Below are 67,597 nucleotides of genomic sequence, written 5' to 3'. Positions count from 1 at the left end.
TGAGGAGGAGGGAACTTGCTGTTAATATTTTGGCAGCTCATCACTGGCCGTAACTGGCCTGTTCTAAGCGATTTGTCCTGAATTGGTGCCTTGCGTTGGGTCCCGCCAGAGCCAGCAGCGTTACACCATCAATTCGTTGACGATGCCCTCGAAGGAGCCGCTCCGGGGCCGGTCGCTGCCGAGGCGCAGAACCCTTCGGGCAGAGAGCTTTTCTCGCAGCCGTCCCTCGTCGCGGCCGCGGCTTTATCCTCCGTCCCCCCCGCCGGGAGGAAGCTCGAGTGAACGTCTCGGCCGCACCGAGCGACAAGAAGCTACGGGTGGGAAAGCGAGAGCATTTAGCAGAAACCAGACTGGTGATCTCCAGCCGGGCACTGAGAAAGTGAGAAAAACTAGCCCATAGTCAAGGAATTATAATCAATGTCGAATAGCCTCCCAATCCCAGAGTTTGAAATAACTTGCTTGCCGAGTACTCAGAATATTTCGATATATTTATATCTGGCTTCATCTCTCTCAAACCTCTCGGTTTCCCCTTGCGTCGGCACTCTCTGGTCGTTACAGGGAAGGTTCCCGACATGGACGGGGAGAAGCCCACGCACTTTTCCACTCGACCCACGGCCGCAAGACGGTGCCCTGCAAACTCCGCCTCGTGGGGCACAACGCGGCGTGTGCCCTAAACTTCACCGTCCCACGGACGAACGGAGGGAAAGAAAATGGCCAAACGTTGCAACGGTGGCCCCCCAAAACTGGACACATCCCTGCCAAAAAACCAGGGGAGTGTGTGTGTGTGTGGGGGGGAATCGGCTTAAAAAGTGCAAGGAAAAATGAATCTAAAACCTACAAGGTTAAAACGCTCCTGAAAGCTTCTGGACAAAACCGAAACGGCTCCACCCAAAAAGTCTCAAAACGCGTCCAGCCCCACGGAGCTGGTGCTTCAGGGGATCCCCTTGGCCAAGGGGCGGCGGCGGCTGGCTGGTGCCTGGGGAGGCGGTGCCGGGAGACGCCGGGGAAGGAAATCCCCTTAACTCAGCCCGTTCTCTGCTGCGGCGGGCAAGGTGTCAGTGGGACCAGGGGCGAGGCAGGGAAGCGAGGCGGGAAGAATCTGGCTGGTTGCCCTGAGAGGTAGGCAGGGCCCTGCCCAGATCCTGGCTCGGCTCATGCAGGTGTTTGTTTCCAGACTCTGAACAAAGAAAAGTGAAGGAGTTCGACCCGCCCGGGACACACTCAGGCTGTGGCTTCCCGCAGCCCTGGAGGCCGCTAGCAAGGAACTGGTGCCAGAGGTGAAAGCCCAGTGCTCAGAGGGGAGGGGGGGGGGTCTAGCGGGTTAGAGCAGGGGGGGCTGGGAGCCAGGACTCCTGGGTTCTCTCCCCGGCTCTGGGAGGGGAGTGGGGGCTGGTGGGTCAGAGCAGGGGGGGCTGGGAGCCCGGACTCCTGGGTTCTCTCCCTGGCTCTGGCAGGGGAGTGGGGGCTGGTGGGTCAGAGCAGGGGGGGCTGGGAGCCAGGACTCCTGGGTTCTCTCCCCGGCGCTGGGAGGGGAGTGGGGGCTGGTGGGTGAGAGCAGGGGGGCTGGGAGCTAGGACTCCTGGGTTCTCTCCCGGCTTGGGGAGGGGAGTGGTGTCTAGGGGTCCTCGCTCCTAACCCCTCCTGCTCTAACCACCAGCCCGCACTCCCCTCCCCTCCCTGAGCCAGGGTGAGAACCCAGGAGGCCAGGGCGGAGGAGGGGCAGGCAGGGCACAGGCAGGACAGGCAGCCGCCTGGGGCAGCGCTGGGTCTGGGGGCACCGCTCTGCCGGGGGGAAGCAGTGGAGCAGGTAAGAGCCGGGCTGCTGGGTGCTAGCACCAGCGGAGGGAGGGGATGGGCTGCGGGGGTCTCTGGGGAGGAGCTCACCTGTGAGTGGGTCTCTTCCCCCGGCGTGAGGCCGTCAGGGCCGGGCTGGGTGAGGTGCTGGGGGCGGGGGGAGGCTGGCTGGCCACCTGCTGAGGAATCAGGCCAGCTGGAGCTGGTCACCCCGGCGGGGGAGCACGTCTCTGCCCCGGGCTGGCAGGGATCCATCCCATCCGGGGGGAGCTGCACGGGGCAGGATGAGCTGCAGTGGCTCCAGGGGTGCCCCGTCCCTGAGCTCAGATGCTGGGCTGACTTCACCATGGTCTGTTGGCGTGATCGGAGCTGAGGGTTTGCTGCTGCTGTTGCCACTCTGCACCCCAAGAGGTGGATTTTGGGGTCCTGCAGTTTTCCACCTATCTCCTCCTCTACTGCAGCTGTCGGGCCAGCCGGCTGGGGGTGAGCCAAGCAGGAAAGCAGGGCTGCGTTGCCATTGAGATTGTCATTGAGCACATTTGTTCGCCAAAAATGCTTTGCTAACAATCCTGAATCCAATTTCCATATTTTTTATATCAGTCTCTTAGCCCAAAACCGGAAATTAAGTTGCTGACAATTATTAGTGACAAGTTTGGTGTGGGGAAGGATGTGGCCAGTTTTCATCAGAGAAACTAAAAATGTCGACTGACTTTCCTACAGCCTGTTACTCCCGATAAGAGTCCTCCAAGAACTGTAATATGCTCATCTCCTTACTGGTGTATGGAGCAGGGGTCGGCAACCTCCGGCACACGTGCCAAAGGTGGCCCGTGAGCTGAGTTTCGATGGCACGCGGCGGGGGGTGGAGCGGCTCAGCCCGCCGCTGCTCTGGGGTTCCGGCTGCTGCCCCATTGCCACCCGGGGTCCTGGTCGCCGGCCCCACTCAGCACCCACTGCTGGCCTGGGGACCCCCCAAGGAACCCCAGGGTGGCAGCGGACTGAGCAGGCCGGCAGCTGAGACCCCGGCTGAGCCACTCAACCCGCTGTCGGCCTGGGCTTCCATTCACTCAGCTGGCAGCGGGCTGAGCGGGACTAAATTCAACGAAATAGGAAAACAAGAGCAACTACTGACAAAGTGCAAGAACCTAGAGCAGTGGTCCCCCACCTTTTTCGTCTGGCGGGTGCCGTGATGGCGGAAAAGCAGCCGCTGAAATTCAGCGGCATTTCGGCAGCGACGCCTGTGGATGACGCTGCTTGTCGGCGGCAAGCGGCGTCATCCAGAGGCGTCGCTGCCTAAATGCCGCTGAATTTCGGCGGCATTTTGGCAGATGCTCGTCCTCCGGCCAGGACGCAGCTGCACTGAGAGGCCCCTGCGGGCGCCATGGCACCCGCGGGCACCACATAGGGGAGCCTCCTGCAGCCCGGTGATCCTTTTGATTGAAATGGACTTGAGCTGTACGAAGAATTGACAGGTTTCAGAGTAGCAGCCCTGTTCGTCTGTATCCGCAAAAAAAAAACCAGGAGAACTTGTGGCACCTTAAAGACTAACAAATTTATTTAAGCATGAGCTTTCGTGAGCTGCAGCTCAAGTGAGCTGTAGCACAAAGAATTGAGTTATTGCCACATGCAAAATCGCTGATGGACATTGTACAGTTCATTTATAGCAGCAAACTTGTTGACATATATCCTAATGTGCACGTCGCCACTCGTATTCTCCTGCCAATTCCTATAACAGGAGCATCAGGAGAACGGAGTTTCTCCAAACTAAAGCTCATTAAAAACTCTCTCCGCTCTACAAGGAGTCAGGAACACTTGCTGTTCTTGCAATCGACCAAGCCATCACTTTTTCTTTGTCATACGATGACACTGTTACTGATTTTACAGCCAAAACAGCCAGGAAGATGCTTTGAATTCAGAACGAATCCTTGTTTCAATCCCTCTTCATAGACATTGCCCATAAAATGTTGACAACTTTAAACAATTCTATTATTTGCATCATTCTGTCAAATCCGAATGGTTTCTCTAGTGCTACTTTTCAGTGCTAGTCCCTCAGCACGACCGTGGGCTTCATTCCCTGACACGGGTTTTACCAAGGGGCACGTGGCAGGGTTTCCAGTCCTGGAAGCTTATGTTTGCGTTGCTAAGAGCAAGACAGGCCCAGGGGGGCAGGTTAATAACCCTGCCTAGGGCACCAGAAATCCTAAGGACGGCCCTGGGGGCACCCAGGGGGGCCGTGCCCGGTGGATTCCCCCATGGTGGGTGAAGGTGTCTCCCCTGCCCTGCTCTCCCCACAGCGAGCGCCGGGCCCCCCCCCCTGAGGATGCTGCAGAGATGGAGCTGGACGCTGGTGCTGGGTGTGAGCATCACCCTCAGCTTCGGCCTCTCCATGCTGTGGAGGCTTCAGAGGTGAGTGAGTGCGGGGGTGGGGAGCTCGGACTCCTGGGTTCTCTCCCTGGCGCTGGGAGGGGAGCGGGGGCTGGTGGGTTAGAGCAGGGGGGGCTGGGAGCCAGGACTCCTGGGTTCTCTCCTGGCTCTGGGAGGAGTGGGGCTTGTGGTTAGCGCCGGGGGCGGGGAGCCAGGACTCCTGGGTTCTCTCCCCGGCTCTGGGAGGGGAGTGGGGGCTGGTGGTTAGAGCAGGGGAGGCTGGGAGCCAGGACTCCTGGGTTCTCTCCCGGCTCTGGGAGGAGTGGGGCTGGTGGGTTGGAGCAGGGGGCTGGGAGCCAGGACTCCTGGGTTCTCTCCTGGCTCTGGGAGTGGGGCTGGTGGGTTAGAGCAGGGGGCTGGGAGCCAGGACTCCTGGGTTCTCTCCCGGCTCTGGGAGGAGTGGGGCTGGTGGGTTAGAGCAGGGGCTGGGAGCCAGGACTCCTGGGTTGTCCCCCCGGCTCTGGAGGGGGAGCGGGGGCTGGTGGGTTAGAGCAGGGGGCTGGGAGCCAGGACTCCTGGGTTCTCTCCCGGCTCTGGGAGGAGCGGGGCTGGTGGGTCCGAGCAGGCGGGGCTGGGAGCCAGGACTCCTGGGTTCTCTCCTGGCTCTGGGAGGAGTGGGGCTGGTGGTTAGAGCAGGGGGGGCTGGGAGCCAGGACTCCTGGGTTCTCTCCCGGCTCTGGGAGGGGAGTGGGGGCTGGTGGTTAGAGCAGGGGGGGCTGGGAGCCAGGACTCCTGGGTTCTCTCCCAGCTCTGGGAGGGGAGTGGGGGCTGGTGGGTTAGAGCAGGGGGGCTGGGAGCCAGGACTCCTGGGTTCTCTCCCGGCTCTGGGAGGGGAGGGGGGGCGGGTGGGTTAGCGCTGGCGGGGCTGGGAGCCTGGACTCGGGGGTTCTCTCCTGGCTCGGGGTGGGGTGTGGGGCCGGGTGGTTAGAGCAGGGGGGGCTGGGAGCCAGGACTCCTGGGTTCTCTCCCCAGCTCCGGAAGGGGAGTGGGGGCTGGTGGGTTAGAGCAGGGGGGCTGGGAGCCAGGACTCCTGGGTTCTGTCCCCAGCTCCGGGAGAGGAGTGGGGGCTGGTGGGTTAGAGCAGGGGGCTGGGAGCCAGGACTCCCGGGTTCTCTCCTGGCTCTGGGAGGAGTGGGGCGGGGGGGTTAGAGCCGGGGGGCTGGGAGCCAGGACTCCTGGGTTCTCTCCCGGCTCTGGGAAGGAGTGGGGCTGGTGGTTAGAGCAGGGGGGCTGGGAGCCAGGACTCCTGGGTTCTCTCCTGGCTCTGGGAGGGGAGTGGGGGCTGGTGGGTTAGAGCAGGGGGGGCTGGGAGCCAGGACTCCTGGGTTCTCTCCCCGGCTCTAGGAGGGGAGTGGGGGCTAGTGGTTAGAGTGGGGAGTGTGGCTGGGAGCCAGGACTCATGTGTTTGGGGGGGCATCAGGTGAGTTATGGTCTGAAGCCCCATTGGCAAAGACACCCCAAAATGGGGAGCCCCCAGACAGGCCGGGGAAGCCCTGTGGAAGTCAGAGCTGTGAGCTGGTCTGTGTGGGGCGCTGGTCCCTGGGGGTCCCTGGCACGTCCCTGGCCCCCCGGCCCCCAGAAATCTGTGCCCGACAGCCGGGCGCTCAGAGCCCCCAGGACAGGCCCTGCGGGACGTACCCCTGAACCCCGCCTTCGCCTGCTTCAGTGGGGAAACAACCCCCCAAACCCCACCCCTCTCGCTGTCGCCTCCCCCCCAACCCACCTGGGGTATCATCAAACAATCCCAGCCCGAACCCCCTCTTCCGGCCTTCAAACCACCCCCAAGCTCCCCACAGACCCACCTGCTCACAGTGGGAAACGTAAACCTGCCCCCCTGCCCCCGGGCAGCCCAGCGACAGACAGGGGAAACTGAGGCACGCAGGGACCCAGCAGAAACGTCTCCCGTCCTCGCTCGGGGGTTTCGCGGGATCCTGCTGCCCGGCCTGGCGCAGGGTTTCATTACTAGACCCCGGCCGCGCTTGTGGGGGTCGACACGGGGCCGCGAAGCCGGCGCCAGGGCTGGGCGCCCCAGGGGGCTGCCGGGGGGGGGTCATGCCTGGAGCGAACCTGTGTGGGGCAGGGAGGCACCCGGGTCCCCGGGGAGCGGGGCCAGCGGCATTAACCCCCCTCTCTCTGCCCCCTAGCCGGGCGTCCCAGCCCAAGATAGCATCGGCGGCTGGCAGAGGAGCGGGGCGGGACCCCCAACATCCCTGCCGGAGGTGGGGGAAGGGACGTGGGGGGGGTCTGGGGGCTTGGTGGTGTGGGGGAGGGGAAGCAGGTGCAGGGAGAGGAGGGGGAGGGGAGGAGCGGGGCTTTGTGAGATGGGGAGGAGGCGGTGGGGAGGGGAGGGTCTGGGGGCTTGGTGGGGGTGGGGAGGGGAGGAGGGGAGGGGAGGAGCGGGGACTCTGTGAGATGGGGAGGAGGCGGTGGGGAGGGAGGGTCAGGGGCTTGGTGGGGTGTGGGGAAGGGGAGGAGGGGAGGGGAGGAGCGAGGGCTCTGTGAGATAGGGAGGAGGCGGTGGGGAGGGGAGGTGTGGGGGCTTGGTGGGGTGTGGGGAGGGGAGGAGGGGGAGGGGCGGAGCGGGGCTCTGTGAGATGGGGAGGAGGCGGTGGGGAGGGAGGGTCTGGGGGCTTGGTGGGGTGTGGGGAGGGGAGGAGGGGAGGGGAGGAGCGGGGCTCTGTGAGATGGGGAGGAGGCGGTGGGGAGGAGGGTCTGGGGGCTTGGTGGGGGTGGGGAGGAGGAGGAGGGGAGGGGAGGAGCGAGGGCTCTGTGAGATGGGGAGGAGGCGGTGGGGAGGAGGGTCTGGGGCTTGGTGGGGTGGGGAGGGGAGGGGGAGGGGAGGAGCGGGGGCTCTGTGAGATGGGGAAGAGGCGGTGGGGAGGGGGTGCTGGGGGCTCTCCTGGCCGTGTGTAACCCCTTCCCTTCCCAGCCCCGAGGCCCCGGTGATGGGGGTGGAGCAGTGCCGGGCGCCGGAGCAGAACTGGAGCGCGGGGACCCTCCCCGCCAGGTGAGTGGGGCCGGGCGCGTCCCGCGGCCTCGGGCTGCCCTCCAGCCCCGGACCCCCGAGACCCCCCACAGCCAGACACCGGGCCCTCGCCCCACGTCCAGCCCCAAGACCCCGGGCACGGCCCCCCCCGAGCCGACACCGCCCCCCACCCCCGCAGCCGAGCCCGGAGTCCCCGGGGTCAAGCTTCGCTCCCGGAGTCCCCGCCCCGGGGTGCCGTCCCCACTGCTTTGCCGGGAGCCCAGCCGCTCCGGAGTCGCCCCAGCAAACTCCCCGTCCCAGACGTCCCCCCCAAAATGGGCCTTGGCCGGCCCAGCCCTCCCCGGGGGAACACGCACTCCTCTGCGGCCTGTCGCGGACGAACAGAAACCGAGGTGCCGATCTGCTTCGCTCACCCAGAGCTCCCCACACGGGTCCCTCCAGACACGCCGGCTTCCCCCAAACACATGTATTAGCTGCAGCAGATTGACTCGCAGCGACTAGAATGAGCCATAAACGTCAGAATCCGATTCCAGAAAGTGAGAGTCGCACCCAACTAACGAGTTTTCAAATGAGACCTCACAAGCCATTCTCTGCACAAAACTCACCAAGACAATAATGATCAGCAAATTACGAGTTTTCAAATGAGACCTCACAAGCCATTCTCTGTCCAAAACTCATCAGGACAATAATGATCAGCAAATTACGAGTCTCCAAATGAGACCTCACAAGCCATTCTCTGTCCAAAACTCATCAGGACAATAATGATCAGCAAATTACAAGTCTCCAAATGAGACCTCACAAGCCATTCTCTGTCCAAAACTCATCAGGACAATAATGATCAGCAAATTACGAGTCTCCAAATGAGACCTCACAAGCCATTCTCTGTCCAAAACTCATCAGGACAATAATGATCAGCAAATTACGAGTCTCCAAATGAGACCTCACAAGCCATTCTCTGTACATAACTCATCAGGACAATAATGATCAGCAAATTACGAGTTTTCAAATGAGACCTCACAAGCAATTCTCTGTCCAAAACTCACCAGGACAATAATGATCAGCAAATTACGAGTTTTCAAATGAGACCTCACAAGCCATTCTCTGTCCAAAACTCACCAAGACAATAATGATCAGCAAATTATGAGTTTTCAAATGAGACCTCACAAGCCATTCTCTGTCCAAAACTCACCAGGACAATAATGATCAGCAAATTATGAGTCTCCAAATGAGCCCTCACAAGCCATTCTCTGTCCAAAACTCATCAGGACAATAATGATCAGCAAATTACGAGTCTCCAAATGAGACCTCACAAGCTGTCACGAAGTGCGGGGGGACCCAGGCCCCTCACCCCCGTGCTCCCCTACGATTCACCAGGACTCTCAGCCAGCCCGTAAAGCAGAAGGTTTATTTAGACGACAGGAACACAGTCCAACACAGGTCTTGCAGGCACAGATAACCAGATCCCCCCGGGTAGCTCCATCTTGGGGGGCCTCACAGCCCCCCCCCCGGGGATCAGAGCTCGGTCTCCCTGCTCCTCTCTCTTCTCCAGCCCACTTTCGTCCCCCCGTCCTCTCCGGCCCCTCCTCTCTCCTCCGCCTCCTTCCTTTGTCTCCCCTGGCCAGAGGTGTCACCTCCCCTCCCCCAGGCCAGGCTCAACTCACCCTTTGAATTCCTGCATCTCACCTAAACCTCTGGCTCTCCCCTCCCCCACACAGACAGTCTGTGCTTCCTACTTCTTCACACCTCTCCCCCCTTCGAGACTGAACTGAGCGGGGTCACTCCAGCCAGTGACCCGGGGAAGTTCGGACCCACCTACAACCTTATGCCGCCCGCGCCCTTTCCCCACCCCAGTACCCCTGGGGTGCACCCTGGGCTGGGGCCTTCTCCCCACGTTCCAGTCTGGGGGGCTGTGATTCGGGTTCTCTCGGTTCAGAGCCCCCCCTTCTGACCCTGGCCCCGCTCCGGACAGGCTCCCCAGGGCGGGGCGGGGGCCTTACAGCCATCTCCCCCCTGTCCCGGGCCTTCCTCCCCCTCTGGCAGGGGGCACAGGAGCGGCAGTGCTGCCGGACGTGGGCAAAGACCCCAGGCCAGTAATAGTTCTGCAGCAGCCGCTGCTGGGTACGCCAGGCTCCCTGGCGCCCTGAGGGGGGAATGTCATGGGCCTGGCACAGCAGCTGGTGGCGATACTCCTGGGGTACCACCAGCTGCCTCCTGATCCCCCCTGACTCCATCTTCCCTGGGGGAGCCCATTCTCGGTACAGGAGCCCCTTCTCCCACAGGAACCTTTTCCGGCCACCTCGTCCCATGGTCTGTCCCCCCCCGAGGTTGGCCAGGTCCCTTATCCTCCGCAAGGAGGGGTCTTCCCGCACCGCGGCCTGGTACTCAGCCGCTGGGGCAGGGGCGGGGATCTGTTCTCTCTCCCCGGCTGGGTCTGGGACCACAGCCTCTCTGGGCCCTGTCCCTGGGCGTTCCCTCCCCACCGGGTCAGGGTTCGGTGTCTCGGCCAGAGTACCTTCCCCGGTGTCGGGGTGCAGAGCCCTGTGTCGACTCTGACTACGGTTCACGGCCAGGGTACCCTGGGTGTTACTTGGCCAGTCCTCGAGGTCCCCCCCCATTAACACCTCCGTGGGCAAATATGGGTGCACTCCCACGTCCTTGAGGCCCTCCTTGTCCCCCCATTTTAGGTGTACCCTCGCGACAGGCACCCTGAATGGGGTCCCGATCACACCCCTCAGGTTTAGGTAGGTGTTGGGCACCATCCGATCTGAGCCCACCACCTGCGGCCGGGCCAGCGTCACCTCTGCGCCCGTATCCCAGTACCCAGTGGCCTCCTTCCCGTCTACCTCCAGGGGAACAAGGCACTCGCTCCGGAGGGGCAGCCCCGTGCCCACCCTGTAAACCCCAAACTCAGGGCTGGGAGCATCCAGCCCCTCGGAGGGGTCAACCCGGGCCCTCCTCCTTTGCAGGGGTACGCGGCCCACCCCCTTCGTGCGACCGCCGCCTCATCCGGCTGGGTCTCTACCAAGTTGACCCGGTGTGGGGTTGGTCTGCTCAGTTTGTCCCGGAGCTTGGGGCACTGGTTCCCGCACGTGGCCCGGTCGGCCACATTGATAGCAGCCCATGTCTCGTGGGTCCCCTCGAGGGGGACGGCTGGACCTGACGCCAGATGCTTCCCTTTGGTGGGGGCCCTCCCTCGGCTCCTTCTGGGAGGTCCCATGGTGACTCTCTCTCTGCGTTGAGGCAGATCTGCTCCTTCGAGACTCCTCCCTGCCATCCCCTGCCCGACTGTCCATGTATTGGTCGGCCAGCCGGCCTGCATGCTGCGGGTTCTCCGGCTTCCGGTCCATCAGCCACTGCTTCAGGTCAGCTGGGCACTGCTCATACAGGTGCTCCAGTACGACTAGGTCAAGCAGGTCCTCTCTAGTTTGGGCCCCAGCCGTCCACTTGCGGGCGTACCCCTGCGCCCGGTTGACCAGTTGTAGGTATGTGACCTCCCGGGTCTTACGTTGACCCCGGAACCTCTTCCGGTACATCTCCGGGGTCAGCCCAAACTCGCGGAGCAGGGCCTCTTTGAACAGGTTGTAGTCCCGCGCCTCCTCCCCTCTCATTCGGCTGTACACCTCCACGGCGGTGGAGTCCAGTAAGGGGGTGAGGCACCGGATCCTGTCTGCAGGGTCAACCTGGTGCAGCGCGCAGGCGTTCTCAAAGGCCGTCAGGAAGGTGTCTATGTCCTCCCCCTCCTTACGCGGGGCCAGGAAGTTCGTATCGAAGCTCTTTGTAGGCTTGGGCTCCCCCTCACTCACCGCAGCCGGGGTCTTACTGTTGTTCTGTTGGGCCAGGGCCAGTTCATGTCTGCGCTGCTTCTCCCTGTCCTCAAATTCACGTTGGCTTTGTCTTTCCTCATATGCCCTCAGCTCCTTACGCTCCTCCATCTCCATCTCCATCCGTTTGATCTCTCTCTCCAACTCCAGCCGCCTGAGTTCCACGGAGGCTGAGCGTCGCCGGGACGATCCCCTGCTGGCCGGGGGGGTCACGGTGCCCTCCGTAGCTGGGCTCCTCCTCCCCCTAGGCCTAGGGGTGGGGGGTCTCGAGGAGCCCTCAGCGGCCGGCTGCCCACTCCCAGCGGGTCCAGACACTGGTGCCTGCGCTGCATCTGCCCGGCTGCTTCCCTCAGAGACAGGGACCGGTTCATCCCTGCGATCTCGCTCCTCCAGCCGGGCAATCAGCTGGGCCTTGGTGAGCTTCCCATGGCGCAGCCCCCCCTGCTTGCACAGCTCCACCAGCTCCCACTTGCGCTTCTGGGAGTACATCTTCCTGCTGTCCGCTCGCAGGCCGGGGTGTTCGCCACTCCCCACGGGTTCCAGGGGGACCCCTCGTGTGCCAGTCCGTGAGGTCACCCCCTCTCTGCCAGGGTTGAGCTGCAGACTCCTCCGCCCCGGGGATCGTTCGCTGTGATCTCCCGGGGGACCCTGTTACTGCAAAGTCCTGCTCTCTGGCCACACTCGCCCAGGAGTGAATCGCCCCTTCGTTTTCCTGCTCCCCAGTCACTTACTGCAGGAAGCGCCGTCCACGGGGTGCCGCCGATCCCACCGCTGCCACCAGTTGTCACGAAGTGCGGGGGGACCCAGGCCCCTCACCCCCGTGCTCCCCTACGATTCACCAGGACTCTCAGCCAGCCCGTAAAGCAGAAGGTTTATTTAGACGACAGGAACACAGTCCAACACAGGTCTTGCAGGCACAGATAACCAGATCCCCCCGGGTAGCTCCATCTTGGGGGGCCTCACAGCCCCCCCCCCCGGGGATCAGAGCTCGGTCTCCCTGCTCCTCTCTCTTCTCCAGCCCACTTTCGTCCCCCCGTCCTCTCCGGCCCCTCCTCTCTCCTCCGCCTCCTTCCTTTGTCTCCCCTGGCCAGAGGTGTCACCTCCCCTCCCCCAGGCCAGGCTCAACTCACCCTTTGAATTCCTGCATCTCACCTAAACCTCTGGCTCTCCCCTCCCCCGCACAGACAGTCTGTGCTTCCTACTTCTTCACACAAGCCATTCTCTGCACAAACCTCATCAGGACAATAATGATCAGCAAATTATGGGTTTTCAAATGAGACCTCACAAGCCATTCTCTGTCCAAAACTCATCAGGACAATAATGATCAGCAAATTACGAGTCTCCAAATGAGACCTCACAAGCCATTCTCTGTACAAAACTCATCAGGACAATAATAATCAGCAAATTACGAGTCTCCAAATGAGACCTCACAAGCCATTCTCTGTCCAAAACTCATCAGGACAATAATGATCAGCAAATTACGAGTCTCCAAATGAGACCTCACAAGCCATTCTCTGCACAAAACTCACCAGGACAATAATGATCAGCAAATTACGAGTCTCCAAATGAGACCTCACAAGCCATTCTCTGCACAAAACTCATCAGGACAATAATGATCAGCAAATTATGGGTTTACAAATGAGACCTTAAAAAGGCGGTGAATCTAGGGAGTCGAAGACTGGCACCGGGACAAAGAAATCAGCGAGATAGTTGCAGGTGAAAGCCAGCGAACATCCACACGCCAGCTAAATGCGACGCGTGACCGCGCTGCCGTGATCTGTCGGGTCAAAGCGTCTCCAGAGCGGCCCCGGGGGTCTGCGGAGGCCGTTCGGAGTCTCTGGCCCCTCCGAGTTCAAACAGCCAAAAAGACGGGACATTTCCAGTGGTTTGTTCAGTGTCCAGGCCCACAGGACGAGCCTCGTGCCACGTGGCGTTTCCCAGGGGCGACCGGGCCACGGACCAGCCCTGCGTGTGCGATGATCCCGCTCGGCCCAGCTCATTTCGTTACTCGTCAGCGTCGGCCGGGGGGCGAGTCCCCAGCAAACGTTGGCCCCGTTGTGAAGCCAAACTCCCGTCGCTCCCCCTAGCCTGGGCCAGAGCCGCCGCGAGTGCGAATCCCGCCGGCAGCCGCTCGCAGAGGCTAACGGCGAAACGTTCGCGTCCGGGGCAGAGCCACACCTGCCCTGAGCCAGGCCGACGCGCCGGGGGGCTGGGCCGGCTCCGGTGAGGAGCCTGTCGGGTCTCGGCCAGCGCGGGCAGCCGGGGCCGGAGCCGGCGGAGGGGGGCGGGCGGCAGTGGGGGGCGCAGTGAAGGGGGGCAGAGCCGTGACTCTCTGTGTCTCCGTCCCAGGCAGGACCAGGGCTGGATCCTGAGGCAGCTGAAGCTGGTGCAGAGCTGCCCCTGGGTGCATAACGCCAGCGCCCTGGGGCAGTACAGGTACCCCCCTCCCCCACCCCTAATGCCCTGCCCCCCTCTTCCTCCCCTCCCCACCCCTCTGCCCTGCCCCTCTTCCTCCCCACCCCACTGCCGTGCCCCCTTCCTCCCCACCCCACCCCACTGCCCTGCCCCTCTTCCTCCCCACCCCACCCCCACCCCTGCCCCTGCTTCCTCTCCCCACCCCCATTGCCCTGCCCCCGGCTTCCCTTCCTCTCCCCACCCCCACCTCCCTGCCCCCTTCCTCTCCCCACCCCCACCGCCACTGCCCTGCCCCTCACTTCCTCTCCCCATCCCCATTGCCCTGCCCCCTCTTCCCCTCCCCACCCCCGACCCCTAATGCCCTGCCCCCTTCCTCCCCTCCCCACCCCACTGCCCTGCCCCTCACTTCCTCTCCCCACCCCCATTGTCCTGCCCCGGCTTCCCTTCCTCTCCCCACCCCCATTGCCCTGCCCCTGCTTCCTCTCCCCACCCCCATTGCCCTGCCCCTCCCCACCCCCCACTGCCCTGCCCCCGGCTTCCTCCCCACCCCACCCCAGTGCCCTGCCCCCTTCCTCTCCCCACCCCCACTGCCCTGCCCCCTTCCTCCCCACCCCCACCCCCAGTGCCCTGCCCCCTTCCTCTCCCCTCCCCACCCCCAGTGCCCTGCCCCCTTCCTCCCCCACCCCAGTGCCCTGCCCCCTTCCTCCCCTCCCCACCCCAGTGCCCTGCCCCTCGCTTCCCCACCCCACCCCCAATGCCCTGCCCCCTTCCTCTCCCACCCCCACCCCAGTGCCCTGCCCCCTTCCTCTCCCCACCCCCACTGCCCTGCCCCCTCTTCCCCTCCCCACCCCCACCCCCAGTGCCCTGCCCCCTGTTTCTCCCCCACCCCTCTGCCCCCTCCCTGCCCCGCTGCTGCCCCAAATACCTCCTTCTCCCTGCCCCCAGGCCCCCCACCCCTCTGCCCCCTGCCGCCTCCGCCTACCCCCCAGCTGCCCCTCCCCCCTCTCCCCCGCACAGGGAGCAGCTGGGGCGCTGCTGTAACGCTTCAGCCGACCTGGTGCTCACCCACAACAACACCCGGCTGGGCTCCCAGATCCTCTACGATGGGCAGCCGGCCCAGAAGTACCCGGTGAAGGAGGAGCTGCTGGAGGTGCTGCCGCAGGTAGGGGGCGCTGGCCTGGGGGGTGCCGGGGGCTCACGCCGGGCGCCCCACCCCAGAGCTGGCTGCATCTCAGCCCCGGGCGATGGGTCCCTCTATAAACAGCCCCCCCCATGCCCCACCCCAGAGGTGGCTGCATCTCAGCACCGGGCGATGGGTCCCTCTATAAACAGCCCCCCCCATGCCCCACCCCAGAGCTGGCTGCATCTCAGCCCCGGGCGATGGGTCCCTGTATAAACAGCCCCCCACACGCCCCACCCCAGAGCTGGCTGCATCTCAGCCCCGGGCGATGGGTCCCTGTATAAACAGCCCCCCACCGCCGCACCCCAGAGCTGGCTGCATCTCAGTGCTGGGCGATGGGTCCCTGTATAAACAACTCCCCCATGCCCCACCCCAGAGGTGGCTGCATCTCAGCCCCGGGCGATGGGTCCCTGTATAAACAGCCCCCCACACGCCCCACCCCAGAGCTGGCTGCATCTCAGCCCCGGGCGATGGGTCCCTCTATAAACAGCCCCCCACCGCCGCACCCCAGAGGTGGCTGCATCTCAGCCCCGGGCGATGGGTCCCTGTATAAACAGCCCCCCCCATGCCCCACCCCAGAGCTGGCTGCATCTCAGCCCCGGGCGATGGGTCCCTGTATAAACAGCCCCCCACCGCCCCACCCCAGAGCTGGCTTCATCTCAGCACCGGGCGATGGGTCCCTGTATAAACAGCCCCCCACTGCCGCACCCCAGAGGTGGCTGCATCTCAGCACCAGGCGATGGGTCCCTCTATAAACAGCCCCCCACCGCCCCACCCCAGAGCTGGCTGCATCTCAGCGTTGGCGGGGGAGGCCTGTGCACGGTCGGTGGGTGCTGACCCAGCCCCTCTGCCCCGCAGGGCTCCCCGTTTCAGGACGCCCCCTACGAGTGCTGCGCCGTGGTGGGGAACGGGGGGATCCTTCGTCACAGCAGCTGCGGCCCCGAGATCGACCGCGCCCAGTTCGTCATCAGGTAACGCCGGCCGGGGGGGCGGGAGGGGAGCAGGGGAAGGAGGGTTCGGGGTGAGTGGGGCGCAGGACGGAGCTGCCCGGGGGAGCCAGCCGAGGTCACTCAATCAGCCCGGGGCAGACAAACCCCAGACGCTGGGGGTTATTTTAATACTGGGATTTACCAACCAGCCCAAAGCAGCTTCTCCGGCACCTCCCCGGTTCCTCCGAATCCAAACCCCGCCGTTCCCTACAGTGCCCGGCCTGAGGCCTCCGGCCAGACGCCCGCGGCAGAGACCCGCTGATCTCCCCCTTCCCCGCCCGCCGGGCCAGCCACACACCCGGGGCCCGGGATCCCGTGGGTCGCCCCCCAGACCCCCGCCACGGCCGGTGCTCAGCGCAAAGCCAGGGGGCTACACACAGACCCTGAGGGTCAGGCCCGGCAGCGAGGAGCTCGGAGCTGCCAAAAGTCCTTTTAGCCCCAGCCCCGAGGTCCCAGGCCGGGGTCCGTATTCAGGGGCTCCAGCCTCAATCCCCCCCTTGAACCCCAGAGGTTCCCCCGGGGGCAGGGCGGGGGGGGGATTAACCCCGTCTGCCCCTGCCCACGCGGCTGCGTCTCCCAGCTCGGTGCATTTCCAGCTCTTCTGAACCAGGGTTTGAAGTTTGGCCCCACGGGTGAAGTTAGTCTGGGAGCTAATTAACTCCTGGCCCTGTTCTCCGTTAGTGAGAGATTAGAGGAGACTCATAATGTCACAGGGAGTGCAGTGGGGGGTCAGGGCGAGGGGGCTCAGGCGAGTGGGGGTGCAGTGGAGGGTCAGGCGAGTGGGGTCAGGGCGAGTGGGGTGCAGTGGGGCTCAGGGTGAGGGTACAGGGGTCAGGGCGAGGGGTGCAGTGGGGGCTCAGGGCGAGGGGGCTCAGGCGAGTGGGGTGCAGTGGGGTCAGGCGAGTGGGGTCAGGCGAGTGGGGGCAGTGGGGTCAGGGCGAGTGGGGTCAGGCGAGTGGGGTGCAGTGGGGGCTCAGGGTGAGGGGGCAGGGGTCAGGCGAGGGGTGCAGTGGGGGCTCAGGCGAGGTGGGGCTCAGGCGAGTGGGGGCAGTGGGGGCTCAGGCGAGTGGGGTGCAGTGGGGGCTCAGGGCGAGGGGGCTCAGAGCGAGTGGGGTGCAGTGGGGGTCAGGCGAGTGGGGGTCAGGCGAGTGGGGTGCAGTGGGGGCTCAGGTGAGGGGTACAGGGGTCAGGGCGAGGGGGTGCAGTGGGGGCTCAGGGCGAGGGGGCTCAGGGCGAGTGGGGTGCAGTGGGGTCAGGCGAGTGGGGGTCAGGGCGAGTGGGGTGCAGTGGGGGCTCAGGGTGAGGGGGTACAGGGGGTCAGGCGAGGGGGTGCAGTGGGGGCTCAGGGCGAGGTGGGGCTCAGGGCGAGTGGGGGCAGTGGGGGCTCAGGCGAGTGGGGTGCAGTGGGGGCTCAGGCGAGGGGGCCCAGAGCGAGTGGGGTGCAGTGGGGGCTCAGGCGAGTGGGGGCAGTGGGGCTCAGGGCGAGTGGGGGCTCAGAGCGAGTGGGGTGCAGTGGGGGCTCAGGCGAGTGGGGGCAGTGGGGGCTCAGGGCGAGTGGGGGCCCAGAGCGAGTGGGGTGCAGTGGGGGCCCAGGCGAGGGGTGCAGTGGGGGGCTCAGGGCGAGTGGGGGGCTCAGAGCGAGTGGGGTGCAGTGGGGGGCTCAGGGCGACGGGGGTGCAGTGGGGGGCTCAGGGCGAGGGGTCAGGTGAGTGGGGTGCAGTGGGGTGCAGTGGGGGCTCAGGGCGAGTGGGGGCCCAGAGCGAGTGGGGGGGCTCAGGGCGAGTGGGGGCTCAGAGCGAGTGGGGGCAATGGGGTCAGGGCGAGGGGTGCAGTGGGGGTCAGGCGAGGGGTGCAGTGGGGGCCCAGTGTGAGTGGGGGCTCAGAGCGAGTGGGGGCAGTGGGGGTCAGGGCGAGTGGGGGCAGTGGGGTCAGGGCGAGTGGGGGCTCAGAGCGAGTGGGGTGCAGTGGGGCTCAGGGCGAGTGGGGCTCAGCGCGAGTGGGGTGCAGTGGGGGGCTCAGGGCGAGTGGGGGGCTCAGAGCGAGTGGGGGGCAATGGGGGGTCAGGGCGAGGGGGGTGCAGTGGGGTCAGGCGAGGGGGTGCAGTGGGGGCTCAGGGCGAGTGGGGGCTCAGAGTGAGTGGGGGCAATGGGGGTCAGGCGAGGGGTGCAGTGGGGGCTCAGGCGAGTGGGGGCTCAGAGCGAGTGGGGGCAGTGGGGTCAGGCGAGTGGGGTGCAGTGGGGTCAGGCGAGGGGTGGCAGTGGGGGTCAGGGCGAGTGGGGGCTCAGGCGAGTGGGGGCAGTGGGGGTCAGGGCGAGTGGGGGCTCAGGGCGAGTGGGGTGCAGTGGGGGTCAGGGCGAGTGGGGGTCAGGCGAGTGGGGGCTCAGGGCGAGTGTGGTGCCGGGTGGGGCTCGCGCTGCAGGGCAGGGGGTCGCTGCTTGAGGCAAGGGGGCTGTGACCCATTGAAAAGGCCAGGGGGTGTGGGGGGCGGTACCAGGGGAGGGCGGCATGGGGCGAGGGTTGCCCCCGGCCCCTCCCCATCTGCCCCCCTCCCAGGCAGGAGCCCAGAGCCCCCCCCCCCTCGGCCGAGCTCTGGGAATGCAGGCGGGGGCGGAGTGGGGGCGGGGCCAGGCTGTTCGGGAGGCTCCGCCCACGGAGGGGGGGGTAAGAGGGGTGGGGGGCACCGGGGTCCCCTGGCTGTTCCCCAGCTCACCCCGCCTCCTCCCTAGGTTCAACCTGCCCCCCCCGGGCTTCGCCGCCGACGTGGGCACCAAATCGAGTGTCGTCACCATGAACCCCAGCGTCCTGCACATCCGGTACTGGGGGGGGAGCCCCGCTGGGAACATGGGGGAGATTGAGACCACCAGGGGGAGGGGTGGGGCGTGGTGGGGCCCATGGCGGAGCCGGGATCGGAACTGGGGGGATGGAGGGGGGAGCCCCGATAGTGACCTGCGAGGGGAGGGGCTGTGACGGGGCGGTTCTGGCAGGACCCAACTGCGAGTGCCAGTTCAGGGCCAATTGCTCAAACAGGGCAGTCACAGCCCTAGGCTGGGGTTTTTCCACCTCTAAGGCACCAAACCAGCCAGACAAAAGGGACTTCGGTCTCACCCCACTGGCTAACCACAAGTCACACAAGCAATTTCCTTAGACACTCCAGTCTCCCAGTATCACCACCAGTGCACTCGTCCTGGGGATAAATGGTTATGAAAACCAACACCCCAATAAAAGAAAAAGGTTCCCTCGATCCCAAAGGACCAAGCCCCAGACCCAGGTCAATATACACATCAGATCTTACCCACAAATCACGCTGTTGCCAATCCTTTAGAATCTAAAATCTAAAGGTTTATTCATAAAGGGAAAAAGGTAGAGATGAGAGCTAGAATTGGTTAGATGGAATCAATTACATGCAGTAATGGCAAAGTTCTTAGTTCAGGCTTGCAGCAGTGATGGAGTAAACTGCAGGTTCAACTTAAGTCTCTGGAACATCCCCCGCTGGGATGGGTCGTTCAGTCCTTTGTGCAGAGCTTCAGTTTGTAGCAAAGTCCCTCCAGAGGTAGAAGCAGGATTGAAGACAAGATGGAGATGAGGCATCAGCCTTATATAGGCTTTTCCAGGTGTAAGAACCTCTTTGTCCTCACTGTGGAAAATTACAGCAAAATGGAGTCTGGGGTCACATGGGCCAGTCCCTGCACTTTGCTGAGTCACAAGGCGTATCTGCCTTCTCTCCATGGGTCCATTGTGTAGCTGATGGTCCTTAATGGGCCATCCAGCAGGCTAGGCAGGGCTAACACCAGCTTGTCTGGGATGTCACCCAGAAGCAGAGCACAATACAAAATACAGACAGTATAAAGCCAATACTTATAACTTCAACTACAAAATGATACACAGACACACAGACAGCACAATCCTAACCAGCAACCCAGAGCCTGGTCTGGGACACCTTAGATGACCCCCTTTACCTAAGATTTGGTGCCACTACAGGACCTTGGTTGCAACCCATGTTCTATATGATCCCAGGTTATATCAATAACATCACAGTGGGGAACCCACTTCAGAGTGTGGGAGGGGGGAACAGGGGCTCTCCGGTCGGCCGTAGGGTCACCGGGGGGGGTCAGAGGAGGCCCAGCCCCCAGCTCTCCAGTCGGCCATAGGGTCACCGGGGGACCAGGGCAGAGGCGACTGAGGCCGTGGGAGGGACCGGGACTGGCACTGGGGGACGGGGACTGACGGGGGCGTCTCTCCCTGCCCGCAGGTTCGGGGCTCTGAGCCGCCGGCGTCGTCCCTTCGCGGAGGCGGTGGGGGCCCACGGGGCCGCGCTGCTCCTCATCCCGGCCTTCAGCTTCCCCAGCAACACTGCGATCTCGTTCCAGGCCCTCTACACCCTGGAGGACTTCGGCTCCCCGGCCCGCGCCCGCTTCATGAACCCCGAGTACCTGGCACGGCTGGACCGGCACTGGCGTCGCCGCGGCCTGCGCACCAAGCGCCTCTCCTCCGGCTTCATGCTGGTGAGCGCCGCCCTGGAGATGTGCCGGCACCTCACCCTCTACGGCTTCTGGCCCTTCCCCAGCGACCCCCAGGGGCGGCCCCTGCCCCACCACTACTACGACGACCAGCCCCCCATCCCGGGGGCTCACGCCATGCCCGAGGAGTTCACCCGCTACCTGGGCATGCACCGGCAGGGCGCCCTGCGGCTGCATCTGGGGCGGTGCCGGTGAGGGCGCGGCTGGCGGCCACGCACAACGAGATGCGGTGGCGGCGCGGCTGGATGAGGAGGAGCCGGCTACGGCAGGGGCGGGCCCCTAGCTGGGCCCAGCTGATCCCGGCAGGGGGCTGTAACGAGGCTGGTTCTGGTGGGACCCTACTGAGAGCGCCAAAATCGGGACAAATCGCTTGAAGCGGGTCGGTTACGGCCCCAGGCTGGGGGTTTTCCACCTCTAAGGCACCAAAGCAGCCAGACACAGAGGACTCTGGTCTCACCCCACTGGCTAACCACAGTCACACCAGCAATTCCCTCCGACACTCCAGTCTCCCCGTATCCCCACCAGCGCCTCTCGTCCTGGGGAGGAATGGTTATGAAAACCAACACCCCGATGAAAGCAAACGCTTCTCTCGATCCCAAAGCACCAAGCCCCAGCCCCAGGTCAAATGAGAACTTAGATCTTACCCAAAATATCCGCTTCGAGTCCGTTCTTATGAACTAAAGTGCAAATTATTCGCAAAGAGAAGGCAGAGTCGGTTGAAAGATCCATAGACAGACCGACGTGAATTCAGTTCTTGGGGCCCCGCTACACGGCACAGATGGGTTTGTAGTTCCCAAAGTCCTTTTGGAAACAGTCCGGAGGTTACAGCCTGTGCCAAAGCTCCTCCTCGGCCTCGGTGGGTCCTGCGCTTATTGGCGGGTTCGCTCGCCTCGCGGATTCACCCTGTGGGTCGGGGAACCGCCCAGAGACCTTCCCCTCTGGGAGACGCCGCAGCCCAGGTCAGTTCCTGGAGCAGGGTCCTTCCCTTCAGGCTTCTTCCGCTCCGGGTCTTCGGCAGCAGTTCGGCAGCGGGGGGTCCTTCCGCACCGGGACCCGCCCTGACCCCAGGCCCCCTGAATCCTCTGGGCGGCCCTGTAATCTGGGACTAGTAGATCTGCCTTCTAACGCGCTCCTGTAGCCATCTGGCCCGACCCTGTCACGAGTCCAATGTCCATATTCAGGGTGACTCCCGTCGGCGATGGGGGATCTCAGTCCTTGTGGCTTAAGGAACCCAAAGCAGATCTGAGATGAAGCAGGATCGTGTCTCAGGGTTTTTATACATTTCCAGCAGCCTTTCGGCCTGACAACACAATTCTCCTTCTCCCAACCAGCCTGGCAATTAGCACAGAGTAATTTATCCATTCAACAGTTCAGATCCAGGGGACCCCAACCTGGAAAGAGACACACCGACAAGGATCCTGTTTCCCTCAAGTGTCTTAACAAATGTGAATATTCCTGTTTTGATCCTCGAATCAAAGCCATAGCGACGGACAAGCCTTGTGTGCTGACATCACAAGACCCGAGCGAACATCGAGCCTCCCCGTGGCCCCGATCATTAGCCCTGACCTCCCGGTCGTGTCCCTGAGACGACGAGCCACCCGAGAGAGAAACGCCGAAGATCAGGCATGGCCACCAGGCTGACTCCCTGAAGACCTCGCAACGTGAAAATGGGGAAGTCCTTGGCCTGGGTCTGCCCCCTCCTGGAGACTTCTGGCCCCCCTCCTGGGGCAGCTTGAGGAATTCATCCGCGCCGTGGGGACCGTTTTCGGTGACCCGCCGGGAGCGTGCTTCGTAACGTGTGCCGGGGAGTAGACCGGACGCCCTGTGTGACGAAGTGTGGGGACGTTTCTTGTTGGGGTTTTTTTCGTATTTTCCAGGGGGTTGCATGCAGAGGAGTTGGGACTCAGTTTCCCTGGGTGTTACTGGTTTAACGACGTGAGGGGAGAGGGAGTAACATTGCCACTTACTCATGAACTTTTTGGGAGACTTCACTTGGGAAGGGTATTCCCTGACCTGGACCTTGGTGGAGAGGACAGGCTGGTTCAGATCGGGGAAGGCGACAAGGGGAAGGCGGCGTCCTGCACTCAGTACGGGCATTTGGAATATGGAGCGATGCCACTTGGGCGATGTAACACGTCGGTCACATTCCAGTGTTTCACGAACGATGTTTCCTCGGACACGTTGGGCCAGTTGTTATCCGTTTCGATGCCATTTTCGTCTTCTCCGAATGCCAGAAGCGACACGGCGAGTAACGCAGTCCCTGGTGTGTGTTAGTCGTGAACGCCTGCGGAGAAAAGCGATGATATTTGAGACGAGGGGCTGCTCGCCATCCAAACAGAAGTTAGAGAATGGTTCTTTGGCAGGTAACTTAGCAATTTGCTGACTGTGTCTAATTCCTGTAGAAAATAAAGAAAAATAAATATCAGCTTTATTACGAACACGTTCTGACACCTTGTGGAGAGTCAAGTTAAGGGACACTGGGTAGGTTTAAAATGTTAGTGTCTGTTCTTGCTGTGTCACTAACTCTGCGGGGACAGAGAGACCCCGTCAGGACTCCTGGGTTCTGTCTCAGCTCTGGCAGGGGAGTGGGGTCTAGTGGGTTACAGCGGGGGGCAGATACATCTGGGTTCTGTATAAGAACAGGCCAGAGTGGGTCAGACCAAAGGTCCATCCAGCCCAGTGTCCTGTCTGCTGACTGGCCAGTGCCAGGTGCCCCAGAGGGAGTGAACCTAACCGGGAATCACCCAGTGACCCAGCCCCTGTCGCCCATAACCAGCTTCTGGCAAACAGAGGCCGGGGACACCATCCCTGCCCAGCCTGGCTAATAGCCACCGATGGACCTGTCCTCCAGGAATTTATCTAGCTCTTTTTTGATCCCTGTTATGGTTTTTGCCTTCACAACGTCCCCTGGCGAGGAGTTCCACAGGTTGACTGTGCGTTGTGTGAAGAAATACTTCCCTTTGTTTGTTTTAAACCTGCCGCCTGTTCATTTCATTGGGTGACCCCTGGTTCTTGTGTTAGGAGAAGAAGTAACTAACACGTCCTTATCTACTTTCTCCGCACCCGTCATGATTTTACAGACCTCTGTCATATCCCCCCTTAGTCGTCTCTTTTCCAAGCTGAAAAGTCCCAGTCTTGTTAATCTCTCCTCATACGGCAGCCGTTCCAGACCCCGAATCATTTCTGTGGCCCTCTTCTGAACCTTTTCCAATTCCAATGGATCTTTTCTGAGATGCGGCGACTACATCTGCCCGCAGTATTCAAGGTGTGGCCGTTCCATGGATTCATATAGAGGCAACATGATATTTCCTGTCTCATTATCCATCCCTTTCTTAATGATTCCCAACATCCTGTTCGCTTTTTGGCTGCCGCTGCACATGGAGTGGATGTTTTCAGAGAACAATCCACAGTGACTCCGAGATCTTTCTCGAGAGGTAACAGCTAATTTAGACCCCGTCACTGTGTACGTCTAGTTGGGATTGTGTTTTCCAATGTGCGTTTCTCAACACTGAATTTCATCTGCCGTTTTGGTGCCCAGTCACCCAGTTTTGTGAGACCCCTTGGAAGCTCCTCGCCGTCTGCCGGGGGCTTCGCTATCCGGAGCAGTTTTGTATCATCGGCAAATGTTGCCACCTCCCCGTTCGCCCCTTTTTCCGGATCGTTTACGAAGACGTTGAACAGAACTGGGCCCAGTCCAGACCCCGATTTACCTCCCCCCAGTCTGAAAACCGACCGTTTATTCCTCCCCTGTTTCCTGTCCGGTAACTGGAGTGCCCGGCTAGGGTGACCAGATGTCCCGATTTTATAGGGCCAGTCCCGATTTTGGGGACTTTTTCCTTATATAGGCTCCTGTTACCTCCCCACCTCCTGGTCCGATTTGCCACACTAGCTGTCCGGTCACCCTGTGCCCGGCAGAGCCTTCCGGTGAGTTTGGCTGCACTGCCAGAGACCTACAGGCCGGATCCTGCATGTTAAGCTGAGGCAAAGTTCGCCCCATGAAAGGGGTGGCCCACCTTGCTAGAGGGGGCCCGGGCGGGTTTTACGCCGAACTCTCTCCGTGCCCAGGAGACGCGGTTCCCTGAGCGGTTGCGTTGAGCTTTGTGGATTAGGTTTTGATTTTAAGGGAGCGAAGGAAAGTCTAAGTTCGCCCCGACACCGCTTAGCTCCAGCTTCTCCTAAGCGCCGCGCCGCTGGCCGGGGGCGAGGCTGGGCCCGTGTCTCCCCGCGCCGGGCTATCCGGGGCAGGGGGGGTGTTAACCGGAGCGCTGTAGCCCAGAACCCGCGTGGAACAGCGGCCATGCAGCTGGGACGTCGTCACTCGGAGAATTGTCCCATTTCATCGCTACTTCAGGGAACGGCTTCAGGGCCGAATCTGTCTCGGTGGGAGCGTCCGGTCCCCGCCCCCGAGGGTCCTTTGGAAATTCAGGGGAGTCTGATTCGGGGCAAGAACTTTTATCTCCTGGTCAGAGAGATGGGGGAGCCCCAACCCCGTACGGCCCAAATTACCGTCATTAACCTCCTCAGCCAGGCAACGGCGCAGCCGCGTCACGCCCGTCGGGGGCTGGGACGTGTGCTGTGAGCAGCCCCCCGGCACGGGACTCGGAGCCCCCCCAACCCCCCAATGCCCCCCCCACACCCAGCCCCGGCCCATCAAATCCCGGAGCAAGGCCTGAACCCCTGACCCCGTGCTGGGTCCCTGCCCTGCTGCCGGCCACGCGCCCGCAGTGAGCGGTCCCGGCCGGGGGCCGGGATCCCATGGGGTGAGGGGCTGTGTGTGTGTGTGTGTGTGTGTGTGGCTGCTCTGTGTGTGTGTGTGTGTGTGTGTTTGTATGTGCTGCCCCCTGCTGGAGTGGACGGGGCGGGGTGTGTGTGTGTGTGTGTGTGTGTGTGTGTGTGTGTGTCCTGCTGGAGGGGACGGGCCCTGCTCCGTGTGTGTGTGTGTGTGTGTTTGTGTGTGTGCTGCCCCCTGCTGGAAGGGACGGGCCCTGCTCTGTGTGTGTGTGTGTGTGTGTGTGTGTGTGTGTGTGTGTCTTGATGTAGGGGACGGGCCCTGCGGTGTGTGTGTGTGTGTGTGGGTGTGTGTGTGTGTCCCAGCGTGGGGGGACGGGCCCTGCTCTGTGTGTGTGTGTGTGTGTGTGTGTGTGTGTGTGTGTGTGTCCCTGCTGGAGGGGACAGGCCCTGCTCGGTGTGTGTGTGTGTGTGTGTGTGTGTCCCTGCTGGAGGGACGGCCCTGCTGTGTGAGTGTGTGTGTGTGTGTGTGTGTGTGTGTGTCCCTGCTGGAGGACAGGCCCTGCTGTGTGTGTGTGTGTGTGTGTGTGTGTGTCCTGCTGGAGGACGGCCCTGCTGTGTGAGTGTGTGTGTGTGTGTGTGTGTGTCCCTGCTGGGGACGGCCCTGCTCTGTGTGTGTGTGTGTGTGTGTGTGTGTCCGTTCTGCGGGGGTGGGGCCCGTCTCTGTGTGTGTGTGTGTGTGTGTGTGTGTCCCTGCTGGAGGGGACGGGCCCTGCTGTGTGTGTGTGTGTGTGTGTCCTGCTGGAGGGGACGGGCACTGATGTGTGTGTGTGTGTGTGTGTGTGTGTGGGTGTGTCCTGCTGGAGGGGATGGGCCCTGCTCCGTGTGTGTGTGTGTGTGTGTGTGTGTGTGTGTGTGTCCTGCTGGAGGATGGGCCCTGCTCTGTCTGTGTGTGTGTGTGTCCTGCTGGTGGGGACGGGCCCTGCTCTGTGTGTGTGTGTGTGTGTGTGTGTGTGTGTGTCCCTGCTGGAGGGGATGGGCCCTGCTCTGTGTGTGTGTGTGTGTGTGTGTGTGTGTCCTGCTGGAGGGGACGGGCCCTGCTCCGTCTGTGTGTGTGTGTGTGTGTGTGTGTGTCCCTGCTGGAGGGGATGGGCCCTGCTCCGTGTGTGTGTGTGTGTGTGTGTGTCCCTGCTGGAGGGGATGGGCCCTGCTCCGTGTGTGTGTGTGTGTGTGTGTGTGTGTGTGTGTGTGTGTGAGTGTGTGTCCCTGCTGGGGGGGACGGGCCCTGCTCCGTGTGTGTGTGTGTGGGGGGGGGCCGTCCCTTACCCAGCCAGGCGTCTCTAGCTGATGTGAGGGGGCAGTGGTGCTCCCATGGGTGCTCCATGGGTCAGGGCGGTGCCCGGAGCTGCCCCCTTTCATGCGCCCGCCCCAGCGGGAGCAGCTGTGTTTGCCCTGGCTCGGGTTGCCGCGGACAATGGGGACGAGACGCCGCCCGAACCGCCTCTGCCCCCGGCACTAGGGGCTCCGCCCCGCCTGGATCCGGGCCAGGCTCAGGGATCGGGACCGACTCCGGATTGATGCCGGCGGGAACGGAGCCCCGATTCCAGCCCCCGCCCTGGAGCGGCTCCGGGGGACCCACCCGAGACCCGAATCCACCCCCGCCACTCCTGGCCGTGCGCCGGCTTGCACGGGCGTGTGCTTGTGTAACACGCGTGTCTCTGGGCGGGTGGCCGTGCGAGAGGGCGGGTGCGTGAAAGGACACACGTGTAGGTAGGGCCACCAGACAGCAAGTGTGAAACACCGGGCCGGGGGTGGGGGGTAATAGGGGCCGATATAAGAAAAAGCCCCCACCCCCGGCATCAATCCGGAGTCGGTCCCGATCCCTGAGCCTGGCCCGGATCCAGGCGGGGCGGAGCCCCTGGTGCCGGGGGACAGAGGCGGTTCGGGCGGCGCCTCGTCCCCATTGTCCAGGGCAACCCGAGCCAGGGCAAACACAGCTGCTCCCGCTGGGGCGGGCGCATGAAAGGGGGCAGCTCCGGGCACCGCCCTGACCCACGGAGCACCCACGGGGGCACCGCTGCCCCCTCACATCAGCTAGAGACGCCTGACTGGGTAAGGGACGGCCCGGCCAGGATGCCTGGGTTCTCTCCCTGGCGCTGGGAGGGGAGTGGGGGCTGGTGGTTAGAGCAGCGGGGGCTGGGAGCCAGGATGCCTGGGTTCTCTCCCTGGTGCTGGGTGGGGAGTGGGGGCTGGTGGGTTAGAGCAGGGGGGTGCTGGGAGCCAGGACTCCTGGGTTCTCTCCCTGGCGCTGGGAGGGGAGTGGGGGCTGGTGGGTTAAAGCAGGGGGGTGCTGGGAGCCAGGACTCCTGGGTTCTCTCCCCGGCTCTGGGAGCGGAGTGGGGGCTGGTGGGTTAGAGCAGGGGGAGCTGGGAGCCAGCACGCCGGGGTACGGGCCCGGGCGCTGGGAGGGGGGGGGGGGCCGGGGGGTTAGAGCAGGGGGAGCTGGGAGCCAGGACTCCTGGGTTCCCTCCCCAGCTCTGGGCGGGAAGCGGGGGCTGGTGGGTTAGAGCAGGGGGGCTGGGAGCCAGGACACCTGGGTTCTCTCCCCGGCTCTGGGCGGGACGCGGGGGCTGGTGGGTTCGAACAAGGGGCGGGAGCCAGGACTCCTGGGTTCTCTCCTGGCTCTGGGAGGAGTGGGGCTGGTGGGTTAGAGCAGGGGGGGCTGGGAGCCAGGACTCCTGGGTTCTCTCCCCGGCTCTGGGAGGGGAGTGGGGGCTGGTGGTTGAGAGCAGGCGGGGCTGGGAGCCAGGACTCCTGGGTTCTCCCCAGCTCTGGGAGGGCAGTGGGGGCTGGTGGGTTAGAGCGGGGGGGGCTGGGAGCCAGGACTCCTGGGTTCTCTCCCCGGCTCTGGGAGGGGAGCGGGGGCTGGTGGGTTAGAGCAGGGGGGCTGGGAGCCAGGACACCTGGGTTCTCTCCCCGGCTCTGGGAGGGGAGTGGGGGCTAGTGGTCAGAGCACTGGTTGTTAAGGGCACAGCAGCAGGGGACTGGCCTCCTTTCCTTCCCCTCCAGGGCCGGTTCCCCCCCGTGAGCTCTTCCTTTCAGACATGGGGACGCTGCCCGGATGCCTGGGTCCCTTCCTTGTCACTCTCCTGCTCGGATCCCCCAGTCCAGTGGGTAAGTGCGGAGGGGTGGCGCCGGCTGTGGAGAGACGGGAGAGAAGGGCTCTTGGAACCCTTTTCTGAGATCCTGCTAAAGGTGCAGATCTGGGGGCTGCAAGTACTCCGGACTCCTGGGTTCTCCCCCTGGCTCTGGGAGGGGAGTGGGGGCTGGTGGTTAGAGCAGGGGGGGCTGGGAGCCAGGACTTCTGGGTTCTCTCCCGGGCTCTGGGAGGGGAGTGGAGTCTAGTGGTTAGAGCAGGGGGGTGGGAGCCAGGACACCTGGGTTCTCTGCCCGGTGCTGGGAGGGGAGTGGGGGCTGGTGGGTGAGAGCAGCGGGGGCTGGGAGCCAGGACACCTGGGTTCTCTGCCCGGTGCTGGGAGGGGAGTGGGGGCTGGTGGGTGAGAGCAGCGGGGGCTGGGAGCTAGGACTCCTGGGTTCTCTCCCCGGTGCTGGGAGGGGAGTGGGGGCTGGTGGGTGAGAGCAGCGGGGGCTGGGAGCCAGGACTCCTGGGTTCTCTCCCCGGCTCTGGGAGGGGAGTGGGGGCTGGTGGGTGAGAGCAGGGGGAGCTGGGAGCCAGGACTCCTGGGTTCTCTCCCTGGTGCTGGGAGGGGAGTGGGGGCTGGTGGATGAGAGCAGGGGGGGCTGGGAGCCAGGACTCCTGGGTTCTCTCCCCAGCTCTGGGAGGGGAGTGGGGTCTAGTGGTTGGAGCAGGGCGCCATGGCTAAGTGGATTGTAACCAATTGGACACAGCGGCACGACCGGGCCTGGCTGGTCTCCTCCGAAAGGCCAGGGACAGGATGGGGTCTGGAACCAGGGAGCATTTCTGCCCTGCTGCCAGGAGCCTGGGGAACTCCCTGCCACTGGGCCCAGCAGCCCAGCCGGGCGCAGGTTCCCCCCGGAGGTGAGTGAGAGGATGTGGAAGGCAGATGAACCCGGGGGGTGACGGACTCTTGCTACGAGGGGTCACGAAGGGAGCGAGTGGCAGGTCAGTCGAACCCCCATCTCAGCCCGGGCCCCCCAAGGCGGCCAGTCGGCTCTTGACAAAACCGCTTGGAAACTGGGGGGGGGGGGTGTTATCCCAGCAAATTTCAACCAAACTGAGAAAATCCCCCCAAATGATCGAATTTCGGGTCAAAAACATCACATTTGGGGGGCTTCACATTTCCTTAAATTGTCATATTTCCAGCCAAGCAACTGTTACATGGGAGGAGGGGGGAACCCCCCCAATTGTCATATTTGTGGCTGGAAACTCCTAAAAGTTCAGCTGTGGTTTTTGACCCCAAACTTGGCAGCTTCCTTTGAGAATCTCAGAGATAAAATTATCGGGGTTCCCCCCCCCAAGCCGAAGGTTTTCACCGTTTGGGGGTCTCTGACGCGCGGTTTGGTAGCACGGCCCACGGAGCCTGGCTGGGTGGGAGGCCGGGAAAGCCCCTTGGGTCAGGATCTGGGGGTCCTCCCCTGGGGTGGGGGGCTCGGGGATCCCGATCCCGGATTCTGAGCCCCCGCCAGCTCTGGCTCATGCTTCCCTTCCCTCCCCGCAGCCTCCTCCAACGTCCGCTCCTGCCTGTGCACCCAAGGGTGCTGCCCCGCCGGCTGGTACCAGTACCGTGACTCCTGCTACTACCCGGTGACGGCCACCAAAGGCTGGTGGAAAGCCGAGGTACGGCCCCCCACCAGGTCCGAGGGCCCACGGCATCTGGCTTGGCCTGGCCTCAGGGAGCTGGGGGGGGAGGGTGTCACCCCCGGTACTGCGGAGACTGGGGGGTGTGGGAATACTGGGGGGACCCGCGGCCCTGGGGGAGCAGCGGTGACTGGGCTGGAGGGCGGGGGGGTTGTGGGGCAGGCGGGGGTGGCTGGCAGGACTGGGGCTCTGTGACCCCAGCTTTGGGGTCTGTCAGTGTCCCGGACCCCCCCGGGGGGTTCCCTCTTCCCCCAGGGCGAGCCCCGCAGGGACACCCGGCCGGCCCGGCCACACTCGGGTGCGTTAGAAAGTCCTCGGCCGGCCCGGAGAACAGAAAGTCACAGCCTGGCCCGGGGAGGGGGTCAGCCCCAGGCCCCCCTGACCTCTCTGTCCCAGTTCAGGGGGGTGCCCAGCACCCGGAGCAGCCAACCCGTAGCCACCCCCTGGCACCTCCCGAGTCCTCCGGCCTCCAGCTGGCCGAACACGGCTTGGCTTGCTGGGTATCAGAGCCCGAGTGACTGGGCTTCTCGAAGCTCCCCTGATACGGGACCGGAGCCCCCTGCAGCTAGGAGCCGTTCGCACCTGCCTTCTAGCCTGCCCAGAGCGCGAACCAGACCTTTTCGCATATGGGGAAACTGAGGCACACAGCGGCTTCCTAAAACGATGTCAGCAAACTCCCATTTCATCACAGCTGGCGTGGGGGTGGGGGAGCAGCGGCGGCGGGGGGGTGAGGCGGGGGAGCTCACTGGGGTGCGGGAGTGGAGGAATGGGGGGGCCTGAGATGTGGGGAGGAGTGGGGGAGGGCAGGGACTTGTTGGGGTAGTGAGGGGTCAGGCTGTGCTCCCCCGACCCCCACGGTGTGTGTCACCCCCCCCCACCCCAGACGGACTGCAAGGACCTGGCGGAAGGCGCCCACCTGGCATCCGTCCACAGCGCCGAGGAGAACGACTTCATCTATCACCTCATGGGCACCCCCCGCGACTACGAGAAAAAGGAAGCCTATTGGCTGGGGGGCCGCCGCGACGCCCAGGTGAGGGGCTCTGCTGCTGGGGCTGGGGGCTGCCGAGCCCCCGGGTCACGCGGCCCCTCGGCTCGGCTCAGCTCGGGGGGTCGGCTCTGTCCCCTCTCCACTCCGTCAAATGCCTTTTTCAGGCGGGTGAAGGGATCCAGGCTCGCCCTGGGGCACCTCCGCTTTGCCCCCTCCGCGGCACGTCCCGGAATGGCATTAGCCCCCGCCCCTGCCCCCAGATCCTTTCCCGAGCCCCCTTCTCCAGGAAACCGGCCCCAGTCCGGGGGTCTGCCCAGCCCCCCTCCTTCCAACCCGGGTAGCTCCGTGCCAGGCCTAAGATCCACACTTTGGGGACTCATATTTCCATCCCCCCCCCCAAAAAAAGGATTTTTCCCCTCTCAGAATGAAATTTCCACCAGGGAAACTCATGCCAATGTTCCCTAAAACAAAGGGGTGCCCCCAATTTGGGGGGTCCTCCAAGGAGGGGGGTTCTGATGGAAAACTTGGCATGCAAATTCCCATCCGCCTCCTCGCCGGCTTGACGAGACCATGGTCTCAATGGGGGGGGGCGGGGGATAAGATCAGGGAAGGCTAAGACCCCCCCACACCATTCCCGAGGCCCCCCACTGCCTGCTGCCTGCCATGGGGCGGCTCGGCCCGGCGCTTGGGGTGGGTCGGGGGCTCAGCCCGGTGTGGCCAGGCCTCCTCCGGCCGCGGGTGGGGGTCCTCAGGGCGTCTCCGGTTACGGGGGAGGGATTCGGGGCTCCGGCACGTGGGGGGGGGGGGGCTCGGGCAGAGGCTCGGACGGCAGGAGCTTCCTGAAGAACAGGGCGGACGCGCTGTGCCTCAGTTGCTCCTCTGGCCGAGCTCAGCCACGGGCTGGCCCAGGCTAGGGAGCCGGCCCGGCCCGGCCCGGCGCTCTCAACGCCGCGCTGCCCCCTAGGGCCGGACGGAGGACGAGGGCTCCTGGCGCTGGACGGACGGCTCGGCCTGGCGCTATCACAACTTCGGGAACGGCAAGCCGGACAGGGCCACCGCGGAGGCCTTCGTGGCCACCTGGAAGTTTGATCAAGGTACCGGTAGCAGGGCGGGGACAGGCCCCGCCCCTTCACTGGTCCATACAGTGGCCCAGGGACCAGGCCATCTCCTGGGGCTGACGCTCAGGGCACATGAGCAGCCCTGCCCCATGGGCGTCGCTTCCCGGTGGGAGCAGGGACAGGGGGCTGGGTCCCTAAAGCTAGAATAGAACCCAGGAGTCCTGGCTCCCAGCCCCCCCTTCTCTAATCCACCATCCCCCACTCCCCTCCCAGAGCTGGGGAGGGAACCCAGGCATCCTGGCTCCCAGCCCCCCCTGCTCTAACCCCCCAGCCCCACTCCTCTCCCAGAGCCGGGGAGAGAACCCAGGCGTCCTGGCTCCCGCCCCCCCCCTGCTCCAACCCACCAGCCCCCACTCCCCTCCCAGAGCCGGGGAGAGAACCCAGGCGTCCTGGCTCCCAGCTCCCCCTGCTCTAACCCACCAGCCCCCACTCCCCTCCCAGAGCCGGGGAGAGAACCCAGGAGTCCTGGCTCCCAGCCCCCCTGCTCTAACCCCCCAGCCCCCACTCCCCTCCCAGAGCCGGGGAGAGAACCCAGGCGTCCTGGCTCCCGGCCCCTCTGCTCTGACCCACCAGCCCCCACTCCCCTCCCAGAGCCGGGGAGAGAACCCAGGCGTCCTGGCTCCCGGCCCATGCTCACTGCCTCTCTTGCCCCCACAGATGCAATCACTTGGGATAACTACGACGCCTCCCTGGAGTTCATGTCCGTCTGCAAGCGCTCGCTGGACTGACGGGCTCGGAGGGAGGCTGAGGTGCCCGCCTGGCTCGGCTCTGCCCTGGCCACTCGGGTGACGTGCAGCGGCAGTGTGCCCCCCGGATTCCCCTCCAATGGGGGTCTGTGTGCCCCCCGGATTCCCCTCCAATGGGGGTCTGTGTGCCCCCCGGATTCCCCCTCCAATGGGGGTCTGTGTGCCCCCCGGATTCCCCCTCCAATGGGGGTCTGTGTGCCCCCCCGGATTCCCCTCCAATGGGGGTCTGTGTGCCCCCCGGATTCCCCTCCAATGGGGGTCTGTGTGCCCCCCGGATTCCCCTCCAATGGGGGTCTGTGTGCCCCCCGGATTCCCCCTCCAATGGGGGTCTGTGTGCCCCCCCGGATTCCCCTCCAATGGGGGTCTGTGTGCCCCCCGGATTCCCCCTCCAATGGGGGTCTGTGTGCCCCAGATTCCCCTCCAGTGGGGTCTGTGTGCCCCAGATTCCCCTCCAGTGGGGTCTGTGTGCCCCGGATTCCCCTCCAGTGGGGGTCTGTGTTCCCCCCAGATTCCCCCTCCAGTGGGGGTCTGTGTGCCCCCAGATTCCCCTCCAGTGGGGTCTGTGTGGCCCCCGGTTTTCCCCTCCAATGGGGGTCTGTGTGCCCCCCGGATTCCCCTCCAGTGGGGGTCTGTGTGCCCCCCGGATTCCCCCTCCAGGGGGGGTCTGTGTGCCCCAGATTCCTCCAATGGGGTCTGTGTGCCCCGGATTCCCCCTCCACTGGGGGTCTGTGTGCCCCCGGTTCCCCTCCAATGGGGTCTGTGTGCCCCAGTTCCCTCCAATGGGGTCTGTGTGCCCCCCGGATTCCCCTCCAATGGGGGTCTGTGTGCCCCCAGGATTCCCCTACAGTGGGGGTCTGTGTGCCCCTGGATTCCCCTCCAGTGGGGTCTGTGTGCCCCAGTTCCCCTCCAGTGGGGTCTGTGTTCCCTGATTCCCCTCCAGTGGGGGTCTGTGTGCCCCCTGGATTCCCCCTCCAGTGGGGGTCTGTGTGCCCCCCGGATTCCCCTCCAGTGGGGGTCTGTGTTCCCCCCGGATTCCCCTCCAGTGGGGGTCTGTGTGCCCCCTGGATTCCCCTCCAGTGGGGGTCTGTGTGCCCCCCGGATTCCCCTCCAGTGGGGGTCTGTGTGCCCCCTGGATTCCCCTCCAGTGGGAGTCTGTGTGCCCCTCGGATTCCCCTCCAGTGGGGGTCTGTGTGCCCCCCGGATTCCCCTCCAGTGGGGGTCTGTGTTCCCCCCGGATTCCCCTCCAGTGGGGGTCCGTGTGCCCCCTGGATTCCCCTCCAGTGGGGGTCTGTGTGCCCCCTGGATTCCCCCTCCAGTAGGGGTCTGTGTGCCCCTTGGATTCCCCCTCCAGTGGGGGTCCGTGTGCCCCCTGGATTCCCCTCCAATGGGAGTCTGTGTGCCCCCTGGATTCCCCCTCCAGTGGGGGTCCGTGCACCCCCGGCTGCTGCCCTGGCGACCTAGGCACCGCTCTGCTGCATGCTAAGCCTGAAGTAAACCTGTCTCCCCCGCACTGGCAGTGCCATTCCCGGCTCTCCGTCCTTCCCAGCTCGCCACACTGCCTGGGAGGGGAGTGGGGCCTGGTGGTTAGAGCAGGGGGGGCTGGGAGCCAGGACTCCTGGGTTCTCTCCCCAGCTCTGGGAGAGGAATGGGGGCTGGTGGGTCTGGGAGCCAGGACTCCTGGGTTCTCTCCCCGGCTCTGGGAGGGGAGTGGGGGCTGGTGGTTAGAGCAGGGGGGCTGGGAGCCAGGACTCCTGGGTTCTCTCCCCGGCTCTGGGAGGGGAGTGCGGCCTGGTGGTTAGAGCAGGGGGGCTGGGAGCCAGGACTCCTGGGTTCTCTCCCCGGCGCTGGGAGAGGAATGGGGGCTGGTGGGTCTGGGAGCCAGGACTCCTGGGTTCTCTCTTTGCTCTGGGAGAGGAGCGGGAGCTGGTGGTTAGAGCAGGGGGGGCTGGGAGCCAGGACTCCTGGGTTCTCTCTCCGGCTCTGGGAGGGGAGTGGGGGCTGGGGAGTTAGAGCAGGGGGGGCTGGGAGCCAGGACTCCTGGGTTCTCTCCCAGCTCTGGGAGAGGAGCGGGGGCTGGTGGCTAGGGTGGGGGTCTGGACATCAGGACAGAAAACACAGAATGGGCCCACGCTGCCACCTGGACTTTGTGCGTAGGAGGTTGGGTGGAGGGAGCTCCCAGGGTCTTGGGACTTGTGGTGGGGGTGGGCTCTGTGTGGGGGTGGGCTCTGTGTGGAGGGGTGGGGGGTGGGAGGCTTGTTATCACCCTTGGGTCCCAGAGAAGGATGTGGGGGGATCAGGGAGCCCCAGCTTTGGAGCCGTCTTGGGGAGGGACTCGCAGGGGGCTCTGTCCTCCGGCAGAGGCAGCCAGGTGGGCTCACCGCCCCCTTCGACTGGCCGGGGGTCGTGTCCTCCCCATTCCTCAGCAGCCCACGTGGCTGCGGCCCAGCCAGCCAGGTGCCACCGTGCCCTGCACACACCTCCACTGAGTGGCAATGCAAGGTAGGGGAAGGGAAACCGAGGCACACACCGGCCTCATCCCAACAGGAGAGGAACCCTCGCTGCGGGTGAGGAAGATGGCGCTCCGGGCGCACGCAGCAGGCTGGCACCGGGGCGCGGGCAGGATCAGAAGCCAGGCTGGCAACCTGCGGAAGAGGAAGCAATGGAGGAAGCTGAGGGTGCCACAAGGAGCAGCAGGCCCAGGGCAGGGGGGAGCTGCCCCAGACCCCCCCGCCCCAGGGACCGGTGGGAGGAGAGGAGCCAGGCCTGGAGCGGGCACGGGGCCTGCAGAGGGAGGTGCCAGGAAGGGAGGGGGGGGCCTGGGCCTGGGTCTGCAGAGAGCCCGAGCCGATCGCTCTGAGGGGGCGGGCGCGGCGCCTGGCACAGGTGGGACCCCCGGTGGGGGGGCCCCTCTCTCAGCTGATGTGCCCCCAGGAGAGCTGCCGCTGCTCCCCCCCCCAGCCTGCGCCCCACGGCCAGGCCCACAGCTGGCAGAGACCCCCCCAAATGGGGGAGCCCTCTGTTACCGTGGGAACGGCATGCTGGGCACTGCACCCAAAAGGGGGAAGATGCCCCTGTGTTGCCAGGGGAATGGGATGCTGGGCATGCCCGAGTGGGGGGTGTGTGTTTGTGTTGCCATGGGAACAGGATGCTGGGGATTCCCCCATGTGAGGGGGGGGTGCTTGTGTTGCCATGGGAACAGGATGCTGGGGATACCCCCAAGTGAGGGGGGGTGTTTGTGTTGCCATGGGAACGGGATGCTGGGGATACCCCCAAGTGAGGGGGGGGCTGGTCTCTGTGTTGCCATGGGAACCCCAAGTGAGGGGCTGGTCTCTGTGTTGCCATGGGAACAGGAGGCTGGGGATACCCCCAAGTGAGGGGGTGTTTGTGTTGCCATGGGAACGGGCGCTGGGCACTCCCCCAAGTGAGGGGGGGGGCTGGTCTCTGTGTTGCCATGGGAACGGGATGCTGGGCGCGCCCCAAGTGAGGGGGGGGCTGGTGTGTGTGTTGCCATGGGAACGGGAGCTGGGCGCGCCCCCCAAAAGGGGGGGGTGTCCCTGTCGGAGCGTCGCGTCCCCATGGTAACTAAGGGCGCGTGCCCAGCATCTCCCCACTCCAACGTCACTAGGCGGACTCCGGGCTCGAGGCCGCATTTCCCGGCAACCCCTGCGCGGCCCCTTTCGCCAACGCATGCGCAGCCTGCCGCCCGTTCCCTCCCCGCGCTGCGCAGGCGCGGCCGGTCCTCTCTCCCCCGCCCGCGTCTCTCAGCGCCGCGCGGGCGCCATGGTAACAGGGGCCGCCCCCTCCCTGGCAGGCAGGGCCGCGGAGGGACGGTGGCCGCCTTGGGCCAAACGACCCCGCTTCCCTTTCGCGCTCCGCAGCAGGGGCGGGAGCCGGCCGGAGCCAAGCGGCGCATGCGCCTGAGCGGCGGGGGGGTGGGACAGCGGGCGCGTTTCCGGTTCCGGGGCGAGCCGCAGGTTCAGTTCCGGGGCGGCCGCTTCCGGGGGTGGGGACGCGATGGAGTCGGTGCTGAGCGAAGTGGTGGCGGTGGAGGATCTGCTGGTGAGAGGCCCCGCCCCCTCAGCCCCCCCCGGCATCCCCCTCCCGGGCCCCGCCCCTCGCCCCGGCTTCCCGGGCCCCGCCCCATCGCCCTCCCGGCATCCCCGGCCCGGGCCCCGCCCCGGCATCCCCTCCCGGGCCCCGCCCCCAGCTTCCCTGCCCCAGGCCCCGCCCCTCAGCCCCCGGCTTCCCCCGCGGCTTCCCTGCCCCGGGCCCCCTTCAGCCCCCGGCATCCTCCCGGGCCCCGCCCCTGCGCCCCCTCCCGGGCCCCTCCCCGCCCCCCTCATCCCTCCCGGCCCCGCCCCATCGCCCCCCAACTTCCCGGCCCCATCGCCCCCGGCATCTTCCTCCCGGGCCCCGCCCCTCGCTGCTTCCCCGGCCCCGCCCCTCAGCCCCGGCATCCCCTCCCGGGCCCCTTCCCATCCCCTCCCAGGCCCCGCCCCATCGACCCCTGCTTTCCCTGGCCCCCGCCCCGCCATCCCCTCCCCAAGCCCCACCTCATTGCCCCCACTCCCTGGCCCTGCCCCGCCCCAGGCATCCCCCTCCCAAGCCCCACCTCATTGCCCCCACTGTCCCCTGGCCCTGCCCCCGCCCCAGGCATCCCTCCCCAAGCCCCACCTCATTGCCCCCACTGTCCCCTGGCCTGCCCCGCCCCAGGCATCCCCTCCCCAAGCCCCACCTCATTGCCCCCCACTGTCCTCTGGCCCTGCCCCGCCCCAGGCATCCCCCTCCCAAGCCCCACCTCATTGCCCCCCCACTGTTCCCTGGTCCTGCCCCGCCCCAGGCATCCCCCCTCCCAAGCCCCACCTCATTGCCCCCCACTGTCCCCTGGCCCTGCCCCCCCCCCCCCCCCCCCTCCCCAAGCCCCACCTCATTGCCCCCCACTGCCCCCCTCCCTGCCCCCCCCCCCCCCCCCCCCTCCCAAGCCCCACCTCATTGCCCCCCACTGTCCCCTGGCCCTGCCCCGCCCCAGGCATCCCCTCCCGGGCCCCACCCCATCGTCCCCTGCACTCTCTCATCTTGGTCCCTGCCCCCGGTCCTCCCTCGCCCCCGACACCCGCCTCAGCCTGCTCTGCCCCAGACTCCCCTCGCTCCCCCAGCACCCCCAACCTGGGCCCCCGGGTCCCCTAACCTGGGTCCTCCTGCCCTGAATCCCAGCGCAGGCCCTGCCCCTGACACCCCCGCCCCCAAGTCCCTCTGCTCCCCCTTGCCCCTTAAGCTGCCCCCGGGGCCTCGTCCCTGCCCCGCTGGGATCTCCCACCCAGGGGCCTCCTGCCCTGAGCCCCCTCCCAGGCTGTGCCCTTGGGTGCCCCACCCCGGGACTCCTCCCCACGGTCCTCTAGGGCAGCGGTTCTCAAGCTGTGGGTGCGACCCCCTTAGAAGGGGTCACCAGGGCCGGCTTGGACTTGCTGGGGCCCGAGGGCTTCAGGTCTCTGCTTGCAGCCCCCGCCGCCGGGCGGTGGGATTTGGGCTCAGGCTTCGGGCCCCCCCTCCTGGGGTCGGGAAGTAGTTTCTGTTGTCAGTGCAAGGAAGTTTGAGACCCTCCCCCTCCCGGCCCCGTATCCTCTACCCAGGGCCCCGTCCCTGGGATCCTCCACCCTGAGCCTTCAATCCAGGCCCCAGACCCCACCCAAAGGTCCCTCCTCATCAGCCCCCAGGAGGATCTTTGCAGGACTCCCCCCGATCTGGGGCCACCCCCCATAGCCCCTCCCCTACAGCTGTCCCTGCCTTCTCCCTCCCAGAGCCTGCCCCCTCCCTTCCCCTGACAGTGGGACCTGCCCCCCATATCCCTGCCCTGAGTCTCTCCCCGCTGACTTCCCCTGCCCCGCCCTGGGGCTTTCCTTGGGGCCTCTCCTCCCTGAGACCATCCCCTGCTCCCCTTGAATCACCGGTCCCATTCCCCTTCCGGCCCCAGTGAACCCCCCCCCAATTCTCTCTGCACTGGTGGAGCAGGTGTCTGTGTGTTTGGATGTCACTCCAGGAACTTTTTGCGAACCCAGTTATAATTTTGGCCGTAGACAAGCAAGACTCAGTTTCTCTCCGTCTCTGGCGACCACGCCGGCCAAGTTGCTGCGCTGTTGAAAAGGAGGATTATTGGGGTTTTCTGTTAGATCTGGAGTTATTCCTGGTTGGTCTAGGTGACACAGGCTCTTTCCATCTACATCAGGGGTTTGTTCTGCTGACCATCCCTGGAGCATCTGACTATTAGCCAAGACCCTAGAGGACTTTGGTAGCGTCTCTGGTGCTTTCTTCCTTTTGGGGGTCAAAATTCTGGTTAGAGGAGGCTCTTTGGTTGTGGGATTTTTAAATACTATTTGGGGGGGTAGTTAATTTGGGGGGAGGCTTTGTTTGTTTTGCTTGACTGGGAGTTCATTGAGTAGAAGGAAATGCCCAGCCAAGCGTCATTCTTTCGGCTGAGACTCATTTTCCAAGAGGTGGGTCTTGCTGTTTTTCCGAAAGGCTCTCAGACTGTGAACTCTCCTGATTGTTGCAGGGAGCTTGTTCCGTAGCCGGACCCCCTCTCCAGAGAAGGCTTCGTCCCCAGCTCTCGTGTGGTTCCCTCCAGGGCTTTGGCATCGTGTCAAAGGCCTTCCGCTGGCGTCGGTAGCTGCCTGGGACCCCGTGGGAAGATGAGCGTAGATCCGAAGGGACCGTAGGTCATCTAGTCCAGAGTTCCTCAAGGACCTGACTGTGGACCGGCACCGGTCCCTGAGGTGTCCCTGATGCACCTTGGGAAGGCAGCAAGCGAAAAGGTTGGGAGACACTGCGCTGGTCTGACGTCCTGTCTATCACAGGCTGGCAATTTTCACCCCGTTGCCCCTGGGTTGAGCCTGAGAACTTGCGCGTGACTAAAGCGTATCCAGAAAGTCTGGTTTGGACGGTGTCAAGGGATGGAGACTCGACTGCTTTCTCGTGGGAGTTGGTTCTGGTTACGTAAGGTTGCCAGCTCCGAGTATCGCACGGGGCTTGCTCGTGACCCGTTTGAACCAGAGTGACCCCTTCCCCAAAACATCCCATTTGGATTTCAAAATCGCCAGCGATGGGGAGTCCACCACAGCGGTTGGGAAGTGGTTCCGGTTGTTCGTTGAAAAAAATGTCCTTTATTTCTAGTCTGAATTCATCCTAAGAATGGCCACACTGGGTCAGACCAAAGGTCCGTCCAGCCCAGTATCTGTCTACCGACAGTGGCCAGTGCCAGGTGCCCCAGAGGGAGTAACCGTCGGATCTTGTTAGACCTTTGTCTGCCGGGCTGAAGAGTTCATGATGGGTGGAAGTACCTATCGACGGGAAGCGAGCAGACTGCAAAGACGGTGTGAATTTTTACCAGCGAGGGGGAAATTCATCATTGGGAAAAGTTCCCAAGGGCCGTGGTGGATTCTTAAATCAAGGCAACATCCCGTCTCTAGTTCAACTTGGGATTCATTCAGGGCATCCAACGAGCTGTTATGCGGGTCCCTTCTGCCCTTAGACGCTCTGAAGAAGCGTCGTCTGTTATCAAATTTCTGTTCCCACGGAGGTAGTTATACATCAAGTCATCCGTGAGCCTTCTCTTTGAGCTGCCGGAGGGGCGCGTCTTCTAACCCTTCAGTCGTTCTCACGGCTGTGCTGCGAACCCCTCCAGTTTATCCCCGTCCTTCTGGAATGGAACTGGAGTCAGGATTCCAGCAATGGTTGCACCAGTGCCAAGTAGGAGGGAATCGTGTAGGACTGGAAGGGACCTCGCGAGGTCGTCTAGTCCGGTCCCCTGCACTCGTGGCAGGACTCAGTATTAACTAGACCATCCCCGAGAGGGGTTTGTCCAGCCTGCTCTTAAAAATCCCCAACGATGGAGATTCCACAACCTCCCTGGGCAATTTATTCCAGTGCTTAACCACCCTGAGAGTTAGGGAGTTTTTCCTAATGTCCAACCTAAACCTCCCTCGCTGCAATTTACGCCCATTGCTTCTTGTCCTGTCCTTAGGGGTTAAGGAGAACAATTCTCCCTCCTCCTTGTAACAACCTTTTATGCACTTGAAAACTGTGATCATGTCCCCTCTCAGTCTTCTCTTCTCCAGACTAAACAAACGCAGTTTTTTCAATCTTCCGTCACAGGTGATGTTTTCTAGCACTTTCATCCATTTTTGTTGTTCTTCTCTGGACTTTCTCCAAGTTGTCCTCACTTTCCTGAAAGGTGGGGCCCAGAACTGGCCGCGGTTCTCCAGCTGAGGCCCGCTCGGTGCAGAATATCGCTACGCTGCCCAGCGAAACGGGTGGAGGCCGCTTGGCGTTGCGAGAATCGCGGCCGTTTCTCGCGGCGGGGCGGGAGAGCAGGTTCAGAGGTCTCTGGATTAGCGGTGTCAGCGCGGCGCGAGGGTTCGTCCCAGCTGTGTGGGTTGGGAGGTGAGTCCCACCGCAGCTAGCAGCTCCTCCCTGCACCGTATCTCAGGTCCCTGAGGCACAGAGCATGGGGGGGCTGCGTTCACACTGGGCATCAGGCCTCTCACCTCCCTCTCTCTCGAGAGGTCTCACGACCTGTCTCGGAGCCGTTCCCTGAGCGTGAGGATGCCCCAGGTCTCCGTGCAGCCTGGGAAGGCGCCTTGAGGGGCTGCGTGCCTGCCCGTCCTGACTGTATTGATCCTCCCTGTGAGGCAGGGCAGTGCTGTAGAGATGGGGAAACTGAGGCACGGTGCGTCTCTGACCTGCCCAAGGATTCCCCCTTGCCCTCCCCCCGTCCCCCTCCCATGCCAGTGATCGCCGTGGGGCAGTTATCTGTGTGCAGCGGGATTAGCTGTGGAGCATTGGCAGAGCGTTTGGGGCCTGGGATCCCCCCCGGGGCCAGCGCAGCGTTGCCCGGAACCGTATTTCAAACCGCAAAGGAAACACCATTCGCGAACGTAACCGTTCCTCCTTTTGCCCGTTGAGCCGTGCAGCCTGGGGGCTGGCGCGCGCCTGGGGGGGCGAGTGAAGCCGCCGGCCGTGCCGAGGGTAAACAATCGGACGAAGCAAAGGGCTCATTGTTCCGGGGCTGGGAGCGGGTTACGGCCTTGAGCCAATGGCTTTGTCTAGTCTAGAAAGCGTTCGGGGGGAGGGGGGGGATTCTGCTGGCAAAGCCGATGCGCTGTCTGGTGCGGTGGCACAAACGGGGGTGTGATAGGGAGGGTTGTGGTGCTCATAGGACACCCAGCTTACTCCTCCGTGAGCTCCGGTATAACACCCGTTCCCTGTGGACTCAGGGGGCTGCGGGGTCTTTTACCGGCGAAAGAACCTCACACGGTAATATCCTTACCCTCCATTTAGTAACAGTCCCCCAAACCGAATACGCCCGCTAGGCATGCTGGCCAGTCAGGATCAGGGCATCCGGGGACTCCGGCTTCTGCACGGCGTGGTTGGCACAGGGCTGAGGTCTGACCGCTCTGATCTCGGGTCCTGTCCTGGAGTTGGTTCCCAAGAGTCGTGCTTAGCTGTGTCAACCCAGGGGTTCTCAAACTGGGGGCCGCGAGGGTCTTTCAGGGGCTCCGGGGGTCATGTCCGGCCCCGCTGATCAACTCCTCCCCCTCCTGCCCAGTGTCTCCTGCATGCTGCAAAACAGCTGTTTGCTCGGGGCAGGGGGGTGGGAAGGGGCATTGGGGAATTGGGTGGAGTGAGGGCAGGGCCAGGGGCTGAGCACGGGGCTTGGGGGTCCGCCAAAATGGAGGCCCTCGGATAGCTAACATTGGAGCGCCTGTGCCTTAACCGATGGTTCGACTCAACTATTACTAAACAGTTCTCTGACCGAACTTAACCGATTGCCAAACCGGTCTTGTGCCCAACCACAGCCCACCAGCTCCACTGATTTACACTGAGCAAAATCAGTTCTGGAACGGCCAGAGACGGTCAAAGAACCGGCCAGAGAAACAGTGAGACGTGGGGACCGTAAAGGGCAGAAGGCGAAAGCCGTCTAGATTGCACCCTCGCCGCGTGTCGATGAGCGACTGCTTGCCAGGCAGAAGGCAGTGAAACGCCGTTTTCTTTGAGCCTGTTCAGATGGGTTTCTTTCTCCGGTGGGGGTGGGCAGCAGCCTTCCTACCAGCCTGGTAGTTCATTGGTCTTCCGTGGCTCGTCGTCTCGCCCCCTCCGGAGGAAACCGGTTGGGGACGGCTGCACTAGGACAGTCTTGCCAGGGACCGTCCCCTTGGGCTCCCCTTGAGCTGGCACCCAGGCAAGCCGGACTCTGCGGTAGATGGGCATTTTCCGCCGAAAAGCACAGGGGTGCTCTGGGTTCCAAAGATCTCAAACCCGAGACGATGCTTGTAGCCAATCCTAGAACAAACTCCCGACGAGTGTTTTTTAACTGGGACAGAGAAACGAGTTATTGGCAAGGTTAAAGCAGGGAACACACACAAATGAGGTGCGATCTTAAATTCAAAACCTTATAGAAGTTTCTGTAATAAGTTGTTAGGTCCTTCAGGGATTCCTGCCCTTCAGCGTCCTGACAGCATAAAGCAACATTTCTCAAACTGGGAGTCATGAGGCTATCGGAGGGGGGGCGTGCGATCACCAAAAATATTGCTGGGGGAGGGGGGTACAGCTGTTGGAGACCAGGGTGGGTAAAAATGATTTAAAAGAAATATTTTTTTATTTAAATCAGATCTTTTTGATAAAATGCTTTTTTGGGGGGAAAAACCCTAGCTAAAGAAAGTTTTAATTAAGCTACGTTGTAGCTCAAAGAGATCTCTTCATGGAATAGGATGATGCATTCTAATTCGATAGTATGAGACGATATAGTCATGTCATGTTTAAGGAAAGTTTTGTAAATGAGTTCCAATAGTTCACGGATTCGGGACCCGATTTTATGGGGTCCCAGGGGCCTCTGTATCGATTATTGAGGTTAATCTTTCTATCTACCCAATGGGACTCAGTCTAGAAGATGCCATCAGAGAGGCGTGGTTTTGCAGTTCTCAAACTGGGGGTTCGTGTCTCCGGAGAGAACATGCTAGTTAACGGCAACAATGTTTTTAAATAAATACCTCGTGCGTAGAGGGGAGAAATAACAGACCTCAACTCTATTGTCCCTCCGCAAATGTGTGTCAATCCCTTCCCTCTCTCTAAAAGTGCAAAGTTTCCAAAATAGAAGATTGTTGGGGGCGGGATAGATCTGGACACGGAGAAGACATCTGGAGATAAATGTGAGAAGGGAGGGACAGGCAAAAGTGAAACTCTGTGAGCAGCATATTCCAGCAGTCTCGAGGTCTTTCTGACTGTAGCCTTCATTGATTTGAGATCTACCGCACCGTTCTCTCGCTAAAAGGGAAAACCTGTGGTGGCAGGAGGCCGTAAGAGAGACCCAATTTGGGTCTCATCCAGCTCTGAGTTGCAACGAATAGGCATTAAGGTATTAACAACCAACAAGAAGGCACTTTTTATGTAGAAAACCATGATTAAATTGCGTCTTCCTGACTAGTGATTTAAATCATGATTTTAAATCAATGGATTTTAAATCAACGGGATTTAAATCATGATTTTAAATCAACGGGATTTAAATCATGATTTTAAATCAACGGGATTTAAATCATGATTTTTAAATCATTAAATCATGATTTTAAATCAACGGGATTTAAATCATGATTTTAAATCAACGGGATTTAAATCATGATTTTAAATCAACGGGATTTAAATCATGATTTTAAATCAACGGGATTTAAATCATGATTTTAAATCAACGGGATTTAAATCAAATCCACCCTGTTTGAGATATAAAGGTACCAATTTCTCTTTAACGGGCATTTTCCCCCCCCTTACCTGAGCATTCAAGCTGTGATGGGACTCGGGCTCATGCACGTCTCTTCTTCGCGGGTGTCGGGGAAGCCGCCAGCCGAGTCTTCCGTCCGCCATGGCTTGTCTGACACCCGCAGACCCTCTTTGGTCGGGGAGAAGCTCACGCCTCTCGTGGTAAACTAGCATTTCGCACCCGGTAATGCGTCTCCCCCCGACTGTGTGGTTTTACGGTCCTAGCCAACGTTTTTATAGTCACCGGGCAACTATTTAAATGCTGCGTTATGTCACGGGGGACAGATCCGGTAGGCGGGAGCAATACACGCCTCATCCTACAAGCCTTCTGCAAACTCTAAGCACGTTCTTCTCCCGCCAGTGCCTGTTTTGATAACACTAACCCCCAGCGCTGCCGGACTGGCTTCCAGCTCTGCGTTTGTCGGGTTCAGCCAGGCCTAGGGGCCTCGGCGTGAGCTGACACCTGGTCTGCCAGCGTCACGGTGACTCTGGGCTGGGGAAAATCCTTGGGAGTATCCGGGCCCACCTAACGCTCGGCGTAAACGGCGCTAGGTTGGTGGAAGAATTCTTCCGTCGGCCTGGCCGCCGTCTCTCGGGAAGACCCGAGTTTGAAGTGCCGGCGTGTCCTTGTTTGTGGCGCTCCGTCGGCTGCGTTGGGCGGCGAAGGCCCAGCCTGCGCTTGTCTGGCTTTCCGCGGTGCCTTCCAGAAGGGCCAACCCTGCCTTCTCGTTCTGGGGCAGGCCGAGTCTGGTCGTCTCTCTCTGAATGCCTGGGGCGGGTCCTGGCTCTGCTGGCGTCAGGATCGTTCGTTTGAACGTCGGCCGTTCTTCCGCGATCTTGGGAAGCAGGGACTCGGCAAAGGGCGTGGGGATCGTGGTGGATAATCAGCTGGAGACGGGGGTGAATGTGATCCCAGGTTGCGTGAACGGGGGAATCTCACCTCGGAGCAGGGAGGCGACCGCCGTGGGACCCCTGCCTCCGGTTCCGGGGCCCGCGGTTCCGGAAGGAGGTTGATGGGCTGGAGAGGGGCCGCGGGGAGGACGGAGGGATTGGAGAACCGGCCTGGGAGCGGGGAGATTCCAGGCGATCCGCCCAAGGAGCTGCCCGGTGGGCTGAGGGGGGACGTGACTCACTTTAGGTGAGCCTGATAGCAGGGCCCCCGAGATCCAGTGAAACCCCAGAAAGCCAGGGCTGGGGTTTCCCCGGCGAGGGGAGTTGCCCACTGGGACACCCGGCAGATTCCCCGTCTTTGAGGCGCGGCTGGGCGGCTTCCCGGAAGAGCGGCTGCGGTTCGTTCGGGCCGCAGGAGGGCAGCCGGGGCTGTGATCGGTGGGCCCGGCTCCTCTGAATCCGTGCGGTGCCTTCTCTCTGCCGAATGCCTGTCCCTGCCGACGGCCAGCAGGGGGCGCCCGCAGCCGGGAAAGGACGGCCAAGGTCCAGTCCCTGCTGGTGCCGACGGCCAGCAGGGGGCGCCAGCGGCCCTGGCCGAGTGCGCGGCCGGGAAAGGACGGCCAAGGTCCAGTCCCTGCTGGTGCCGACGGCCAGCAGGGGGCGCCAGCGGCCCTGGCCGAGTGCGCGGCCGGGAAAGGACGGCCACGGTCCAGTCCCTGCTGGTGCCGCGGCCAGCAGGGGCGCCAGCGGCCCTGGCCGAGTCGCGCGGCGGAAAGGACGGCCAAGGTCCAGTCCCTGCTGGTGCCGACGGCCAGCAGGGGCGCCAGCGCCCTGGCGAGTCGCGGCCGGGAAAGGACGGCCACGGTCCAGCCCCTGCTGGTGCCAACGGCCAGCAGGGGGCGCCAGCGGCCCTGGCCGAGTGCGCGGCCGGGAAAGGACGGCCAAGGTCCAGTCCCTGCTGGTGCCGACGGCCAGCAGGGGGCGCCAGCGGCCCTGGCCGAGTGCGCGGCCGGGAAAGGACGGCCACGGTCCAGCCCCTGCTGGTGCCGACGGCCAGCAGGGGGCGCCAGCGGCCCTGGCCGAGTGCGCGGCCGGGAAAGGACGGCCACGGTCCAGCCCCTGCTGGTGCCCCGGGTCCACCGTCCCGCCAGTGGCTGAAAGCTGCTGCTCCTTTGCGGCCTTCCCTGATCCCCCGCTCGTCCCTCGTTAATCCTGGGCCAGCGTGGCCCTTCGGCTTCAGGGACTTTCACCTCCCGCTCCCCGACGTTTGTAGGGCACAGCCGGGCCCGTCCTGCCCAGCCTTTGCGCCCCGGCCGGGGACGCTCGCCCCGGCCCCTCCCCTGCTGTCCCCCCCCGGGCCGTCCTGGTGCTCTGAGCCGCATGGGAAGGGAGCGGGGAGGGGGTCCCGGGGTCAGTCGGGGTGGTTGGATGGGGTGGAGGTTCTGGGGGCGGACGGGATGGAGAACGGGGGGGCTTGGATAGGGGCAGGGGCAGAGGGGGGGGGGGACAAGGGCAGTCGGGGACAAGATGTTGATGGGGTGGGAGTTTGGGGGCCTGTTGGGGCGGGGTGTGGATAGGGGCGGGGCAGTCGGGGACAAAGAGTGGGGTTGGATAAGGGGTGGGAGTTTGGGGGCCTGTCAAGGGGTGGGAGTGTGGCTGGGGTCACAGGACAGGAGCGGGGGTTGGATGGGGCGGTCAGGGGATGGGAACAGGGGTTGGATGGGGCGGTCAGGGGATGGGGAACAGGGCGGGTTGGATTGGGCCTGGGAGTCCCAGGGGGCCTGTCGGGGGTGGGGGTGTGGATAGGGGTCAGGGCAGTCAGGAGACAAGGAGCAGGGGGGTTGGATAGGGGCAGGGTCCCAGGGGTGTGGTTAGGGTGGGGGTCTCGGGAGGAACAAGGAGCAGGGGTTGGATAGGGGTGGGGCCCCAGGGGTGTGGTTAGGGGTGGGGTCTCGGGAGGAACAAGGAGCAGGGGGTTGGATAGGGCGGGGTCCCGAGGGGTGTGGTTAGGGGTGGGGTCTCGGGAGGAGAGCAAGGAGCAGGGGTTGGATGGGGCAGGATCCTGGGGCGCTCAGGAGACAAGGAGCAGGTGGGGTTGGATAGGGGCGGGATCCTGGGGGCGCTCAGGAGACAAGGAGCGGGGTTGGATAGGGGCGGGATCCTGGGGCGCTCAGGAGACAAGGAGCAGGGGTTGGATAGGGGCAGGATCCTGGGAGGCGCTCAGGAGACAAGGAGCAGGGGTTGGATAGGGGCGGGATCCTGGGGCGCTCAGGAGACAAGGAGCAGGGGTTGGATAGGGGCGGGATCCTGGGGCGCTCAGGAGACAAGGAGCAGGGGGTTGGATAGGGGCGGGATCCTGGGCGCTCAGGAGACAAGGAGCAGGGGTTGGATAGGGGCAGGGTCCCAGGAGGCGCTCAGGAGACAAGGAGCAGGGGTTGGATAGGGGCGGGATCCTGGGGCGCTCAGGAGACAAGGAGCAGGGGTTGGATAGGGGCGGATCCTGGGGCGCTCAGGAGACAAGGAGCAGGGGTTGGATAGGGGTGGGATCCTGGGGCGCTCAGGAGACAAGGAGCAGGGGGGTTGGATAGGGGGCAGGATCCCGGGGTGGCGCTCAGGAGACAAGGAGCAGGGGTTGGATAGGGGCAGGGTCCCAGGAGGCGCTCAGGAGACAAGGAGCAGGGGTTGGATAGGGGCAGGGTCCCAGGAGGCGCTCAGGAGACAAGGAGCAGGGGTTGGATGGGGCGGGATCCTGGGGCGCTCAGGAGACAAGGAGCAGGGGTTGGATAGGGGCGGGATCCTGCGGGCGCTCAGGAGACAAGGAGCAGGGGTTGCATAGGGGCAGGGTCCCAGGAGGCGCTCAGGAGACAAGGAGCAGGGGTTGGATAGGGGGCAGGGTCCCGGGGGGGGCGCTCAGGAGACAAGGAGCAGGGGGGTTGGATAGGGGCGGGATCCTGCGGGCGCTCAGGAGACAAGGAGCAGGGGTTGGATAGGGGCAGGGTCCCAGGAGGCGCTCAGGAGACAAGGAGCAGGGGTTGGATGGGGCGGGATCCTGGGGCGCTCAGGAGACAAGGAGCAGGGGGTTGGATAGGGGCAGGGTCCCAGGAGGCGCTCAGGAGACAAGGAGCAGGGGTTGGATAGGGGCGGGATCCTGGGCGCTCAGGAGACAAGGAGCAGGGGTTGGATAGGGGCAGGGTCCCGGGCGCTCAGGAGACAAGGAGCGGGGTTGGATGAGGCGGGATCCTGGGGCGCTCAGGAGACAAGGAGTAGGGGGGGTTGGATGGGTCAGGGGTTCTGAGGGGGGCAGCCAGGGAGCGGGAAGGGGCAGATGGGGGCCGGGCATAGGCTGGTTTGGGGGGGGGCGGCCCTCCATACCGTTTTGCAACCCCCCATGTGGCCCTCGGGCCAAAAACTTTGCCCACCCCGAGGTAGCCGGAGAAACCCGCCTTCCTCTCGCGCCGCATTTTGCACACTGGGGGAAACTGAGGCACAGAAGGGGGGAAGCGGTCACCCAACGGAGCTGGGACTAGGTCCCGGGTCCTGGGAGAGCGGCGGGCGGCCCGGCAGGGCTCACGCCGTGACCCTTGGTTGCCACGTCCCAGGTCCCGCGCCGTGGTGTTGCAACCCTGGGGGGGTTGAAGCAAAGGAATCCGGGTTTAATTTCCTCCGTGGAGGGGGGAAGCCGGCCATGAAAAGAGCATTTCTCCGTCGTCGTCTGACTTCCTCCAGCGGCCGGGCCCCGCCTCGCCGCTCTGGTGAGCAAACACAGCTTTGGGGCGGGCGTGTGGGGTCGGGCCGGGGCCCGGAGGCGCTTTCCCAGCTGCCAGCTCTCACTTGGCAAGAGCGGGACGGTGATCGTAAAAACGGCTTTGCGGATACGGGCCCGGCGCCGCCTCTGCCGGTCACGCGGAGGGTGGGGAACGGGGAAGCCCGAGGTGGGGAAATCCCCTGGTGAGCTCCGTGGGGCGGACGGCTGCGGGGTTGAGTGTTCCTCTGCCGATCGCTGTAGCGGCTGGGAGGGGAGGAGGGCGCAGGGGGCAGGGAAGTGGAGGCAGGGGCAGATTTTCATCGACGGGCCTGGTAGGGCATCGAGCCTGACCTGGGTAGGCCAGGCCAGCCCGAACGTTTCAATCCTCAGGAGACTCGGTTGTCCCGGGCGCGGGAGAGACCTGGGTGAGACACGCCTGGGTGATCCCGCAGGCGGCCCGCCCTCCGTGCAAAAAACCCCAACGTCCCTGCCAATCGGGGAAAATCCCTCCTGACCCCCGCTCTGGGGATCGGCTGGGCCCCGAACCTATGAGCAAGAGCCCGGTCGCTAGAAAGAGGCTTCGCGGTCGTGCCGTGTGGAGGATTCGGAGGAAGGCAACCCCAACCCCTACCGAATCCAGCCGGCCGGCTGTGCGGGGCAGCAGGGAATTCCTTCCTGACCCCAGCGGGTGAGCCCCTGAAGCATGAGCGTGGATTAAAGCGGCCGGCGTCATTCAGAACCGCAAGGAGCGTGCTGGCGGGTCTCCGCCGCGGCCCGGGAGGGAAGGCCCGAAGCGACGGCCTAGCCCGCGCCGAGGTGGATTTGCAGCCGGGCAGCTTCTAGTCCTCGAGTTCTGCAGCGGCCCGTGTCCCTGGAGCGTTAGCCCAGGCGAGCGGCGCCACAGGGCGAGCGGCCGCGCTCGACTTACCGGGTCCTCTCTGGGGCTGTGCCACCCCCCGTATCTGCTGCTAGGACTTCGAGGGGCGTAATCCCAAGGGGAGCTGAGACATCCCCTGATCTCTTCCCTGGGAATTGTGGGGGACTGTCGGCTAACGCTGCAGGGAAGTGTCCCGCTGGCCGTGGCGGGGGCTGGCTGTGGATCGAGGGGGCTCCGCAGCTCAAGGATCGCCGAGCTCCCTGTATTCGTAGATCCCACGGCCCCAATGCCCCCCAGATAACCACCCGTCTAACGCCAGCCGGCCAGCTGCCCTGAATTCCTGCTCGAACTGGGGCGGAGCCGAGGGAAAAGCAGCCCATCCGGATGGAAAACCTGGCCGGCGATGGGGAAATTCTGTTCATCTAAATCTCCAATAATTCCCTGGTTAGTTTTTAAAATTTCGGCCACATCTTTGCAGTAAACTTTTTTTTTTTTCATGCCGCTGAGCTCCCAGCCTGCCAGGTCCTCCCAGTCTCACCTCCTGCAGCCTCCTGCTTTTTCTTTCTGATTGTGGAAAATAGGGAAAAAATCAGTCTCGGGAAGATGGAGCTGGCGATTCAATGGCAACGCCCGTTGCTGGGGGCCAGAGGAGAGCGTGTGGGTCTGTCATTCTTGTTCGGTGGCTCAGATGTCGCTGAATACTCTCGTGCCTGATGGGTAGACGAGATTAAATAAAGGTATGATGTCAAGATCAAATATTTGTTCCCAGAATGTGACCTTTTGCTTCACTTATCCATTGCCACCCTGATTTGCATGGTTGAGCCGGTGGCATTTTCTTTGAGCCGCTCTGTCATTTTAAGCTCCGTCGACCTCTTTCAATACATCTGGCACCTTGTTCTTCCCCCAACAATGCCGAAGGAGGGACTGCCCGGAACGGGATGTGCGGCGCGTGACTTTCCGATGACAGGCCGTCTCAATGGCTTCTGCTCGTGTGTAAACACGGACCTTGGTTGGCTTAGGTCCAAATATCAGGCCGGTCAGCAAATCAAAGGCACGTTCCTCCGTTTAGGACGGACCTGTCGAACGACTCGCTCGCCGTGTTTGCAAGCCAGGGCTCGTTCCGGCCTAGGCTCGTAATGCTTAATGCCATCCCGCCAGGGGATTAACGAGCAGCAAACGATTCGTGGGGGGAGGGTTTCAAAGGCTCCTTCGCCCGGCGCGTGCTGAGTGATGATTACAGAATCGTAGGGCTGGAAGGGACCTCGCGAGGTCGGCTAGTCCCGTCCCCGGCGCTCGTGGCAGGATGAAGTATTATCTGGACCATCGCTGAGAGGGGTTTGTCCAGCCTGCTCTTAGAAATCCCCAGTGACGGAGATTCCACCACCTCCCCGGGCAATTTATTCCGGCGTTTAACCACCGTGACGGGAAGTTTGTCCTAATGTCCAACCTAAACCGCCCGTGCTGCAATTTAAGCCCATTGCTTCTTCTCCTGTCCCCAGAGGTTGAGAACAATTTTTCTCCCACCTCCTTGTAACAACTTTTTATGGACTTGAAAACTGTGGTCACGTCCCCTCTCGGGCTTCTCTTCTCCACACGGAACAATCCCCATTTTTTCCCCATGCAGCACGCGGGGTGTCACTACCGGGCATCTCGCCCGCCAGACACGCAGGAGCGGGAGGGAGAAAACGGAAGGGGGCGAGCGGGAGCGGGACTGGCTTTGGGGGGTGCTGCCCGGCGCGCCCGGTGCAGGAGCTGAGTGTGCGGTTTGGCTCGGGTGAAATGTGACATCGGAGACCCGGAATCGGAGGGAGCTTGTTCCTCTTGGAGCCCGGCCCAGTCCAGGAGGGAGACGGGCTCAGGGGCAGAAGTGCTCCCGGCTAGGGATCTGTGGGGCTCCTTTCCCAGCCTGGGCCCACCAGGGTTCTGCCTCCAGCCCGGGGAGGGGAGCGGGCTGTAGTCGTTAGAGCGGGGAGGGGGTGGACTGGGAGCCAGGACTCCTGGGTTCTTTCCCCAGCTAGACTCCACTCCTCTCCCTGGCTCTGGGAGGGGACCCAGGAGTCCTGGCTCCCAGCCCCCCCTGCTCTAACCCACGAGCCCCCACTCCCCTCCCAGAGCCGGGCAGAGAACCCAGGAGTCCTGGCTCCCAGCCTCCCTGCTCTAACCACCAGCCCCCACTCCCCTCCCAGAGCCGGGGAGAGAACCCAGGAGTCCTGGCTCCCAGCCCCCACTGCTCTGACACACCAGCCCCACTCCTCCCAGAGCCGGGAGAGAACCCAGGAGTCCCACCAGCCCCCACCTCCCAGAGCTGGGGAGAGAACCAGAGAGTGGCTTAACCCCCCAGCCCCCCCTCCCCGCCCAGAGCCGGGGAGAGAACCCAGGAGTCCTGGCTCCCAGCTCCCCGCTCTAACCACTAGACCCCATTCCCGGAGCCAGGGAGAGAACCCAGGAGTCCTGAGCCTGAGTGGGGGAAGTGTGTGTGTGTCTCTCTCTCCCCTCCTCTCCCCTGTGTGCACCTAGGGGTGGGTATGGAGGGTTAGGGGTGACAGGCCCTGCTCTGCCATGTTACTCCCACCCTCTCCCTGGCCCTGCGTGTGTCCCCGAGCCGGGGCCCGGTGGGCGGGTGGGGGTTCCTGGGGCCGCCCCTGGCCCTGCGTGCGTCCCCGAGCCGGGGCCCGGCGGGCGGGGGGTTCCCTGGCCCTGCGTGCGTCCCCGAGCCGGGGCCCGGCGGGCGGGGGGTTCCTGGCCCTGCGTGCGTCCCGAGCCGGGGCCAGCGGCGAGGTTCCCTGGCCTGCGTCGTCCCGAGCCGGGCCCGGCGGGCGGGGTTCCAGCGCCCCAGTCTCACCCGCCGTCTCCCCGCAGCGCTTCGAGAAGAAGTACAACGCGGAGCTGAGCGGCGGCACCGTCTCCAAGGGGACGCAGTTCGAATACGCCTGGTGCCTGGTGCGCAGCAAATACAACGCCGACATCAGAAAGGGCGTCGTGCTGCTGGAGGGTGAGTGACGCCCTGCGCCCCCCCCCTCCCCCGGGGTCGTCCCCCCCCCCCCCCTCGGCCTGTCCCACTGAGACAGACGCCTCCTGGGAACCGCGCCGCCGGGCAGGGCGGCCCCGGCTCAGTCGAGGCTGCCCAGGGCCTCCCCTCCTTGGTTCTGTCTGCCTGGTTCCCCCCTGGCCCTGCTGCCTTGCCCCGAATCGGGGGGTTGGGGGGCCCGGAGCCAGAGCCCCCGGTAACCCCGTCTCCGCTCTGCCGTCTAGACCTGGTGCCCAGAGGCTGCAAGGAGGAGCAGCGGGACTACGTCTTCTACCTGGCCGTGGCCAACTACCGGCTGAAGGTGAGTGTGGGGGGGGTGCCCCTCAGGTCCCGGGTGGCTTGGGGAGCTGTGCCTAGGGGCTGGGCGCAGGAGGGGACAGACTGGGGGGCTCGGGGAGCGGGTTATACGGGCTCAGGGACAGACCGGGGGGCTCGGGGAGCGGGTTATACGGGCTCAGGGACAGGCTGGGGGGCGCAGGGAGCGGGTTATACGGGCTCAGGGACAGGCTGGGGGGCAGGGAGCGGGTTATACGGACTCGGGGACAGACTGGGGGGGCAGGAAGCGGGTTATACGGGCTCAGGGACAGGCCGGGGGGCTCGGGGAGCGGGTTATACGGACTCGGAGACAGGCCGGGAGCTCAGGGAGCGGGTTATTCGGACTCGGGGACAGACTGGGGCGAGGAGCGGGTTATACGGGCTCAGGACAGGCTGGGGGGCTCAGGAGCGGGTTATACGGACTCGGGACAGACTGGGGGCTCGGGGAGCGGTTTATACGGGCTCGGGGACAGACTGGGGGGCTCTGGGAGCGGGTTATACGGACTCGGAGACAGGCCGGGAGCACAGGGAGCGGGTTATACGGACTCGGGGACAGGCTGGGGGGCGCAGGGAGCGGGTTATACGGACTCGGGGACAGGCTGGGGGGCTCGGGGAGCGGGTTATACGGGCTCAGGGACAGACTGGGGGTTCGGGAGCGGGTTATACGGACTCGGGACAGGCTGGGGGCTCGGGAGCGGGTTATACGGGCTCAGGGACAGGCTGGGGGCTCGGGAGCGGGTTATACGGGCTCGGGACAGGCTGGGGTGCAGGGAGCGGGTTATACGGGCTCAGGGACAGGCTGGGGTGCAGGGAGCGGGTTATACGGGCTCAGGGACAGACTGGGGGTGCAGGGAGCGGGTTATACGGACTCGGGGACAAACTGGGGGGCTCGGGGAGCGGGTTATGCGGACTCAGGGACAGGCTGGGGGGGGCAGGGAGGGGGTTATACGGACTCGGGACAGACTGGGGCTCGGGAGCGGGTTATGCGGGCTCAGGGACAGGCTGGGGGCGAGGAGCGGGTTATACGGACTCGGGGACAGGCTGGGGGGCTCGGGGAGCGGGTTATACGGGCTCAGGGACAGGCTGGGGGCTCGGGAGCGGGTTATACGGGCTCAGGGACAGGCTGGGGGGGCTCAGGGCGCGGGTTATACGGACTCGGGGACAGACTGGGGGGCTCGGGGAGCGGGTTATACGGACTCGGGGACCGACGGGGGCGCTGGGAGCGGGTTATACGGGCTCGGGGACAGACTGGGGGGCTCGGGGAGCGGGTTATACGGACTCGGGGACAGACTGGGGGGCTCGGGGAGCGGGTTATACGGGCTCGGGGACAGACTGGGGGGCTCGGGGAGCGGGTTATGCGGACTCGGGGACAGGCTCGGGGGGCAGGGAGCGGGTTATATGGACTCGGGGACAGGCTGGGGGGGCAGGGAGCGGGTTATACGGGCTCAGGGACAGGCTGGGGCGCAGGAGCGGGTTATACGGACTCGGGACAGGCTGGGGTGCAGGGAGCGGGTTATACGGGCTCAGGGACAGGCTGGGGGGCTCGGGGAGCGGGTTATACGGGCTCAGGGACAGGCTGGGGGGCTCAGGGAGCGGGTTATACGGACTCGGGGACAGGCTGGGTGGCGCAGGGAGCGGGTTATACGGGCTCAGGGACAGGCTGGGGGGCGCAGGGAGCGGGTTATACGGACTCGGGGACAGACTGGGGGGCTCGGGGAGCGGGTTATACGGACTCGGGGACAGACTGGGGGGCTCGGGGAGCGGGTTATACGGACTCGGGGACAGACTGGGGGGCTCGGGGAGCGGGTTATACGGGCTCGGGACAGGCTGGGGCTCAGGAGCGGGTTATACGGACTCGGGGACAGGCTGGGGGGCGCAGGGAGCGGGTTATAAGGGCTCAGGGACAGACTGGGGGGCTCGGGGAGCGGGTTATACGGGCTCAGGGACAGGCTGGGGGGGCTCGGGGAGCGGGTTATACGGGCTCAGGTACAGGCTGGGGGCTCGGGAGCGGGTTATACGGACTCGGGACAGGCTGGGGGGTGCAGGGAGCGGGTTATACGGGCTCAGGGACAGACCGGGGGGCTCGGGGAGCGGGTTATACGGGCTCGGGACAGGCTGGGGGCAGGAGCGGGTTATACGGACTCGGGGACAGACCGGGGGGCTCGGGGAGCGGGTTATACGGGCTCAGGGACAGGCTGGGGGCGCAGGAGCGGGTTATATGGGCTCAGGGACAGGCTGGGGGTGCAGGAGCGGGTTATACGGGCTCCGGGACAGACCGGGGGGCTCGGGGAGCGGGGTATCCGGACTCGGGGACAGACCGGGGCAGGGAGCGGGTTATACGGGCTCGGGACAGGCTGGGGGCAGGAGCGGGTTATACGGACTCGGGACAGACCGGGGCTCGGGAGCGGGTTATGCGGACTCGGGACAGACTGGGGGCGCGGGGCGCGGGTTATGCGGCCTCGGGGACAGCCGGGGGGGCTCGGGGAGCGGGTTATATGGGCTCAGGGACAGGCTGGGGGAGCAGGAGCGGGTTATCCGGACTCGGGGACAGCCTGGGGGGCAGGGAGCGGGTTATACGGACTCGGGGACAGGCTGGGGGGCTCGGGGAGCGGGTTATACGGACTCGGGGACAGACCGGGGGGCTCGGGGAGCGGGTTATACGGACTCGGGGACAGGCTGGGGGGCTCGGGGAGCGGGTTATACGGACTCGGGGACAGGCTGGGGGCAGGAGCGGGTTATACGGACTCGGGACAGGCTGGGGGCAGGAGCGGGTTATACGGACTCGGGGACAGACTGGGGGCGCAGGGAGCGGGTTATACGGACTCGGGGACAGACTGGGGGGCGCAGGGAGCGGGTTATACGGACTCGGGGACAGGCTGGGGGCAGGGAGCGGGTTATACGGACTCGGGGACAGACTGGGGCGCAGGAGCGGGTTATCCGGACTCAGGGACAGGCTGGGGGGCGCGGGGAGCGGGTTATACGGACTCAGGGACAGGCTGGGGGGGGCAGGGAGCGGGTTATACGGACTCGGGGACAGACTGGGGGGCTCGGGGAGCGGGTTATACGGACTCGGGGACAGGCTGGGGGGGCAGGGAGCGGGTTATACGGACTCAGGGACAGGCTGGGGGGGCAGGGAGCGGGTTATACGGACTCGGGGACAGGCTGGGGGCCGAGGGCCAGCTCGGCCCGGCTCATGCCCCATTTCCCCCCCTCCGTGTCCGCAGAGGGATGCAGGCAGCGGACTGGGGGGGCCAGAAAGGAAGGGGGTTAACTTTCCCGGCCCGGGTCCCCCCGGGCGCTGAATCCCGGCGGGGGGAGCGGGCCAGGGACGCGGAGCCGGGGCGGTGGCCGGGCGGGGCCCCGTGATGGCCGGGTTTATGGACTCTGCCGCCGCAGCTCATAAACCCCGAGGCGCTGATAGGCGAGGGGCGGGGTGGGGGGCTCAGAGCAGGGAGGAGGGTAACGGGATGGGAGGAGCCAGGTCGGGGCTTGGGCCATGGGCGGGATCGAGGTTGGGGGTCGCGGGGGGGGTAACGTGGGTGCTGACCCCCCCCCCTGCCCCCCAGGAGTACGAGCAGGCCCTGAAGTACATCCGGGGGCTGCTGAAGACGGAGCCCACGAACACGCAGGCGCTGGAGCTGAAGAAGCTCATCGACAAGGCCATGCAGAAAGGTGAGCCCCCGCCCCGCCCCGCCCCCCGAAATCCAGGCCCCCTCTCGGCCCCGCCCCCTGGTTTCCCCAGCGCCTCTCTGCATCCCAGCATGCATTGCCCCGCCGCCAGCCGGCTGGATTTTCCCAGCCTGCACCGGGGGGCGGGGGGGAGGGGAGAGGTGGGCGGGGCCGGCGGGCGGAGGCCCCGCCCCCGCGGCTAAGCCCTGTCTTCTCTCCGCAGACGGCCTGGTGGGCATGGCGATCGTCGGCGGCATGGCGCTGGGCGTGGCCGGCCTGGCCGGCCTCATCGGATTGGCCATCTCCAAGTCGAAATCGTAGCTCCGCCCCCCGTTCTCCCCTCCCGCCGGGCCCGGGAGCCCACGCGCTAACTCCGCTCCGAGTCACTAACTTCCCCCCGCCCCGGATCCTCCCCCCCGCGCTCGGGGGGCTAATCAGTGCAATAGGGGTTCGTCCAGAGGGGCAGGCAGCAGGGGGAGATGGCGGTGGTTCCCCCGCAGGGGGCCGGGGCAGGGGCTGACGTCCGGCCCCCCTGCGCCAGGATTCCCCGCCCCACACGCGCCCCTCCTGTCCCCGCTGGAACCGCTGCCTTCGCGATGTAAATAAAGGTTGGTTCTGGTTCGACCCACAGCGGGATCTCGGCTTTGCCCGCTCCCGGCGAGCAGGTGTGGGGGGTGGATTGCTGGCTGGGGGAGAGGGCACCGTCTCGCCCCACAGGCAGGGGGCGGGAGCTAGAGTCGATGGAGGCGTCAGCGCTGCGTGCCCCTCGCAGGCGGGAGGCCACGGGTGATGGGCCCTTTCCGCCCATCCCCTCCGGCCAGCCCTTCTCGCCTGCCAAAGCTCATTTCCCGGCCAATAAACTCCTGGGGCGATAAGCGGCTCGCCTTGAACCCCGGACTCTGGCCAGGAGCCGTAAACACGCGGGCACGGCCCACGGCAATCCAGCCGATTGCAGCGAAAACAGCTGGGCCCCTTCACACGGCAGGCGGCTCTCGCACGCAAGCCCTGCCAGCCGGGCGAGCGCCCTTTTCTTCTTGCCCCTGCGGCTGCTGCTGGGGAGTGGGGGGGGCAGGCAGCCGCCCTGTGTGGCAGATTGTCTGGGGCCAGCCTTTGCTAGGCAGCAGGACGTTCGCCCGGAGGGGTCTGGCTTTGTCCCGGGATGGGGCTGAGACGGAAAGCGGGGGGGGGGGGGGAGACCTGTGCCTCCCCCCCCGCATGGGCCCAGTGGCCTCAGCTGTGAAGTCAGCGGGATTTGAGTTCTGATTTCTCCTTTGTGAGATAACAACCTTCTACTGCCGCCAGCTCCTGGAGCTGGTCCCTGGAGAGCAGGCTGGGGTGAGGGCTAGAGTTCAAACCCCGCTGCTGCTGTGTCACGCGGAGGTGGGTGGTTTCAGCCTGTGGAATTTATCCCCCCACCCCTTGTAAAAAGGGTAAGAAATTCCAGGGGAAAAAACCCCGTTAAAAAAAGGTGTGAAAGTTGCAAAGTCAAGGGGGCCGCCCCCAGTGCACCCGGCCCCCCCCGGGAAGGTTGTACCTCTAGGAACCACCCCTGGGGCTCGAGCCCGGGAAGCGGCGACTCTGAAATAGCGCGTGGGGTCGGTTCCTCCGCGGGGAGCAGGGATTTGCTAACCGGGGGCTCGTCCGCCTGGCAGGCCAAACGTCCTGGCTGGGAGTTGCAGCTGGAGACGTTCGGACGGGGAAGTAGCTGCGGAGTTTTGCAAAGCACGTGGGGCTCTCTGGCTGGATAAGACCCGGGGGTTATCGGCGGCAAGTCTCTGCCGCCTTTGGCTGTCGTCTGGGGCCCGGGCAGGATCCCGGAGGGGTCCCTGCTCTGGGGGACGGGGACGCCGTGGGGAGACGTCCTTTCCCGGGGCTGGAGGACGGGCTCGAGGCTCTGTTCCCCTCGGGGCGTTGGCCGCCGGCCGGCCGTAATTCATGGCTTGTGTCCCGGCTCGACCTCTCCTGGCCCGCGCTGAACTCCTGCCTCTGGGGTGGTGGCCTTTGGGTGACCCAGAAGAGCTACTGCGAAGCGGGTGTTTCCCCCCGAACCACAACAAAAATTCCCCCAACTTTGGGGGGCTCCCAGGAAGTGGGCGCAAGGCGGCTGTTTGACGTGCTCTGTGGGAGTTTTGGGGACTCCTAAAAACTGGATTCGGGGGGGAGCTTAAAAATTCTGATTTCTTTTCATCAAAGCCCCAATTTTTCGTTTGGGGCTGGGGCGTCTGAGACCTGCCACCTGTGAAATGTCTGCGCCGAGGGGCCCAGAGCTGATGGCTGGATCCCGGCTGGCCGTTCTCCGGCGTTCTGGCTTCTCCCGGCTCTGAGACACGGGCTCGCCGGCCCCTCTGGCGACCCCTTCCTTGTGCTCCGCTCCCAGAGCAAACGGAGTTGAGACGCACAGGCCGGTAACGGCCGGGCCCCCCGTTTCTCTCTCCCCGGTGTTTGAGAATCAGGGCCACGTTTGCACGTTTGAATGCCGGGTTTCGGCCCGGTGGGGCCCCCGAAAGGGAGCCTTGTACTTGGCTCCGAAAAGTCTCATATTTTTCCCGCACCCACACGTCATAGACTTGGATGTATTTTTACACGGCGCAGTAAGACTGAATTGGACTTTTTTTAATAAAAAACCAGCTTGATTTGCGGCAATACGTAAAGCTGACGCGGCTGCTTTCCCCGACGTATTTGGGGGCGAAAATCAGGCCGACCTTCGGGTCATTCCCGGGCTTGTAAACAACCCGTGAGCTGCCTCGAGGGGGTGAAATCCTCAGCTGCTCCCCGGGCTCCGTGTCAGCCGGACCCATTTCGTTGGCACCGCTTGGCTCTTCCAAGTACTCCCTTATCTGCTTTTTATCTCCAGCGAGTTTTTACGAGCTCCCTCCTGTAAACATGCGGCTGTTAAAGAGACAGCGCTCCCGGCCTCCTCCCCCCCATCCTCCCAGGCCTTCGGCGCAGCTCGAACCGCCCCGTGCGCGAAGGAGACGTCGGTCTAAATATCTTCGAGGAACGGGGCCAGGAAGTCGTATTGATTCCAGCCTGCAAGGCCCCCGCTTCGTTCCTCCTCGAGCGGCAGTTGAGCTCTCCGAGCAAATATCCAGCCCCGATTTTAAAATTTCCGCTCTAGAAGGATCCGTATGTTCATAGATTTGGAGATCTCCCCACCCCGGCCGGCCGGGACCGTGGTGATCACCTGCTCTGATCTGCACAACGTCCCCCGCAAACTAATTCCCAGAGCCGAGCTTGTAGAAGCACGTCCAGGCTTGATTTAAAAATGATCCGTGATGGAGAATCCACCAGGGTCCTTGGTAAATGGTTCCCGTGGTTCATTACCGTCGCCGCTAAAAATCCCCAGACTTTTCTCGGCTGGGCCAAAGGGCCCGTTATTAAACGCTGGGGTAGCTTCTTGTAGACTGGAGTCGAGTCGTCCCCCCTTAACCGTCTCCTTGGTCGCGCTCCTGGCGTTTCTCACGCCAAGGTGGGTTTCCGAATCCTCTCATCCTCCTCGCGCCTCTTCCCCGACCCCTCTCCAGTCTATCCACATCCGCCTCGACTTGTGGGCGCCGGGGCCGGACCCAGGATCCCAGCAGGGCCAGAGCCGCAGGTAAAATCCCCTCTCTGCTCCCGCTCGAGATCCCCCCCGTTTACGCCTCCCTGGGTCGCATTAGCCCTTTCTGGCCTCGGGGAACGGGGCACGTGCCGTGACGCGGCGGAGAGGCCGGTTCCCTGGGCCGGAGCAGAGAAAGGCAGAACCCGAACCCGGGGCTGGGAGCTCAGGGTCCGTGTTGTGCTGGGCTCTGACTGAGCCTGGGGGCCACCCCCCACCTTTCAGGCCAGTGAGCGGCTTCCCAGGGCGAGGCCACGGGCACCCCAAACCCGGCACCTGGCGGGGTGTGCTCCTGGCTGACCGTGTAAGCAAAGCGTGGGAAAGGGGGCTCCTCGGTGTGCCCCCCCGACTGCCAGAATCTGGGGGGCAGGCACGAGACAACTGCCCGTGGGCCGCATCCGGTCGTCCGGCGCCAGCCCCGGCCCCATATCCCATAACAAACCTGGCGTCTGCCCCGGGCGCCAGCCGAGCCCCTCGCTGATCCTCTGGTCGGGTCTGGGTCAGGTTTCCACACGGCCCTTCCTGCCGCCTGCCCAGATCCGGTGGGCGAGCTGGGGGGGGGCAGGAAGGGGGGCAGGGAGCCGGGATCCGCCAGGGGCTGGGGCAGCTGTCGCCGAGGGTTGTTCCCGGCGTGGTGTTTAAACCCAGTCATCCAAGGTGAGATAAGGTGCCTCCCCTGTGCCAGCCCCTGCATGGCTGCCCCCAAGTGGAGGGTGCCCCCCGTGCCAGCCCCTGCATGGCTGCCCCCAAGAGGGGGGTCCCCCTTGGGCCAGGCGTGGCCCAGCCCTCTCACGAGGCACCGCCGCCCAACAGCATGGGGGCTCCGCAGCCGCAGAAGGGTTTTCAATCCCATTTGCCAGCTGGGGAAACTGAGGCAGGGGGGACTCACGGGGAGATTTGCACCGGGCTCGTCTGCGGCCCCAGAGCGGCAGTTGAAGGGCGGCTCCCCCTGGGGTTCGAGGCCGGGGGCCCTGGCTAAGGAGCGGCACCAGGATCAGGTGGACGCGGGACCCCCGGGGCCGAAGGGGGGGCAGGGCTGGCCCCAGCTGGGCTGAGCCCATCAATCTGCCCCGCAGCAGCTGGGCGGGCGGCCAGGGTGCCAGGCTGGGCTGCGGGGATACGGGCTGGGCGGGGGGCTGCCGGCCAGGCCTGGGAGCGGGGCCGGGCGCTGCGCGGACCCACAAGCAGGGAGGTCTTGCTCCAGAGACCCCCACCCTAAATAGATGGGGGGGGGTGCAGGAGAGCAACTGAGGCACCCAGGGGGAAAGGGATGGGCCCTAGGTCAACCTGACCGGGAGAGAACCCAGGAGTCCTGGCTCCCAGCCCCCCCCACCCGCTCTAACCACCAGCCCCCGCTCCCCTCCCAGAGCTGGGGAGAGAACCCAGGAGTCCTGGCTCCCAGCCCCCCCTGCTCTAACCCCCCAGCCCCCACTCCCCTCACAGAGCCAGGAGAGAACCCAGGAGTCCGGGCGCCCAGCCCCCCGGCTCTAACCACCGGCCCCATTCCCCTCCCAGAGACAGGGGAGAACCCAGGAGTCCTGGCTCCAAGCCCCCCTGCTCTAACCACCAGCCCCACTCCTCCCAGAGCCAGGAGAGAACCCAGGAGTCCTGGCTCCCAGCCCCCCTGCTCTCCCCACCCGCCCCCACTCCTCCCAGAGCCGGGGAGAACCCAGGAGTCCTGGCTCCCAGCCCCCCCTGCTCTAACCCACCAGCCCCCACTCCCCTCCCAGAGCTGGGGAGAGAACCCAGGAGTCCTGGCTCCCAGCCCCCCCCTGCTCCAACCCACCAGCCCCCACTCCCCTCCCAGAGTCGGGGGAAGAACCCAGGAGTCCTTCACCCAGAGGTGCGAGGGGGGGAGGTAGCTCCGCTGCCCTGGGTTCTGTCGCTCTCACTCTGGGGGGAGTCTCGGGCCTGTATTTTCTCCTCTGTCCTTTGTCTACTCTGTGGGGCAGGGCCTGTCTCCCCCTCTGTCTCTGCAGCCTCCTCCTGCCCCACGGGGTCCCCGATCCCATTCAAGGGGGGGTCCAGAACGGTGCCTGGCCCAACGGGCCCCCGGTGTGGGGCTGCTCCCCGAACCCCAATAGCAGTTAGTGAATGTGGGGTGTCGGTTACTGGACCGTGCACACCCCTTTGCCCCCAGCAGAGGTGCCCAAGCGCCCCCCTCCTTCCTGGGCGCTCCCCCGCCGTACGGGGCTCCTGACACACAGCCCTGCCGGGGGGCAGCGAGCTGGGTTCTCCGGCCGGGCCCTGCGCCAGGCCGCACAGAGGCTCCCTTGTGCGGCGCTGGGTCCCTCCCTCGCGGGATGCCCGTCACCTGCCTGACAGTTGTGGGCGAGCCGGCTCGGCGCGGGACAATGGGCCGTTTGTCGCCCGAGCCACGCACGGCTGGTTCCCACGCTTCCGCCATGGGACGGCCCCGGGGTTCCCGGACCCGGATCTCCCGGCCCCCAGGAGCCAACACACCGAGCCTGCACCCCAACTTAACCCCCCAGCCTCCACTCCTCTCCTAGAGCCGGGGGAGAACCCAGGAGTCCTGGCTCCCAGCCCCCCCTGCTCTAACCCCCCAGCCCCCGCTCCCCTCCCAGAGCCGGGGGAGAACCCAGGAGTCCTGGCTCCCAGCCCCCCCTGCTCTGACCCACCAGCCCCCACTCCTCTCCTAGAGCCGGGGAGAGAACCCAGGAGTCCTGGCTCCCAGCCCCCCCGGCTCGGACCCCCCAGCCCCCACTCCGCTCCCAGAGCTGGGGGGAGAACCCAGGAGTCCTGGCTCCCAGCCCGCCCTGCTCTAACCCACCAGCCCCCATTCAGCTCCCAGAGCCGGGGAGAGAACCCAGGAGTCCTGGCTCCCAACCCCCCCTGCTCTGACCCACCAGTCCCCACTCCTCTCCTAGAGCCGGGGGAGAACCCAGGAGTCCTGGCTCCCACACCCCCCAGCTCTGACCCACCCGCCCCACTCCTCCCAGAGCCGGGAGAGAACCCAGGCGTCCGGGCTCCCAACCCCTGCTCTGACCCACCAGTCCCCACTCCTCTCCTAGAGCCGGGGGAGAACCCAGGAGTCCTGGCTCCCAGCCCCCCCTGCTCTGACCCACCAGCCCCCACTCCTCTCCTAGAGCCGGGGAGAGAACCCAGGAGTCCTGGCTCCCAGCCCCCCCTGCTCTAACCCATCAGCCCCCACTCCCCTCCCAGAGCCGGGGAGAGAACCCAGGAGTCCTGGCTCCCCGCCCCCCCTGCTCTAACCCACCAGCCCCCACTCCCCTCCCAGAGCCGGGGAGAGAACCCAGGAGTCCTGGCTCCCAGCCCCCCTGCTCTAATCACTTACCGCCCCCCCGACCTAACCCACCAGACCCCACCCTCCTTCCCAGCGTTGTGATTAAGGTCCTGGCATGTTCCTGGGACCCCACATAGCGTGTGGGGGGGTCCCGTTCCTGAGAGCTCTGTCGCACATGGGCTGGGGGGGCACAGGCGGCCGGAGGATCATTTAGTGTCTGTGCAGCTTGATCCCCCCCCCCGCTTGGCAGATGGGGGCAGCTGTTCTCTGGGGCTGGGGGGAGAAAGCCAGAGGTGGGGGCTGGGAGGGGGTGGGCGCATGGTGCTGCGCTGGGACTGGGGCTTTGAAGGGGGCACTTTGCCCCAGGGCTCCAGCTCAGCGATGCAGCTGCCAGATTCACTGTTGTGCTGGAGGCCGCCGAGGGCCCGGTGAAAGCTGTTTGCGAAGGGCGATCCTGTGCCAAGAGCAATTAAGCCCCTTGGTGCAGCGATAGCTGGCGAGAACAGAAAGCCCCCGCCCAAGGTCCTGAGCCGCGCCAACCATCTAACGGGCTCAGATGGCTCGTTTTTTTCCTTCCGGAAATCCAGTCTGGTGGGCAGAGAAGGTGTTCGCAGCACCGTGGCAGGACTGGGCCAATTTTGTTTTGAGAAAAAAAAAATTCCATTGTTTCCACCCATTTTTCCGTAACGACATCATAGAAATGTAGGGCAGGATGAGACCCCCAGAGGTCGTCTTAGCCAGGCCCCTGCGCTGAGGCACGACCAAGTAGATACAGCGAACGGGACCCCTCGGCCGGGTCCATTCTGGGGGGCAGTGAGCCAGACCCCCACGTCTGCCCTCACTCCCCGTCCCCAGCCAGCTCCCAAACTGACTCATCCTCCAGCTCCTCCTCCTCTGGGCTTTGTCTCTTTCCCGGGCCAGGAGGCACCTGACCTCTTTGTTCTCCCCCACCGTTAGCACCCCCTTGCAGGGGGAAGGGCCCGGCCATTAGTTGCCAGGAGACAGAGTGTCGGCCGTTTAAGGAGACTTGAGAACTGCACAGGGGAAACTGAGGCACCCACCCAGTATTCAGAGGAAACATTAAGAACAGTCCCACTTCGTCACACCAAGTTCAACGTCGACCATCCCTGACAGGGGTTTGGCCAACCAAGCCTTAAACGCCCCCCCCCAGTGACAGGGACCCCACAACCTCCCCCTGGTTCCATCCCCCTGGGAGTTAGAACGATCGACCCCAAATCTCCCTCGCTGCCGATGCTCATGACGTCGTCTTTAGACCAGCCCTTAACAGCGGCGAAGTCTTCAGCTCCCCCCCCGCCCCCGTCTTTACCGAGCGGCAGCTCGTTCCTTTCCGGCCAATTCTCCCGTTTTGTCGCGGGCGGTTCGAATCCTGCCCCCGGCCTGCAAAGCGCGGCTGCCCCCCCCCCAGCTTGGGGGCCAGCTGGAACATTTTCAACACGTGCTCAGGTCGCTCCGTTTGCCAAGGGATCCAGGCAGATAGCGAAAGGGACCCACTCCAGGGGTGACCCCGGCGGGACCCCCCCTAGCGTGACGGTGCCCCGTGGTAACTGCGGTTTGAGGCCGGGCGTGCAACCCATCATGCGCCCACCTTCTAGCAAGCACCAGACAGCACGTGTGAAAAATCGGGATGGGGGCGGGTGGGGGTAATAGGAACAAGACCCCAAAATCGGGACTGGCCCTATAAAATCGGGACATCTGCTCACCCCACTTATAGCCATTTCATCTGGCCCACGCGCCGCTAGGTTGCTCAAGGGGATCGTGTGAGACACCTAACGCCAATGACGCCATATCCCGTCCCCGGCGCCGCTCCACCACGAGGGATTACGTTGCTTTGGTGGGTCCCTGGGACGTCCACGCCGGCTGCGCCGTATAATCCTATTATCCTGCAGGGTCGGCTCGGTTCAGCGTTCGGGCCGGCGGCATTTCGCCGTTTGGGCCGAAATTCCCTTCTAAAGCCACGTGCCAAGCTCGGGGATCCCAGCAGGGGGAGAATCCCTAGCGGCTCAGAGCGGGTCTCAGGCCGGGGGGTCCTGGCGCCGGGAGGGCGTGAGATCGCCGGGGCTGGGCCAGCAGCCGCTGCTCTGCGGCCGCCCAGCTCTGATGGCAGCTCTGCCGCCGGCAGCAGCGGTGACATCGGGGTGGCAAGGGGCCCGTGGGGGGCTCCACTGCGCCGGCCGGGGACGAGGGGGGTCCCCCAGCTCAGATGGCCTCAGTGGGGCGCTGTCCCCCACGCGGCCCAGATCTCAGCTCGGTCCCGCTTTGGGGGGGATTTTTCCGGGGTGCAGGTCAGGTTCCCCGGCACGCCCAGCGCCTGCGCCGGGGTGTCCGTGCCGCCCCACGGCTCCCCGGCACACGAGGGCATTGGGCTCCGGCCCGTGCTCCTGGCACGACCCGCCGGGCAGGGCCCGTGGGGCAACCCGGAGGCTGCCTCCACCTCGGCTCCTGGAGCCGTCTTGATTTATAACGTCAACTGGCTGCGGCCCAGGGTGGAAAGGAGAAAAAATCAAAACGATCCTGGAGCTGAGAATGCAAACACAGGCGGGGAGGGGGGGGGGATGGGTAGCCTGGCCATCAGGACACCTGGGTTCTCTCCCAGGAGCTGGGAGAGGAGTGGGGGCTGGTGGGTTTGAGCAGGGGGGGCTGGGAGCCAGGACTCCTGGGTTCTCTCCCAGGCACTGGGAGGGGAGTGGGGGCTGGTGGGTTAGAGCGGGGCGGGGGGGTGCTGGGAGCCAGGACTCCTGGGTTCTCTCCCCGGCTCTGGGAGGGGAGTGGGAGCTGGTGGTTAGAGCAGGAGGGGCTGGGAGCCAGGACTCCTGGGTTCTCTCCCTGGCTCTGGGAGGGGAGTGGGGGCTGGGAGGTTAGAGCTGGGGGGGCTGGGAGCCAGGACTCCTGGGTTCTCTCCCCACTCTGAGAAGGGAGTGGGGGCTGGGGGGTTAGAGCAGGGGGAGCCAGGATGCCTGGGTTCTCACCCACTGCGGGAAGTGGAGGCCTGTGGTAAGCTTTGATTACATTACGGGGAGAGTGATTGTCTCGGGGTTTCTATAGTCTCCGGCAGGCCCCGGGGGAAAGCCAACCCCTAGAGATCAGGAGAGCAACGAAGTCTCATTGGCTCTGTCCTACAAGGTTCCTTCTCCCCCCTCCCCAGTTCTGTGCCTCAGTTTCCCCACCTGGCAAATCACTGGCAGGCGCGACACACTGGCAGGCACAGCGGGGTAAACAGAAGGGCTGAGTGCAGGCCCGGCTCAGCTCGCCTGGCCTCGCTTCGCTCTGCTGACACGTCAGGGTCACGGGGCGGCCACTGGGAACGGGCCCAGCGTTCATCGGCCTTGTCTCCTCCTGGCCGGCAGCTCTGTCAACAGCAACTTGCTTCCTGCACGGGGCATCGGCGCTCCAGGCCGGCTGCGCTGGGCTGGGCTGGGCGGGAAGGAAGGAAGCGCATTGATCTGCGTTGCTGCCCAAGGCCAGTGAGTAACAAGCTGGAAAGCACCTGTCCCTGAGTCTGCCGAGAGCCTGAGCCCGTTGCCCGGAGAGGGAGGGAGCTGCCCCCAGTGACAGATTCAGTGACGCTGCCTGGGTCTGCCGAGAGCCTGAGCCCGTTGCCCGGAGAGGGAGGGAGCTGCCCCGAGTGACAGATTCAGCACCGCTGCCTGGGTCTGCCGAGAGCCTGAGCCTGTAGCCCGGAGAGGGAGGGAGCTGCCCCCAGTGACAGATTCAGCACCGCTGCCTGGGTCTGCCGAGAGCCTGATCCCGTTGCCCGGAGAGGGAGGGAGCTGCCCCCAGTGACAGATTCAGCGCCGCTGCCTGGGTCTGCCGAGAGCCTGAGCCCGTTGCCCGGAGAGGGAGGGA

The 67,597-nt window shown here is 64.3% G+C and overlaps 2 protein-coding genes across 3 annotated transcripts; both read left to right on the top strand.

Moving 5' to 3' along the window:
- Positions 1-22,350: 22,350 nt before the first annotated feature.
- Positions 22,351-32,525, top strand: LOC120381389 (dromaiocalcin-1-like). The gene is made up of 6 exons (XM_039499583.1): positions 22,351-22,486; positions 27,921-28,025; positions 29,552-29,670; positions 30,575-30,721; positions 31,644-31,773; positions 32,455-32,525. The coding sequence occupies exons 1-6, from the start codon at positions 22,351-22,353 to the stop codon at positions 32,523-32,525; spliced, it is 708 nt and encodes a 235-aa protein (XP_039355517.1).
- Positions 32,526-36,249: 3,724 nt separating this feature from the next.
- On the top strand, positions 36,250-57,497 carry FIS1 (fission, mitochondrial 1). 2 transcript variants are annotated; one of them, XM_039499976.1, is made up of 5 exons: positions 36,250-36,602; positions 52,718-52,850; positions 53,111-53,187; positions 56,768-56,873; positions 57,094-57,497. In XM_039499976.1, the coding sequence occupies exons 1-5, from the start codon at positions 36,558-36,560 to the stop codon at positions 57,189-57,191; spliced, it is 459 nt and encodes a 152-aa protein (XP_039355910.1). In that variant the 5' UTR covers positions 36,250-36,557; the 3' UTR covers positions 57,192-57,497. The 2 variants fall into 2 exon arrangements, with proteins under 2 accessions (XP_039355910.1, XP_039355911.1); XM_039499977.1 differs by lacking the exon at positions 36,250-36,602 and adding an exon at positions 39,107-39,352.
- The last annotated feature ends 10,100 nt before the right edge of the window (positions 57,498-67,597 follow it).

The sequence above is a fragment of the Mauremys reevesii genome, linkage group 14, assembly GCF_016161935.1.
Source record: "Mauremys reevesii isolate NIE-2019 linkage group 14, ASM1616193v1, whole genome shotgun sequence".
Classification (NCBI taxonomy): Eukaryota; Metazoa; Chordata; order Testudines; family Geoemydidae; genus Mauremys; species Mauremys reevesii.
The sequence above is the reverse complement of the archived record's forward strand: the minus strand, read 5'-3'. Positions and strand labels throughout refer to the sequence as shown.

Bases quoted from the DNA above. Each gene is read 5' to 3' on its own strand.
- LOC120381389 (XM_039499583.1), top strand. From the start codon at position 22,351: ATGCCAGAAGCGACACGGCGAGTAACGCAGTCCCTGGTGTGTGTTAGT. The intron at 28,026-29,551 runs GTAAGTGCGGAG...CCCTCCCCGCAG, and splicing joins CGGATCCCCCAGTCCAGTGG to CCTCCTCCAACGTCCGCTCC. The intron at 30,722-31,643 runs GTGAGGGGCTCT...GCTGCCCCCTAG, and splicing joins GGGGCCGCCGCGACGCCCAG to GGCCGGACGGAGGACGAGGG.
- FIS1 (XM_039499976.1), top strand. From the start codon at position 36,558: ATGGAGTCGGTGCTGAGCGAAGTGGTGGCGGTGGAGGATCTGCTG. The intron at 36,603-52,717 runs GTGAGAGGCCCC...GTCTCCCCGCAG, and splicing joins TGGCGGTGGAGGATCTGCTG to CGCTTCGAGAAGAAGTACAA. The intron at 52,851-53,110 runs GTGAGTGACGCC...TCTGCCGTCTAG, and splicing joins GGGCGTCGTGCTGCTGGAGG to ACCTGGTGCCCAGAGGCTGC.